The sequence below is a fragment of the Saccopteryx leptura genome, chromosome 6 (assembly GCF_036850995.1).
Source record: "Saccopteryx leptura isolate mSacLep1 chromosome 6, mSacLep1_pri_phased_curated, whole genome shotgun sequence".
In the NCBI taxonomy this organism is placed as follows: Eukaryota; Metazoa; Chordata; class Mammalia; order Chiroptera; family Emballonuridae; genus Saccopteryx; species Saccopteryx leptura.
This window is the reverse complement of record NC_089508.1, coordinates 124,105,344-124,177,432: the sequence shown is the minus strand read 5'-3', so window position 1 is coordinate 124,177,432 and position 72,089 is coordinate 124,105,344. Positions and strand designations below refer to the sequence as shown.

The window sequence follows — 72,089 nt, the reverse complement described above, 5'->3', positions numbered from 1 at the left end:
ACTATCTCAAGGCTGTCTCTTCACAGTCTCTGAGTTTAATAGTCCAATTCTGTGATGGAATCTCTGATAGGTTCACCTTGGGTCAGGTGTCTATACAGGATCCAGTCACCTATTCCTGGTAAGGTGGATCACTTGATATAAATATGGCAGCTTAAAACTCCCCTTTGGATTTGGAAGGGTGGGGCTCTTGGTGTGCTATGTTATTTTAGAAGATCAAATAGGAGGGAAATGATGGACATCTATAATACAAATATAATGCCATCACTATTAATATTTCATTGTTTCCTTAGATAATATGCTGTTGATAACAATACATATATATAATTTGTTTTCTATACTATGTAAGTAGTGGCAACCTATGATCAGTTGGCTGTTGGCACCAATTCAATGCCAAAAAGAACCCCCAATTTAGGGTGCAGTAAAAAAGGGTACTGCGATCAGCGCAAGCAGCTCAATTGTGCTTTTTGTTTTCACAGCAGTGGAACAGCTCACTTGTGATACAGCACAGCTGTCGACAGCTGTGGAACCAGGCAGCCCTGGGGTCTTGGGGGAGACAGCAGTGCTCAGGGATGTTCTGCGTCACTCTGCTCTGTAGAGACTTCGCTGTCTCAGCTCCACCAGGAAGATTGTATCTGTTCCATGGAAAAGAAAAGTGCCTCTCCCAGTTATAGGGGAGCTGACTTGTATGGACAGGAGTCACTGCCTCTGGTCCCTGATTGGTCAGTCCTCATGCAAAAAGGACTATGCATCTTCATGGTTTGATTTGTCCAAAGAGTATTCTGACTGGTGAGAATAGAGACACTCTGATTGGCCAGAGCTATGCAGTTCAGATTGGATGAGAAAAGCCTCAGTCTCACTGGTTGAAATAGGATTCCAGGAATTCTTTATAAAGGCTGGCTCAGCGGGCAGAACCGAAGTACAGACCCACAGTTGAGTGTAGAGACTTCTGCTGAAAGTGTGGTTTGCATGAGAGGCCCCTGTGCAGAGATGGCTGCTAGGCTTCTGGTTTTTTTTGTTGTTTGTTTTGTTTTGTTTTTTACTTTAGCCCAGTAGCCACCAGGAGCTCTTCTTAGGAAGTGTCTTTTTTTCCCCCCCTCAGGGTTCACAGTAGCTCTGTGTCTTGGACTTTTCATTTACTAGTATATCATGAGCACTTATTGTCATCATTAAAATGTTTCTTTAAGTACTTGTAGGGTGGCATAATATTTCATTGTATGGATATTATTATAATTTATAAACTATTGGATATTTATTTGATTTCCAAATGTCTACCATTTCAAATAAAGCTACCATAAATATTCTTGTACCTTAATCTTTGTGTATATTTATGATTATTTTCTTAGGGAATACCTACATGATGAGATTACTAAATCAATATCTATAAATATTTATTTACTGCCAATTAGTTTTCTAAAATGTCAGTACCGAAACATCCTCCCACCAGCAATGATTAAATGTGGCTATCTCATTTTAGCACCTATTTTTGCCTATTTAGGAAAACAAAGCTTAAAACTGAACATTGCCTGTGTATACAGCTGTAAACAGTTTTTGACAACCCCATGTATTTTTTTATGTGTGTGACAGAGACGGGGGGTGGGGGGACAGATAGGGACAAACAGGAAGGGAGAGGGATGAGAAGCATCAATTCTTTGTTGTGGCACCTTAGCTGTTTATTGACTGCTTTCTCATATGTACCTTGATTGGGGGACTACAGCAGAGCAAGTGACCCCTTGCTCAAGCCAGCGGCCTTGGGCCCAAGCCAGCAACTTCTGGGCTCAAGACAGCAGTGTTGGGCTCAAGCCAGAGACCTCTGGGCTCAAGCCAGTGATGTTGGGCTCAAGCCAGCTCATATCTATGATCCCACGCTCAAGCCAGTGACCTTGCACTCAAGCTGGTGAGCCCTCACTCAAGCCAGATGAGCCTGTGCTCAAGCCAACAACCTCAGGGTTTTGAACTTGGGTCCTCTGCAACTCAGTCTAATGCCCTATCCACTGTGCCACTGCCTCGTCAGCCACCAACCCCATGTATTGCATTCAATCCCTAACTTTGGTTGACCAGAATTTAAAAGTGAGATTCTCAAAATATACCCGGCTAACCCCCACCCTCAACCAGTAGCATCAGCATCAGCTGGGCACTTACTAAAAATGTAAAATTTTGGACTTGACTGTAGACCTCCTGGATCAGAAAACTTGGGGGAATGGGAGCCAGTCTGAGTTTTTGTTTTGTTTTGTTTTTTATTAAGTGAGAGGTGGGGAGGCAGAGAGACAGACTCCTGAATGTGCCCCAGTTGGGATCCACCTGGAAAACCCCCTACTGGGGCAATGCTCCATTGCTCGGCAACCGAGCTATTTTAGCACCTGAGGCAAGGCCATCGAGTCATTCTCAGCAGCCAATTTTGCTCGAATCATTTGGACCATGGCTGCGGGAGAAGAGGGGGTTGAAGAGCAGCAAATGGTCACCTCTCTGTGTGCCCTGACCAGGAATTGAACCTGGGACTTCCACATGCCAGGCTGATACTGCCAGGCTGATTGAACCACACAGCCAGGGCCAGTCTGAGTTTTAACAAGTCTCCCAAGTGCTTCTTACACCCACTCAAGCTCACAAACCTCTAGGGGACAGTAGTAAAGGGTCCTTTTGAAGCTGTCCCAAGTGTCCCCCAACTTTGAGTGCCCAAAACCATTTTCTTGGCTGTGACCCTTTACAAGGAACAATGTGATGTAGGATAAAGGCGGTGGGTCTGGGCTATAACTCCCAGAAGACTCTCTGCAGGGGAGGCATCCAAACACATGTGACAGTCAAGGTGAACATTCTTTTTCTGTGTCACTTAGCCCAAATGTGACACTGGAGGGAAGTTTTAAGCTAAGTTTCCGCAGATGTTTCACAGTTACGCAAGAGTGCAAAGCAAAACATGTTTTTCCCACTGAATGAAACACCGTATAAGTTTTCTGTAGCAGCTGGGACTGGAGATTGCAAAATGAAAAACCTGGCCACCCTCCCAGCTAGCTGAACCCTTCTCCCTCCCCCAGGAACAAAACACAGTCAAGTCAAAGAGATGGGAAAACACAGTGCTCTCGAGTTCACAGCTAATACTGAGGCACAAGTTGGCTGGAGCATCTGGAATGGGTCAGCATGGAGGTCGGGCACAGAGGACCTTGCCCCATTGAGTATGGCTCTGAGAGGCATGACCCCGTTATTCATCTCAAAGCAATGCATGGCAGGATTTCAGCTGTGTGGTCGGTATGGGGGAGAAGATTGGAAAGCACAAACATCTTCCCAGGGGCCTTCAAGTAGCGTAGCAAGTAGTGAAGCAGCAGTGTCTTGTTCTTCACCTGGATTTACTAATGCCCCCCACTTCTGAGGCTGTTCAGGCCTTGGTCCCATTGCCTCTCCAGATTCACACAGTGGAAAAGGTGTAGATGTGCAGCCAGACAGCACAGGTGGAAATGTTGCTCTGCGATGCCAGCCATACCTTTAGCGAGTCACTTAACTTTGCCAAACCTCAGTTTCTTCAAATGATACTCTGCTGGGACTGCAGCAAGAATGAAATGAGGTTGTGTGAATAGCAAACAGTCATTGTCTCCTGTGTGCTCGTTCCTCACCTCTCCTCTCCTTTACAATGCTTTGATGTCTTCCAAGTACCTCAGTCCCCCACCCCAGGGTGAGGGACACCTAAAAAGTACTCCTTTGATGCTCAGGATGAAAAAATATATCTCATCATGTATTGCAAAATTTCTTCACAGTTAAATTCTTTTCCTTTCTAAATGCTCTTGTACATCAAGTCTTTCTTTGGTACTTTGTAGTGACTCCTACACCTCTTTCTTTGGTGAGCATCTGAACTAAGTATTCATGCCACAAAGCCAGCCCTTTGGGACTCAGCCTGGGTCCCAATCAGGCCTCCCCCTTGGAAGGGAGGAAAGGATGAGAGAGCATGCATCAAGGTGTGGGCCTCCCCTCGGGAGGGAGGAAAGGATGAGAGAGCATGCATCAAGGTGTGGGCCTCCCCTCGGGAGGGAGGAAAGGATGAGAGAGCATGCATCAAGGTGTGTGCCTCCCCTCGGGAGGGAGGAAAGGATGAGAGAGCATGCATCAAGGTGTGGGTCTCCCCCTTGGGAGGGAGGAAAGGATGAGAGAGCATGCATCAAGGTGTGGGTCTCCCCCTTGGGAGGGAGGAAAGGATGAGAGAGCATGCATCAAGGTGTGTGCCTCCCCTCGGGAGGGAGGAAAGGATGAGAGAGCATGCATCAAGGTGTGGGTCTCCCCCTTGGGAGGGAGGAAAGGATGAGAGAGCATGCATCAAGGTGTGGGTCTCCCCCTTGGAAGGGAGGAAAGGATGAGAGAGCATGCATCAAGGTGTGGGTCTCCCCCTTGGAAGGGAGGAAAGGATGAGAGAGCATGCATCAAGGTGTGGGTCTCCCCCTCGGGAGGGAGGAAAGGATGAGAGAGCATGCATCAAGGTGTGGGTCTCCCCCTTGGGAGGGAGGAAAGGATGAGAGAGCATGCATCAAGGTGTGGGTCTCCCCCTTGGGAGGGAGGAAAGGATGAGAGAGCATGCATCAAGGTGTGGGTCTCCCCCTTGGGAGGGAGGAAAGGATGAGAGAGCATGCATCAAGGTGTGGGTCTCCCCCTTGGGAGGGAGGAAAGGATGAGAGAGCATGCATCAAGGTGTGGGTCTCCCCCTTGGGAGGGAGGAAAGGATGAGAGAGCATGCATCAAGGTGTGGGCCTCCCCTCGGGAGGGAGGAAAGGATGAGAGAGCATGCATCAAGGTGTGGGCCTCCCCTCGGGAGGGAGGAAAGGATGAGAGAGCATGCATCAAGGTGTGGGTCTCCCCCTTGGGAGGGAGGAAAGGATGAGAGAGCATGCATCAAGGTGTGGGCCTCCCCTCGGGAGGGAGGAAAGGATGAGAGAGCATGCATCAAGGTGTGGGTCTCCCACTTGGACCTTGTCAGTCCTGGGCACTGGGCCCCTCAGGCTCCAGCCCATATCAGCTTCCAATTGAATTATCTACAATCAGGTACTCAATGCTGCTTCAAGTATGTCATCAACTCCCCAGTCCAGAAGACCTTCCAAAGGCCAGGTCCAGAATTACCCCATATTTGAGTTTCCTCCCCAACGCAGGTCCCTCCTGCTTGGCCTCTCAGAGACCAATTACTTAATGGCCCTGAGGGGTTCCAATCTGGAGAATGAGACAAGATGGAATTATTATTTTCATAATAATTGAATTATTTACATTTAAAATAATATAGAATTATTATTTTGATTTTTACCTGATTTAATTGAATTTTCTTACAATGTGATTGATTTTCTTAGGACCCTGGTACATGGGCCAGTGCTATTAGCCAATGGTTAAGGTTTTTCAGCTTCCCAGGCACCCTTTACCCTTACCTATCCCATTGCACGAAGCCTCTGAGGACTTAGAAGCTAAGGTCTAAATTTGAAGATTACTTAAACTTCCAGAATCTCACCTGATGGCCAGGACAGTTGCACAGGTGGCTTGTTAAGATTTTTCCATGCAGATAACATAACCTCTTAATATTCACTGATTGGAGTTATGGAGATTACCAACCAGGGCTGCAGATTTACTGCTTAAAATTTTTCTAGCTGGGCATTAAAAAAATAACAGCTGAATTCTGCTTTACACATTCAACTCTGAAATACCTTGACATCATTCAATCATTTCTTCATTCAATGCATATTTAATAAACAGTTAATATGTAGGCGGACTATGGAGATACAGTGGGGTTAGAGTAATGAGAAAGGCACACATACCCCTGCCTTCATGGAGCTTACTATCTATTGGGAAATGTAGACAATAAGCAAAGTAAAAACTACAGTGAGTGTTGCAGAAGGGCAGGCACAGGATGGTATGCAAGCATCTGTTAAACAAGTGCAGCTGTATAGTATTGGATAAGTGTCACTTTAGGGTATTCCCCTGTACACTGCCACCACTCAAGCCGATACACAAATCTATGCCGCCTTTCCTGAGGGTAACCAGCTCATGCTGGTTTGTCCAGCACTCTCCTGATTTGGGCACTGAACTTCCCCTGGTCAGAGAAAATCCTCAATCCTGAGCAAACCAGGATGTTGGCCACAGGGAAAGTTTGAAGCTGAGTTCTTCGGGTTTTGTTTCCAATCCCTGAGTCCTTTAAGAAAATTAACACAAATCCTTCAGAAATATCACATTATGAAGCAACAACAACAACGACATAAAAAGGCAGAGGAGATGTCCTAGATTACAATAGGCTAGAAGGATAAAAAGAGACGATGCAATGTGTGATGCTTAATTGGAATGAAACGTTTGGGGGAATTCAAATGTGAGCCAGCAATTAGATGATTGTGTAGAACTGTAGGCAGTTCTGTTAGATGTGGCTGTTTGTTGTGTTGTGGTTATAGGTGAGTGACCTTATTTTTAAAAGACTTAGAGATGAGGAGACAGTCATGGCAAAATTTTAACAATTTTTAATCCAATAGAGTTTATAAGGATGTTCATTTTATTATTTCTGGATCCATGAAAATAATAATAATTTAGGAAAGGAGTCAACAACCATTGAACAAAATAGGGTTTGAGATGAGAGTAACTTCTCTCCTGACCAAAAAATGACTCTGTGTCCTAGGTGCTGATTCCAGGCACATAGGATCACTTAGCCTAGCAACGGTCCCCAGAGTTGAAGCAGCAAACTCGGCATTGGCACAGCCAAAAGGGCCCCTGACTGATGAGACAGACCTCTCAGTAGATAAATTCCTGGGCAAAAGGATGACTGGTGATCCAATGCCTGGAAATGTGATCCAAGTCCAAGTTATGGGTTGAGCCCAAACTAAAACTGAGATTCAGTTTCCCTCACCCCAAAGAGTTACATTTTCTCTAAATCTGAGTTCAAGGATTGCATTTCATGTCTTTTACTCTAAGCTGGTCCACCAAAAAGGTCCACCTGAGTGAGTGACATTTTGACTGCACCCTGAAAGATTAGTATCTGTGGACCATCACTAGGGTGTCACATATGTTCACAGACAAGTCGAGCTTGTCTCCACTGATGCCTGCCGGGTACCCCTCCTTTGCCACCCTGGCACCACGCTGCTAGACAGGGTCCCGTCCCTCTGGCACAGCTGTGTCCACCAGGTGCTACAGGCCACCCTGCGGCTCAGGAAGAGCACAGGAGGTGCAGGCTGTGAGCTGTTGGTCTGTGCAGCAGCAGAGATGCCTCCCCTTTGTGTGTATACTCAGTTAGTGGGGTCCCAAAGTCACACTGCTGCCCCAAGCATTTCTAAGGGTTACAAGGAAGCAGCTCTCTCAGTTTTTGTGCACATGCCCCAGTTTTCCCAGGACACAGCTATAGAACCACAGGACATAAACAAGGGCTGGGCCTTGAGACTTTGGTCCACAAACACACACATGTCAGACACCAAGCTGTTCCCCACATCATACTTCCTTTCTGACAATGGAGGCTTTCTTAGTGGGTCTGGCTTGTGGTGCCTGGCTCCTACTTCCCTGAGATGACTGTCTCCTGGGAGGAGCTTCAGTCCCTCCTGTGGAGATCTCTGGATCTGCTCACTGGTTCTCTGAATGCTCCGGTCCCTTCTGAACTCCAGCAGAGGCCATAGCTCATGCTCCTGGGATCCAAACATTTTGTCTGTCTCCCACTAGCTCAGGATGCTTGAGGAAGGATGTATCTTATTTGCTCTTATATCTCTGAAAGATAGCATGAGCCTCGCACATAAGAGCTGCTCGATATATATATTCTTTAATCTTTCCATTGATTTGAGAAATGGAGATAAAGGGAGAGGAAAAGAGAGAGAAACATCAACTCATTGTCTAACTTAGTTGTTCCATTTACTATGTAGTTGTGTGTGTTCTCACTGATTGCTTCCCGGATGTACCCTGACCAGAAACTGAAATCTCTGTTATGCTGAGTTGGCACTTTATCCACTTAGCTCCCTGGTCAGGGCCTCTCTATATTTTTATTGAAAGATAAAATACCTAAGCCCTAAGCCAATGGTCACCAAACTTCAGCTTGATGGAAACCACTTGGGACATTGTTAAAACACAGATTTCTAGGTTCTGGGCTCAGAAAACAGATTCATTAGGTCTTGGGTGAGTGCCCAGGAATCTGTATTTTAATAAGATCTCTGGTAAGATGCAGATGGTTCTTTTTTTTTTTTTTTTTGTATTTTTCTGAAGCTAGAAACGGGGAGAGACAGTCAGACAGACTCCCGCATGCGCCCGACCGGGATCCACCCGGCACGCTCACCAGGGGGCGACACTCTGCCCACCAGGGGGCGATGCTCTGCTCTGACCAGAGCCACTCTAGCGCTTGGGGCAGAGGCCAAGGAGCCATCCCCAGCGCCCGGGCCATCTTTGCTCCAATGGAGCCTCGGCTGCGGGAGAGGAAGAGAGAGACAGAGAGGAAGGAGAGGGGGAGGGGTGGAGAAGCAGATGGGCGTTTCTCCTGTGTGCCCTGGCTGGGAATCGAACCCGGGACCTCTACATGCCAGGCCGATGCTCTACCACTGAGCCAACCGGCCAGGGCCTGCAGATGGTTCTTAAATCTCCCTTTGCCTCTGTCTCATGCAGGCCTGAAGCAGGGACACTTTCAGCTCTTCAGCTTCCTTTTGAGAATTAGAAAGAGGCATCTCTTCCTCTTTTAGTTGCCCTAAGTCCAAGGCCAGGGTGACAACTTGATGAGCAGAGTTTAAGCTGTAATTTCATACCTACTTTCTCTTTGCCAAGAGTCCCTGTGCTGTGCCCAACTGCCCACAATCGCAGCAACCTGGTCTGAAGCCTGATCCTGCTAGGAGACAGTGCAACTGAGATATTCACCGTTAAGTCACCCAATCTCTTAGTAAATTCAGAAAGGTACTACGGGTGTACTGCTCTGGCTACTTGCTCCTGGATACCAAGCGAGTCAGTGACTGGTTTCTGGACCTCTTGGGAGGGCTCTGGAGAACATGAGCTTGAAGTATCTGACTCAGTGGTTCTTAATCTTTGTCTCTTGTTGGAATCACTTTGGGAGCTTTGAAAGGTTCTGATGCCTGGGCCTCACCCCCAGAACTTCATTGAAGGGGGTGGTGCCGCCTGGGCATCAGAATTGATAAAAGCTCCCCAGGTGATTCTGCTGTGCAAAATCTCTGACCTAACAGAGCACTCACCCTGCTGGGGAGCATGGACCACCGTGCATTGGGGATGGAGAACGAGGTATGGGCTCCACTTCCTGAACAGAGCACGCAGAGGGCTCTTCTGCTCTGTGCGGCCCAGCTTAGTGCAAGTTCTCCAGACTTCTCCTCAGGATGTGCACAAATCCTCTGCCTGCGCTTCTTGGTATTTCTGCTGTCACCTTTACTCCTGCGATTTCTGAACACTCTCCCAGACCCAGACCCCCAACCCTCACTTTCCTCCTCTCAAATAAAATCTATTTATTTTTAAAGTGTCGTAAGCTCCATCAGTTTGATAAAGTAGTTTTCTACAAGGCATAAGTGGTAGACAAAGCTTAAATACTCTCTTTGAAGTATGTGCTAACCCACTTTGTTCATATACCACAAAGAAATTTATTTTATGATAGCACAGTGTTATTTTTAAATGGTAGGAGCCCAATTTGAGATATTGCTTTTTCAGTAGAGGAAAACCTCTAAGTTAGGGGAGTGGGAGATAGTCGCTGAGAGACCTTTGGGAATTCCCCACTATTTTTGCCACTTGCAATGATGTTTGGATTTCCACTGATAATGTTTGTAATGTTTATTCCTGCAAATGGGTTAGAAGAAGGACCACAGAGTCCAATTCTTCTATTAGAACATGAGTTCCTAGAGAGACCATATTCTACTCCTTTTTGAATCTTGCATCATTCTTACCACATAATTTGTATACTTTTGTTATGCCATAAATGTTATTAAGTTGTCAAATTTTACTTTTTTTTTTTTTTTTCTGAAGCTGGAAACGGGGAGAGACAGTCAGACAGACTCCCGCATGCGCCCAACCGGGATCCACCCGGCACGCCCACCACGGGCGAAGCTCTGCCCATCAGGGGGCGATGCTCTGCCCCTCCGGGGCGTCGCTCTGCTGCGACCAGAGCCACTCTAGCGCCTGAGGCAGAGGCCAAGGAGCCACCGCCAGCGCCCGGGCCATCTTTGCTCCAATGGAGCCTTGGCTGTGGGAGGGGAAGAGAGAGACAGAGAGGAAGGAGGGGGGTGGGGGATGGAGAAGCAAATGGGCGCTTCTCCTATGTGCCCTGGCCGGGAATCGAACCCGGGTCCCCCACACGCCAGGCCGATGCTCTACCGCTGAGCCAACCGGCCAGGACCAAGTTGTCAAATTTTAAAAGTTAAAATTCAACACCAATTCACTGAGTGGCTATTTTGTCCTGCACCCTGAACTAGGTGTTTCCTAATGTTATCTCATTCAATCTTACTAAATCCAGATTTTAGTTAGGTTACAGGCTAAACTGCAATAAGAAAGATATTTCAAAATACAGGATTAAACAAGGTATGAGTTGCTTTCTTTCTCAAATAATGTCCCAGATGATGGTCCACTAAACAAGTCCAAAGCTTGTTTGTTGGCTCTGTAATCTTTAACATGTGACCTCTATCCTTGGGTCCAACATGGCTGCTCTGGCCCGTGGGTAGAAGAAAAAGACCAGGGAAGCACATTGAGTTTCCAGAAGCATAATCCCAAGTGGGAGAAAACATTTGCTCATGTTATTGGTCAGAATTTAGTCATGTGGTATAACAACATGCACAGTGTGCTTAGAAATGTACTCTCTAGTGAGATGGCTGTGTAACTGTCTACAACTGGGGACTAACACTATTAAACAAAGGAAAATGCATATTAATGGATGAGGCTCATAAAACACCTCATACCTCTGGAAGAGTATCTTAGTTCTTATTGAAACCGGAAATAACTATAAGAAGATGAGGATTTCCTTCCCAGAAAAGTCTTCTGCTTTGTTGGTGTATTCAGAATTAAGTTGGCTTTGAAAGGCTGCCTCAATTTATAAGAATTTGGCCTATAGACAAAACAAAACAAAGAACCCAACAATTTCTTAATTTCCTATACATATCAGCAATGAGAATGTTTATGTTCCACATTCGAGCTAAGAGTTTTCTGTTATGCATCTCTTAGAAGACCACATCACAGTATACATTAGCATCTACAGAGCTCCTAATCTGGGCCAGGGATGTGCTAGACATCTTCCACAAATGATTGAATTTGATCTATACCCCCAATTTGATGAGATAGGGGACATTCGGACCATTTTACAGGTACAAAACTTAACAGAAGAAAGGTTATGTAGCTAAGGATATGGTGAGGCTGGTGTCTAAATTCAGGTCTGTTTGATCCCAGAGCAAATGCTTCCCCCCTACACTTTACTACTTTCACTGCTGCGTCTCTTTGTACATATTTCCACCACAATATTTGTTACAGTTCTTGTTGTGGGAAACTATCTTTTTGAGCTTCCTCTACCTTCTAGTATGTATGGATCATGTTGTAGTTATTTCACCAAACTGCAGCCAGCATGGGGCCTGCTATTTGCTTAAACAGATGATTATTTATGTATTTATTTATTTACAGAGACAGGAGAGAGAGTCTGAGATAGGGACAGACAGACAGGAACAGAGAAGGATGAGAAGCATCAATCATCAGTTTTTCATTGCGACACCTTAGTTGTTCATTGATTGCTTTCTCATATGTGCCTTGACCGTGCGCCTTCAGCAGACCAAGTAACCCCTTGCTCGATCCAGCGACCTTGGGTCCAAGCTGGTGAGCTTTTCTCAAGCTGGCGACCTTGGGGTCTCGAACCTGGGTCTTCCGCATCCCAGTCCAATGCTCTATCCAGTGCGCCACCGCCTGGTCAGGTGCTTAAACAGATGATTAAATGAGCAAATAAAATGTTTCCTTCACCTACAGTTGAAACCAGATCCTTTACTGAACTCCTCCCCCATGTTATCAATTCTAACCTTCTACCCTTAGCCTGCCTCCAGTTCCACCACATTAATTCTTATTCTAAGCCCTTGGTTTCCAACTCTAGTGCCAGGGACGCTTCAAAACTATTTCCAACTGAATCCAAAACAATAACCTTTTGTATACTGGAAAGATCTTCCAGAGTTCAGTTTTAGCTTCAGCCTCACCTCAGTCTATTCTTTTTTTTTTTTTTTTTTTTATATATATATAATTTTATTTTTTTAATGGGGTGACATCAATAAATCAGGATACATATATTCAAAGATAACAAGTCCAGGTTATCTTGTCGTTCAATTATGTTGCATACCCACCACCCAAAGTCAGATTGTCCTCTGTCACCTTCTATCTTGTTTTCTTTGTGCCCCTCCCCACCCCCTATCCCTCTCCCATTCCCCCCTCCCCCCCGTAACCACCACGCTCTTATAAATGTCTCTTAGTTTCACTATTATGTCCCACCTACGTATGGAATAATACAGTTCCTGTTTTTTTCTGATTTACTTATTTCGCTTCGTATCATGTTATCAAGATCCCACCATTTTGCTGTAAATGTTCCGATGTCATCATTTCTTATGGCTGAGTAGTATTCCATAGTGTATATGTGCCACATCTTCTTTATCCAGTCGTCTATTGATGGGCTTTTTGGTTGTTTCCATGTCCTGGCCACTGTGAACAATGCTGCAATAAACATGGGGCTGCATGTGTCTTTACGTATCAATGTTTCTGAGTTTTTGGGATATATACCCAGTAGAGGGATTGCTGGGTCATAAGGTAGTTCTATTTTCAGTTTTTTGAGGAACCACCATACTTTCTTCCATAATGGTTGTACTACTTTACATTCCCACCAACAGTGTATGAGGGTTCCTTTTTCTCCACAGCCTCTCCAACATTTGCTGTTACCTGACTTGCTAATAACAGCTAATCGAACAGGTGTGAGGTGGTATCTCATTGCCGTTTTGATTTGCATTTCTCTAATAGCTAAAGAAGATGAGCATCTTTTCATATATCTGTTGGCCATTTGTATTTCTTCCTGGGAGAAGTGTCTATTCATATCCTCTTCCCATTTTTTTATTGGATTGTTTGTTTGTTTGTTGTTGAGTTTTATGAGTTCTTTGTATATTTTGGATATTAGGCCCTTATCTGAGCTGTCGTTTGAAAAAATCATTTCCCATTTAGTTGGCTTTCTGTTTATTTTGTTATCAGTTTCTCTTGCTGAACAAAAACTTCTTAGTCTGATGTAGTCCCATTCATTTATCTTTGCCTTCACTTCCCTTGCCTTTGGATCAAATTCATAAAATGCTCTTTAAAACCCAGGTCCCTGAGTTGAGTACCTATGTCTTCTTCTATGTACTTAATTGTTTCAGGTCTTATGTTTAGATCTTTGATCCATTTTGAGTTAATTTTTGTACAGGGGGAGAGACTGTAGTCCAGTTTCATTCTTTTGCATGTGGCTTTCCAGTTTTCCCAGCACCATTTATTGAAGAGGCTTTCTTTTTTCCATTGTGTGTTGTTGGCCCCTTTATCAAAAATTATTTGACTATATATATGTGGTTTTATTTCTGGACTTTCTATTCTGTTCCATTGGTCTGAGTGTCTATTTTTCTGCCAATACCATGCTGTTTTGATTGTCGTGGCCCTATAATAGAGTTTGAAGTCAGGTATTGAAATGCTCCCAGCTTCATTCTTTTTCTTTAGGATTGCTTTGGCTATTCGGGGTTTTTTATAGTTCCATATAAATCTGATGATTTTTTGCTCTATTTCTTTAAAAAATGTCATTGGAAGTTTGATGGGAATTGCATTAAATTTGTATATTGCTTTGGGTAATATAGCCATCTTGATTATATTTATTCTTCCTAGCCAAGAACAAGGTATATTCTTCCATCTCATTATATCTTTTCGATTTCCCTTAACAATGGTTTATAGTTTTCATTATATAAGTCCTTTACATTCTTTGTTATGTTTATTCCTAAGTATTTTATTTTTGTTGTTGCAATCGTGAAGGGGATTATTCTTTTGAGTTCCTTCTCAGTTGTTTCATTGTTGGCATATAGAAAGGCTATTGACTTCTGTATGTTAATTTTGTATCCTGCGACCTTACTGTATTGGCTTATTGTTTCTAGTAGTCTTTTTGTGGATTCTTTGGGGTTTTCGATGTATAGGATCATATCATCTGCAAAAAGTGATACCTTTACTTCTTCTTTTCCGATATGGATGCCTTTTATTTCTTTGTCTTGTCTGATTGCTCTGGCTAGAACCTCTAGTACCACATTAAATAAGAGTGGAGAGAGTGGACAACCCTGTCTTGTTCCTGATTTAAGGGGGAAAGCCTTCAGTTTAGTGCCATTTAATATGATGTTAGCTGATGGTTTATCATATATGGCCTCTATCATGTTGAGATATTTTCCTTCTATACCCATTTTGTTGAGAGTCTTAAACATAAAATTGTGTTGTATTTTATCGAAAGCCTTTTCTGCGTCTATTGATAAGATCATGTGGTTTTTGTTCTTTGTTTTGTTGATATGGTGTATTACATTAACCGTTTTACGTATGTTGAACCATCCTTGAGATTCTGGGATGAATCCCACTTGATCATGATGTATTATTTTTTTAATATGTTGTTGTATTCGATTTGCTAGTATTTTGTTTAGTATTTTAGCATCTGTATTCATTAGAGATATTGGTCTGTAGTTTTCTTTTTTTGTGCCATCCTTGCCTAGTTTTGGTATGAGGGTTATGTTGGCTTCGTAAAATGTGTTTGGAAGTATTGCTTCTTCTTCAATTTTTTGGAAGACTTTGAGTAGAATAGGAACCAAGTCTTCTTTGAATGTTTGATAAAATTCGCTGGTATAGCCGTCAGGGCCTGGACTTTTATTTTTGGGGAGGTTTTTAATGGTTTTTTCTATTTCTTCTCTACTGATAGGTCTGTTGAGGCTTTCTGCTTCTTCTTGACTCAGTCTAGGAAGGTTGTATTTTTCTAGGAATTTATCCATTTCTTCTAGGTTGTTGAATTTAGTAGCATAAAGTTTTTCATAGTATTCTACAATAATTCTTTGTATATCTACGGTGTCCGTGGTGATTTCTCCTCTTTCATTTTGGATTTTGTTTATATGAGTTCTTTCTCTTTTTTCCTTGGTAAGTCTTGCCAAGGGTTTGTCAATTTTGTTGATCTTTTCAAAGAACCAGCTCCTTGTTCTATTAATTTTTTCTATAGTTTTTCTGTTCTCTAATTCATTTATTTCTGCTCTGATTTTTATTATCTCCTTTCTTCGGCTGGTTTTGGGTTGTCTTTGTTCTTCTTTTTCTAGTTCCTTAAGGTGGGAAGTTAAGTGGTTCACTTGGGCTCTCTCTTGTTTGTTCATATATGCCTGAAGTGATATGAACTTCCCTCTTATCACTGCTTTTGCTGCATCCCATAGATTCTGATATGTCGTTTTGTCATTTTCATTAGTCTGTATATATCTTTTGATCTCTGCACTTATTTCTTCTTTGACCCATTCATTTTTTAAAAGTATGTTGTTTAGTTTCCACATTTTTGTGGGATTTTTTTCCTCTTTTTTGCAGTTGAATTCTAGTTTCAAGGCTTTATGATCAGAAAATATGCTTGGTACAACTTCAATTTTTCTGAATTTGCTAATGTTGTTTTTGTGGCCCAACATATGGTCAATTCTTGAGAATGATCCATGTACACTGGAGAAAAATGTATACTCAGTCACTTTGGGATGAAATGTCCTGTAGATGTCTATCATATCCAGGTGCTCTAGTGTTTTGTTTAAGGCCACTATGTCTTTGTTGATTCTCTGTTTGGATGACCGATCTAGAGCCGTCAGCGGTGTATTGAGGTCTCCAAGTATGATTGTATTTTTGTCAGTTTCTGTTTTAAGATCAATAAGTAGCTGTCTTATATATTTTGGTGCTCCTTGGTTTGGTGCATATATATTAAGAATTGTTATGTCTTCTTGATTCAGTGTCCCCTTAGCCATTATGAAATGGCCATTTTTGTCTCTGAGTACTTTTCCTGTCTTGTAGTCAGCATTATCCGATATGAGTATTGCTACACCTGCTTTTTTTTTGGATGTTATTTGCTTGGAGTATTGTTTTCCAGCCTTTCACTTTGAATTTGTTTTTATCCTTGTTACTTAGATGAGTTTCCTGTAGGCAGCATACAGTTGGATTTTCTTTTTTAATCCATTCTGCTACTCTGTGCCTTTTTATTGGTGAGTTTAATCCGTTTACATTTAGTGTAATTATTGATACTTGTGAGTTCCCTATTGCCATTTTATATCTTGCTTTCTGTTAGTTTTGTGTCTTGTTTGATCCTTCTCTTTTGTTTTTCTATCTTTTGTTTTTATTTGGTTGTATTCCATACATCTTTCCACTGTTGCTATCTTTTTTATCTCATGTGCTTCTGTGGTGGTTTTTTCAATGGTGGTTACCTTTGAATAATGAAAAGGGTCCCTACCCTGTTCATTGTAGCGAACTATTTTGTGAGTACTTTTGCACTCCATCGTCCTTTGCTACTGTTAATCTCCATCTTCTCCCCCTCTTTCTTTTTGTTGTTGTCACAGTTTAAATTTGGTTTTATTGTGTTCTTCTTGGAGCTTTTACTTGTGGCTCTGTTTTTTTTTGTTCTTTGTATCTGATTGGAGAACCCCCTTTAGTAATTCCTGGAGTGGGGGTTTTCTGATGATAAATTCCCTCATCTTTTCTGTATCTGTGAATGTTTTTATTTCTCCTTCATATTTGAAGGATAGCTTTGATGGGTATAGTATTCGTGGCTGAAAGTTCCTCTCTTTCAGGACTTTAAATATTGGGGTCCACTCTCTTCTAGCTTGTAGAGTTTCTGCTGAGAAATCTGATGATAATCTAATGGGCCTTCCTTTATATGTTGTATTCTTCTTTTCCCTGGCTGCCTTGAGAATTTTTTCTTTGCTGTTGGTTTGTGTCAATTTCATTATGATATGCCTTGGAGTAGGTTTGTTGGGGTTAAGAAAACTTGGAGTTCTGTTTGCTTCTTGAACTTGAGGCTTTAGTTCTTTCCACAGGCTTGGGAAGTTCTCATCTATTATTTGTTTGAGTATGTTCTCCATTCCATTTTCTCTCTCTTCTCCCTCTGATATACCTATTATTCTTATGTTATTCTTTTTGATGGAGTCAGATAATTCTTGTAGGGCTATCTCATTTTTTTTAATTTTTGAGTCTCTTTTTTCTTCTCTCTGTTGTGCCTCAAGTTGCTTGTCTTCTATTTCACTAATCCTCTCTTATATCTGACCTGTTCTATTAGCTAAGCTTGTTACTTCGTTTTTCAGCTTGTGAATTGAGTTTTTCATCTCTGTTTGATTTGTTTTTATAGTTTCAATTTCCTTGGACATATATTCTTTGTGTTCATTGAGTTGTTTTCTGAGCTCCCTAAATTGCCTTTCTGTGTTTTCTTGTATATCTCGGAGAATTTTTAGGATTTCTATCTTGAATTCTCTGTCATTTAGCTCCAAGGTTTCCAATATATTAAATTTTTTCTCCATAGATTTTCCCTCATCTAGCTGTGTTACCTCTCTTTCTTTTGTATCCATGATATTCGATTTTCTCTTCCTTAATGGCATCTGAGGGTGGTTTTGTTGATAGTATTAATGAGATTTAATAAAGAATAAAAAGTTTAAAAAAATAATAAAAAAAAATCAAAAAGAGTTGTTTTTTTTAAAAAAATTAATAATGAAATAAAGAAAAATAAAATAAAATAAAAATTTAAAAAAAAAAAAAAAAAAAAAGGAAATTATTCCCCCCCTCCTTTTTTCCTCTCCTCTCCTCTCCCCTCTTTCTTGATAAAATCTTGTGGTGGACTGTGAATTATAACAAACAATGCCTGTGATGGAGGGCCTGAATTGGGGAAAAGTAATAAAGGGGCAAAAAAAAAAAAAAAAAAAAAAAAAAAGAAAGAAAATAGAAAAAAAGAGCGTATGGACCCACAAAAAGCAAATAAGGAAAAAATTTGGGTCAAGAATAAAATGATTTGCTTTTAGGTGTTGGTTGTCTAAGAGTTATGATGAGAGGATTAAGAGGAAAACGGAAAAATGGGGGGACAAATTAAAAAATTACTATTGTATTTAGTGGAACAAGAACTAGATAATATGGAGAGCCAGGGATGGGAGCACTGCTAGTGAGTTAAAAAGGTGAAGTAAAAAACCCCCAAAATGCCACAAACATAAGTTTGAGTCCCAGATAAGATAATTTGTTTGTTATTGAGGTTTGAATGAGAGGAGATGTAAAGGAGAAAGGAAGAAACTAATATAGAGGGAGAAAAGAAAGAGAGAGAGAGAAAAAAAGAGGGAACCACTAAAAGTAGAAAAAAGAAAGGAGAAAAAGAGAGAGAGTTAAGGGTTTTGGAGTGCAACCCTTATAGAGAGAAAGGAAGAGGAGAGAAAAGATAATGGGAGATGTAACACTTATGGGTAGTGTAGTTCAAGGAGAGGAGAGAGTAAGACCCGCAGAGAGTTAATCGGCCAAGAATGATAAGAGAAACAAACGAACAAATATAATAAAATGGGATAGGTTATAAAGTCTGCAGATTATTCTTGATTTTGAGAGGTTATCTTCTTGCTTTTTCTTTTTTTTCCCTCTTCCTGGTCGGTGACTCTGTACCCCAGGTTCTGCCCCTTTGGCACGCTCATGTAGAGGTTTGCAGTTGATAAGTCTCTATGACAATGTCATGTATTGTGCTTTAGTTTCGTTGGCAGTCGAGGCTCATTAGCATTTATAGGCTCCAACAGTGAGAGAGTCCGTGTTCCTGGAGCCTTTCTCCTAGTCTTTCCTTCCTCAATTAGTAGCCTGATAATCCAGCTATGGGTTTGCTGCTGCCTCTGCCTGGATAGTAAGAGGCTCAAAGAGCTGGCAACTCCCCACTCTATTTCCACTCAGCACAGGGCTCTGGGTAAGGCTCAGTCAGTCAGAGCTGCTAGCATAATCAGGCGGGCTTTCCGCCCACTCAAAGACCTCTGGTTCTGCCACTCTGTCCGGTAACACAGGCGGGCGCCCACTTCCGGGGCGCTTGGAGGAAACTGTCGCTATCTGCGCGCGCTGACCAGGATATCCGGCCAGCAGTCTCACACTCTGAGTGAAACCCCCAACCGCAGGGGAAAGTTGCAGCGTTGGAATTGGCTCTCACTCCGTCCCCGTGCGCGGCTTTTGCAAGGCGCTGGGGCGGCCCGAGATTCCGCTTTGGCCCACACAAAGGCCCCTGACTCTGCCCCTCTGTGCGATAACACGGGCGCGCACTGCCGAGGCACTCGGAGGAATCGCTCACTCCTTATCTGCGCGCGCCAACCAGGATATGAGGCTGGCCGCGTTTCCCTCTGAGTGAAACACCCTCCAGTACGGAAAATCTCCACCGTTGGAATTAGTTCTCACTCCCTCCCGTGCGTGGCTTTCCCAGGGCGCTGGGGCTGCCCAGAGACTCTGCCCTCGGCCCACAGAAAGGCCTCTGACCCTGCCTCTCCGTGGGGCAACACGGGCACCCACTTCCGGGGCTTAGGAAGAAATCTCTCGCCCACTAACTGCGCACCAACCAGGAGACCGGGTAAAATGGCCACGCCGCTTGTCTTTCTTTGTTTGGGTTTGGCGCGAGTGTTAGCTTGTATTGCCCGGGTTGCCACAGGATCAGATTTTCCTTGGCTTGGATCTCCGTGCCACAGCCTGGTTCGGCCGTTTGTGTCGCGGCCTGGATGTATTCACCCCCTTTGCCCGCCTCAGTTTCTATATTCACAGTTACCAGAGAAAGCCGCCCTGTTTAGGTTAGTGAGGAAGGCGGAGCATTTCTTACTCCCTATTTCCTTCGGGGTTTGGTTATATATTTAGCCAATTTTTCACTCAATCATACCTTTGGGTGTATTGCGAAGCATCTTGAAGCTCCAAGTATAGGTTTTTCTGTTTCTGGTTGAAGATCTTGTTGAGTTTTGGGGGAGATTTATCGGTATCGCTTCCTACCCCGCCATTACTCTGACGTCATCTCTCCCTCAGTCTATTCTGATATCTTGTCAATGTGTTTCTTTTGGTTTTATCCTCAGAAGCAATGGGAAAAAAAAAGACTATTTTCCATTTTGAGTTTAGTATAAAAATGAGCCCTCACAATTCTAGGACAAGGGACTGAGGCGAGCTCCATTCTGAGGTCGTGATTTTGTTGAAGGAGTCGTTGCGAGTCATCTTAATGCTGATGCAAACTCCCTACAAGGATGCACAACATAGGCCTGGGAGGGACCAGCCTCATTCTCCAGCCATAGCTCTGGGAAGGAAAGAGCTGAAACCAGAAGGGGTCCTTTAAAAGGTCTGGTCCCTTCCCTAGTGACACAAATGACGGGGAGTGTAGGTAGGACTAATCAAATCAATGTGAAGGTGTTATAAAAATTCCATGCAAATTTTGCATTCGATTCCACAGTATATTCCAATTGTTTATCTGTCTAGCTATATATCTATATCCATATCCATATCTATATATCTATATCTCTATCTACATCTATCTACAATATATGCTTTTCTTTCAATGGAAAAGAAAAGACTATTTGTAGAAAGTCTATTTGTATAGACTGGTAGAAAGACTATTTGTATTTCTTGGGGTACCCATTCCCTAATAGGAGGACCTTAGGGCTGGATGGTGTCTGATATTCTTTCTAATCCAAAATTATTTTATGAGGAGTAAATAACATCAGACTTGGCATAGGTAAAAATATTTGAATACAAGGGCATATAAATTCAATTTGTTTTTCAAAATTCCAAACAAATGAAATACTTTTACAGACCAGATTTATTTACCAACTGCAAGTTTTTAAACTCCTGGTGCTTAGGAATTTATATTTTCAGAAAAGTCCTCAGGGGACTCATTATCGGGCCATTGGAAACCCCGAGATAAGGAATGCATGCATTCTTCAAAAACTATAAAACCTGGTACATATGTGAGTCATTACTGTGGGTAATCCTTTACAGACAGATCCCTGCTGTCTTAGCCACACAGGAAGGTTTAAATGAAAGTATATGCATTGGTTTCTGAAATTCAGAAACTGAAGTTACCAGATCTGGAGGCACAGAACGGGCTGTAAACCTGTCTTCTTGATCCTCATTGCAGGGCTGGGCTAGGTGGGAAGAGAGTCTACAAGCTCTATACTATATAGACCTGGAGGAAAGCACAGCTGGCTTGAACAGGACCCCCTCCACTTTTTGCCTCTTCCTTCCAGTAGTTCAGAATTGGGGCCGTGAGCTGTGTTGGTGCATCACACCAAGGGTCTCTCTCTTTCTTCAGTTATTCATTCTAAGGCTTCATCCATCGAGAGAGATATATGACAAAGAAAGAGATGCAGCTTCCAGTCAAACCTTAAAAAGATGGTCTCTTCCCCCTCCCAACAACCCCCCCCCCCCCTCGCCTCTCTCCTACCCCAGCCCAAACACCTGGGACCCGTGCCTGGTGTTGTTTTACAAGAACACTGCTTTCCAAGAGACACCATTCTTAAACCTCTCCTGACTTGATTCCTTATATCAAAATGCATTGGTCCAGGGTTCTGTTTTTCTGGAGTCCTAGTGTGGCAAATTAATACGATAAATTATATGTAAGGCACTAAATCTAGAACTTCCTGAGAACAGATTCAGTTTTGATTCATTTCTCTGCCTCTGTTCCGGGTTTCCAGGTCACATTTGAAGAGCTGAGATGGAACTTATTTAAAGCTAAATGCAGAAAGGCATCATCAGCGTTTGCGAACATACTGGCATTTCAATAATCCCTTTTATTCCGAAATTATTTGAATGCTATGTTTAGGACACATCTTAAGAAACAATAAAGATAGGACAATAGTTTTAAAACTTTAGTGAACTAAAGTCAGCATCGCTTGCAGGGCTAGTTAAAAGACAAAGCTTTGAATCACAGATTCTGATTCAGGTCTGGAGAATCTGCATTTTAACCAGTTCCCAGGTGAGGCTGCTGCTGCTGGTCTGGGGGCCACACTGGTACCAGGTCCTGACCTCCAGCACGCACGGTCTCGGGTATTTTATGCCAAAGAGAGCCCAGACATCTTGGCAGGTCAGCAGGGGGGACACGCAAGCACTGAAGCTCCCCGTTGAACGGCTGTCACCCCGAGTCATCCACAAACTGAGAAGTCAGATGCGTGCGCCCCTCCCCCGGCGCCCGCGGGAGGAGAGGGCTGGAGAGCGAGCCCAGGCTCCTCCTCTCGGGTGCAGAGCCCGGAGCGGAGGGTGCGCGCTGGGAGACGCGGAGATCCGGGGCTCGTTTCGGGAGGGGCCTCTGCGGGAGGAGAGCACAGGAGGCCGCTCTCATCCTCTATGGCCCCGCCCGCCCTGGCTCTCCGCTAGCATCCGGGGCGGGGCGCCGCGACCCCCATCCTCCCCGCCTGTCTGGGCCCCCGTGGTCACAGACGCTACCTCCCGTTGGTTCGGCCTTGCGGCGCGGGGACCCAGCGGCGCCGCAGTCCCGACCGGCCCGCGAGCCATGGCCCAGACCGGCGAAGAGGCTCTGCCCGGGCCCGAGCCCGCGGTGCAGATCCGCGTCGCCATCCAGGAGGCCGAGGACGCCGAGGAGCCGGAGGACGAGGAGGAGGTCGCGGAGGCGCGGGGCGCGGGGGACCCGGCTCGGTATCTCAGCCCAGGCTGGGGCAGCGCCAGCGAGGAGGAGCCGAGCCGCGGGCACAGGTAGGCGCGGCGGCGTGCCCCGGCCGAGCGGGAGCTGCCCACTCTGGGTCCCCGTGCACCGGAATTCGGGGACTACGACTCAGCGGGCGGTGAGCGTTGAATCAGCCCTGCCCCCGGGTTGCTTCTCTGGGCCATCACATGATGTCAGAACTGGCTTGCGGAGGTCGTTGGTGCCCTGGTCCCCGACTTTGTAACCCGACCAAGGCTGCCTCCTGGGGCTGGCGGCGGGGAGCTGAGGAGCCTGTCCGTGGGCATGTTCTGGGACCCAGGAGGAAGTCCTTCCTGGGCCATCCTTGCCCTGTCCTCACCAGGAGGAGTCTCTCTTTCCCTGAACTCACCCAAAGACCCTCGAAAAAGCGCACCCCAACCCGGTCTTCGCCTTAGAAGCAGCCCCCCACCCCCAGCATTCCCCAGTGGTTTCAGCAGCCTTCGTTGCCCTGTCTGCTTTTCAGTCTAAATGGCTTCCCTCAGTCTCTGGGTGGGGGCAGGTCAGGCTCAGCTAACACTTGCTGCTGGGATCCCAGGAGGGGTGATTTCATGGTGTAGAGAGCTCTCCTTGTCCTGATTTGGGATCAGTTCAGGGCCTGCTGCTGGCATCCTCCCTTGTGGGGGATTCCCGTGTCCATACAGCCTTCCCCACCTGACTTCTGTGCTTGCATCATCCTATTGCTGCGTTGGGGTTGGGTTCCTGGGTGATGGTGAGTCTGGAACTGATAGGGCACAAGGAACCACCTGTCTAACCTTGCCTCTGAGCCCTGAGCTTTGTCATCAGCTGGAGATCTTAATCTTGTGTCCAACTAATGCCCAGGCCTTTCAGGGCTGTGATTTTTTTTTACTGATGTTGAAAGGACATACCGTATGGAGTGCCCAACAGAAATGAGAACGGGGCAATGGCAGGATTCGCAAATTCTGGGAAATGCCATAGGCACTGACCAAAAGCCCTCTTCTGGGACTCTGCACGTGCATTTAACTGTCAGGGCTCTGTAGGAGTATCTTGTGGCAGGCACACATCTCCTTCATTGAGAGACTAGTCAACTCAAGGGCATAAGAAGACTGGGGCCAAAGCTATTCACTATCACTGACTGACCCTTTCCCAGGGGAAAAAGGTCTGGATTTAGGGACCCACAGAGTCAAGGTAATTCCGTGGAGACAGCTATTCAGGGAGAAATGTCCAGCCCACCAATTTAGAGCAGGAAAGCTGGGCCACGGCAGATGACACAGTAGACGGATCAGCACTTCACTTTATGTACAGTCTGATGCATTCATTCAGCCCTGCTGAGTGTTGAGCATATACCAGTGACTCCACAGTCGTCACTGGCATCTCAGTCTTAAGGTGACAGCAGCCACCTCATCAAGTCACGTACAATAGCCCTGAATGGTTTACCCTTCTGACTCTTCGCCTGTGACTGTCCACTATTCTGGGACTAAGTTTTGAAATAGGACCTTTAGCTGAGATTAAAGCCCTTCTTAATTCTTGGGCCTGGAAAGAGCCCCTATGGGATCCGGGGGAACCTGATCCTCAGTTCTGGTAGGCCTCTGTGTTCACACTCCACATGCTCCTTGCAGAGCCACCATTTCTCCCAGCTCCAGTGGCTTGAGTCCCATGGAGCATTCAGTCAGAAGCATTTCCTGCTGCTCACTGGCATAGAATTGACCCCAGAAAATCCCTGGGGCTCTTCAGGGTGGTGGATTCAACAGAGCCCAGCAGGCAGACATCCAGAATGCGAGAAAGAAGCCAAGAGCAGGAAGCAGGCTGTCCCTTATTTGGGCCCAGCTGGGTGCAGGAGCATCACCACCCTCAAAGAACCCTTCTGGGCTCCCAGAGCCTGCTGGTCAGCCCATGTTCCCATGTCTGCTCACTGAGATGTTGCACCCCACATCAGCCCCCTGCTTCCATTCCTGCCTGTCCTGAAGAACTGTTCATGCTCCCACAGGACTGATACTCTCCGGGTCCCTGAACACGGGATGCAATTTGTATCTACATGGCTTTGTAGTCACACCTTTAGGTCCCTCTGATTGATTTCTAGTCAGCCTGAAAAATTCACTGCTGCTTCCCCTTCTATCCCCAACTGGACTTGCTTCCTCTCCTCCGCGGTGCTGTAGCCCTCTGTCCATTCTGTGCCTCGCACTTACCCACAGTTATAATTCTAGAGTCCTGGCTCCCTGACCAGAAATATGAACTCTGTGAATTCAGGGACCATGCCCGCCCTGATCTCATTGTATCCTCAGTGCCTGGCATTGAGCGAGTGCTTTCTAAATATCTGTTGAATGAATGCATGTCTCTGTCATCACACTCACTCCATGGACTTGAAATATTTGTTTCTCCTCCAATAGACAATGAGATCCTTGAAGGCAGTGGTCTTGCCTGAGTCCCCTCTAACTCTCCAGTCTCTGGCCCATACCTGGCTTGTATCTGGGGGACAAGGGATCAATGGAAATAAGGAAAAAATCTTGGTAACCTCTAAATGTTCATTTGTATCCTCACCCATTGTTCACTAAAAAGATGTCTTTCCTTTCACTGTCACCTTTTAACATAAAAGTGTCAAGCATAAAAATGTGAAAGAATAGTTGTAAGCATTTTGCCAGATTTATATGTGGGCATATAACATGTATGGTTTTCCCCGAAGCATTTGAAAATATCTGGTACATAAGACTTCTACCCTACGTACTTCACTTTGTAGCTCCCAACAATGACATTACCTGTAAAACCATGATACTATAATTGCAATTAAGAAAATTAACAATTATTTCATATAATCCCTAAAATCATCTAATAGTCAAGTTCCATATTCAAGATCTCCCCAATTGGCCCATGTTGTGTTTTACAGCTGTTTACTTTTCCCTTTAAACCAGAATCCAATTTAGGTCCAAGGCATTTGCCTGTTATGTCTCTTTAGAATCTTTTAATATAGAACATTACCACTTTATTTTTTTTTAATGCTCCTCTGTGTTGGAACTAAGAGGCCAAATGTCTTGTTGAAGGTTTCCCAGTTTGAATCGGTTGGTTACATTCTCTTCATCTAGTTTAACTTGCTCCTTTGTGTCATGTGTTTCCTGGAAACTGAAAGTTGGGGCAAAAGGCTTGATGAGCTTCAGGCTTCACATTTTGGCAAGAACACTCCATGGGCAGTGCCATGGACTTTTCATGGTATCCACCGTTGGTGAGGCTAAATTTGACCTCTGGGTGAAGGTAGTCTTCTCCATTGCAGCTAACAGTCATGGGTGGGCTTCTTGCACACATTATTCAACTGACAGCTTTCCCCTTATGGTTTTAGCATCCATTGATGATCCTTGCTTGAGTTGGTCTATTGGGGGTAACAAATTGGTACTTTTCTAATTTTATCAAGTGTGGTACATGTATGAGCTAGCATTCTGCTGTAAAAGAGAGTTTAGCTTTATCACCTGGGATGGAACAAGAGTTCCTCTAAGGTGGCAAGCAGAAATGCTTAATTATTTCCCCTTCCTTAGAGTACTTCCTTGCTTTCTGATACTGGATATGCTAGGCTTAATTTGTATGTCTTCTGCTCTAGTCATGGGACCCAGCCATTTCCATGGGAATTCCTGGCTTTTCAAATACTAGTGGAAACATATTTAGAAACCAAGACTTGGAATTAAGAGTGCTAATTTCTACTGAGGCATCATTGCTTTTAGGTCTTTTCAATGGTCAGAGCTAGGAAATGTGGTTTTTTAAAAAAAAAATTATGTTGCTAATTCTAATTCACATTTAATATTACAAGGTTTAGCTTTATTTCTTTTATTTTTTGTACTGCAAGTCTTGATCTCTAATAACAGTAACCTACTTACTTATTTACTTTAACTTACAATGTATAAAATGATTTAAAATTATACTACTGCCTGACCAGGCAGTGTCTCAGTGGATAGAGCATCGGACTGGGATGCCGAGGACCCAGGTTCGAGACCCTGAGGTCGCCAGCTTGAGCGTGGGCTCATCTGGCTTGAGCAAAAAGCTTACCAGCTTGGACCCAAGGTTGCTGGCTCGAGCAAGGGGTTACTTGGTCTGCTGAAGGCCCACGGTCAAGGCACATATGAGAAAGCAATCAATGAACAACCAAGGTGTCAAAACGAAAAACTGATGATTGATGCTTCTCATCTGTCTCCGTTCCTATCTGTCTGTCCCTATCTATCCCTCTCTCTGACTCTATCTCTGTCCCTGTATAAAAAAAAAAGATTATAATACTAAATATGAGTATAATAAACAAACCACTGAGCACACCTGCTTTTTATTTAGCAAATGGGAACATGTAGATTTCTTTCCCTCCATGACATTTAGGGATGTTGCTCAAGCTGATGTTTCCCTGTTCTGGATGACGATAATGAAAGCCTCCATTTATCAATGCCAGTTTGTGCAAGACATGGAACTAAGTATGTACTCTCTATATCTTATCTCTGCCCACATCACAAACCGTTACTTAGATCTGTAGAGAATCCACAAGTTGTACTCTTTTTCCAGGCACTAAGAAACACGTCAGAACATCATGTCAGAAGATAGGCATGGCCCTGGCCGGTTGGCTCAGCGATAGAGCGTTGGCCCAGCGTGTGGAATTCCCAGGTTTGAATCCCAGTCAGGGCAACAGGAGAAGTGCCTATCTGCTTCTCTATCCTTCCCCCTCTCCTTCCTCTCTAATTCTCTCTTCCCCTCCCACCATGGCCTCCGCCTCAGGCACTAGAATGGCTCCGGTTAGCAATGCCCCAGATGGGCAGAACATTGCTCCCTGGTGGGCATGCTGGGTGGATCTGGGTCGGGCGCATGCACGAGTCTGTCTGACTGCCTCCCTGCTTCTAACTTCAAAAAAATACAAAAAAAGAAAAAAAAAAAGAAGACAGGTCATGATCTCTAAATCAATATAAAAGAACCCATGGCCACACAAACAGTAGCATCCTGTCAGTAGCAACCAAAATAGAGTTGTTCCCAAGGTGCCTTTTCCAAAGTTTGGAAACATACTTGTATATTTTCAATCTATATCTATGAAAGAACCTTTATCTTTTGATTCTGCTCTCATGGTTTTACACTGCATTATCAATTTGGTTGCGTTTTTGAACCTTTTCAGGTTCCTTATCTTTTTCTGGAGGCAAAGCAAAAGAAAATTCACACTGATGGGACTGGAACCTGGTGTTTTTTCTAAATGGTGTTTTCTCAGTATCCTTCGTGTTGGCACCCAGCATTTTCCTGGGCTTGGTGGCCAAAGCGCCATGTTAGACCATCTGCAAGGACAGATGACTCCAAGAATCTTCCCTGTATTGGAAGGCACCGTGAGGGGCTCATTACTCCACCACACTAGTTTGGATATTTGCCTTCTGTAAGGTGTGTGTCATTTGATTAGCCACTCAATTAACATATCCAAATTAGCTTGAGATTTTTATGAGAAAAGCCCTGGATATTTTATGCTGCACTTATTTCTCCAGATTATTTATAAATATGATAAATATTTCAACACTAGTCTGTGGAGCCCAGTCATCTGTTTTGAAATGTGCCCCCTTATTTCCACCCTGTTTCCATTGCTAGCAGGTTTACAGTTGCAACAAAAGAATTTATTGCCACTTCCGATGTACAATGCTTTATTTCAAATGAAAGAGTAATATAAATGTAAAACTTTTTCAAAGTCCTCTTGAAAGGCCACTAACAAGATAGTCATCAGTAACCACCATACATTCTGTCTCAAAGAAGCCTGCTGCCTATGACTTGCCCTTACAGAAATGATTCACTTTCCATTGGTGGTACATTTTTTTTTTTTTTAAGAGAGAGAGAGAGGAGAGAGAGCGAGATAGGAGGGGAGAGAGATGAGAAGCATCAACTTGTAGTTGGGCACTTTAGTTGTTCATTGATTGCTTCTCATATGTGCCTTGACCGAGGGTCCCAAGCTGAGCCAGTGACCCCTTGCTCAAGTGAGTGACCTTGGGCTTCAAGCCAGTGATCTAGTGCTCAAGCTGGTGAGCGTGTGCTCAAGCTGGTGACCTCGGGGTTTCAAACGTGGGACCTCAGTGTCCCCAGGTCAATGCCCTGTCCAGTGCATCACCACCAATCAGGCCCATTGGTTGGCACTGTTTAAATTCCTACTGTGTGCAAGGCTCAGGCTTGATGCTAGAGTGAGAAAACCAACATGAATTCTATTCTGCTGGCACGAAAACAATGAACACAAGTAGTTCTGACACAAGTATAGACTAGTGTTAGTTGAAAGTTGAAATGATTACCTCTTCCTGGGAGAATTGCATTTGAGATGGACCTTGATGTGTAGCTAGGATTTAGACTTGAGAGACGGGGCAAAGAATTTGAGGAGGTGGGAACAGCATGTTCAAAGGCATAGAGTCCAGAAACATTGTGATCTCCACTGGGAACTATAAATCTTTTACTTGCTTGGACCAAAGGATCTGAAAGGGAATAGATAGAAATAAGTTTGGACATTGGTTACAGCCAGATTATAAATGAATCTGAATGAAGAGCTAAGGACTCTGGGTTTTATTTAATATGAAAGAGAAAACGTTGCTGTTGCTGTTGTTAACATCGTCATTAGAGCAGTGACATAGCTATTCTTCAACACATGTAATAAGGCCCAGAGTAGGAGAGGCTTAAGCCAGAATATACCGGAGTGGGGCAGGGGCCAGGGGAGGCAGCAGGAGGTGGGGAGACGGAGCCCCAGAGAGGCTCTGGTTGGGAACTGTGTGAAGAATGCAAGAGTGAACAGGGATGCTGTATCTGAGAGGTCTTTCTTTAGCATAAACAATTGCCCAGTCTCTCTGCCTGACAAGAGTAGCAGACAGTATACTGTTTACTTCCAAGAGGGAAAAGAAGAAATGAGATTAGTTTCTAAAGAAAGTAAATGACTAACCGGTGATCTAGGGCTGCTAAGGCAGAGCCAGGATCTGCCGTGTAATGTCTTCTCCACATAAAGCCCCTCCATGATGCTTCACTTTTCCCCGAAGTGACGCAGGCAGGTGGCATGCCCCACCCATGCAGAGAGAGCCACCTGAGAAGACCTGTAGGAGGATACAGCTGTAGAGGCAACCCACGTGAACCACCAAGAAAAAGCAGTCCAGACCTTCGTTCTTCAGAAGGCATAGCTAATCTCCAAGGCTTTTTCCCAAGGAAGCCCTTTAACTTTCAGCTATCACTTGTCTATTCTTGTATCAAAACTACTTGTATAGTTAGTTCATCTTTAATCTGCCCTGAATGCTAAGTGTCAGCAGAGTAGGATACATTGGTTGCTGTCACTCTAGCAGCAACCCCAAGCCTTGCACACAGTAGGAATTTTAAAAGTACTACCAGTCCTGGCTGGATAGCTTGGTTAGAGCATCTCTCCAAAGCACAGAAGTTACCAGTTCGATCCCCCGTCAGGGCATATACAGGAACAGACCAATGTTCCTGTTGCTCTCTCTTTCTCTCCCCCTTCCTCTCTCTCTAAAAATCAATAAATAAAATTTTTAAAAATTATAAAAATAATAAAAAGTACCACCAATGTACCTCACTCCCCACTCCTCGTGTGGGCTATGTACAGTGACTACCTTCCAAAGCGTACAGTATGGGAAGGGGGAAAGAGGAGTCACTTTACAGTGAAGACGAACTATCTCAGCGAGGTGGTGGGGTCAACATCCACAGTGATCAGCCATGTGGATAGTACGTACCCTTGATATGATGTGATGGGAATGGATATTTACTTCTGTGGTCCTCCCCAAAACCCACATCCCCATCTAATCATGATAAAAATATCAGACAAATTACAGAGAGAGACATGCTACAGTACACCTGAACAGCACTCTTCAACACTGTTCAGTCGTCAAAAATGAGAGAAATCTGAAACTGTCGGAGCTTAGTGGATCAGGGGAAGATGTGATGACTAAATGTAGTGTGGCATCCTGAATGGAGTCCTGCAACAGAAAAGGACAGTAGGTGAAAACTAGAACATCTAAATAAAATGTGGACTTTAGCTAATAATAATGTATCAATATTCATTAAATGTATCATACTAGAGTAAGAAACATCATTTTAAGTTCATTATTTAAAAACAATTAGAAAAAAACAAAAATAATATTAAAAATTTTAAATTGGAAGAAGAGGCTTTGGGAGCGGATGCAACCCCAAATCCTCATCTTATATAATAGAACTTGAATAGAGGATGTCTGTAATTGATGAGTGAGAGATAGAGTTAAGAGCATATTTATCTGAACTATAAGGAAACTGTCATAAGAACTAAATGATTGAAGAAAGAGAGAGAGAAAGAGGCTGACTCTAGGGAGAAGTGGAGCAGGAAATTATTGATTTCTGTATAAATTTTCTACTATGCTCTTCTATTTTTACTATGCCTGTATATTCCCTTAATTTTTTAGATTCCTTTTTAATGAGCTATTCATACTTTTCAAGGGGGTGGTAATGAGGACAGCTGCAGAATGAAATCCACACAAAGAGAAGGTTAAAAGACACATTTTCGGTTTTGAGCCAAGTGCAGAGAAGAGTGAATCCGCAAAGTAGTTAGTGGGGCGGTTTGGGAGGGAAGATACATGGTTTTTACATGCTGTTGTAAATGGCAAAGAGTTGCCATTATCCATATTTAAAGGATATAAACTTTTTTAGTGCTCGTAAGAGATACAAGGCCTTTTGTGCTCAAAGGTGGTTGCATGAACCATGAAACGGTGCAGCATGCATAAAACAGGCTCTCCTGCTCTGTCAGGGTTCCCGTCTGGAGATACGCAGTTGCCGCTGAGAGCAGCCCTACGGAGGGAGGACTCCCCTGTTTGCAAGAAGCTTTCTTCTGCCCTTGCACAGGGGTTTTATACACATACCTCCCCAGCACCCCCGCCTGCTCAGAATCTCTGACTACCTGCCTGTTGGTTCACTGGGTACAAATAATTGATGCAGACTTAACCCCCAGTATGGAGTAGGGATTGTTTACTGCGGGACCATTAAAGGAAGTTGAGCTTCCCAGATAGAATGTCTCTGGATAAGCCCAGGTGTCAGTCCTCCATGAGGTCCAGTTCTGCAGAACATACTGGACTTGAAGCAGTATCAGGCTATCTAAGCAGAAGTGTCAGGCAGGCAGTTAGGACCTGAGGACTGCAGCTCAGGATTGAGAGAAGGACAGAGGCACAGCAGGAGAGGCAGGTTCAAATCGGATGAACCAACCAGGGGCAGAGGTGCAGAGGCTGTCAGGGCATAGAGAGTCAAGGAGAGGCCCTACGGGAACACCTACATTCAGAACTGAGAAGAGAAAGGGGACATTGAAAAGGCAGTTACATGGACGAGAAGAATAAGAAAAGAGGAAGTCAGATAAGCCCAGGGGCAGAGAATCAAGAAGAAGGTGGTTGGTAGTGCCCACTGTCCTGCAGGAGGACCAGCATGAAGAAGAGGCAGCTGGACATGGCACCTGGGATCTTTGGTGGGTGTCCAGAAACAGACCAAGCTGGGGTGGGGGGCACAAGGAGGTCTGGTCAAGTCTGGTTGGATGAACTTCATTTCTCAGTCAAGCCCCACCATGAATCATGGCCAAGGAGTGAGAACAGGAGGCTCTAGAATGGGCACCTGGAGAAACTGAAAAATTAAATTACCTTTCTTCCCTTATGAGTCCAGTGTTTATAATAGCACCAACTGCTCTAGTTTGGGAGCAGGACTTACTGGTGTGTGGGTCCTTCCAATGGTCTGGTCACCTCTGATATACTAACCACCTATAGTAAATTAGACCATTTTGATAATACCCCTGAGTCCACCCAAAATTCCTCACTGGTCATTGTCACACGCCTCACCTAATCCCCTCCTTCTGTTGTCATCCTTGTCAGCTGGGCTTAGAACTTCCTATGCATTTGGAGTTACTTTACCTGGTATATTCAACCTACATGTTTGAACTGCTAGGCTTTACGGTTCCTCCAATAAAGTGGGAATGTGTCCTGTTTGTCTTGCTCCTCCTTTTTCATTCCATTGACTGTCCCACCGCCATTTTCCTTCAGCATGTGTGGAAGACCTCTTTTTTCAATGCAGTGTTACTTTCCCAGATTTGGCTGCAAGTAACACACAACCCAACTAAAAAGGGAATTAAGCAAGTAGGATATTATCATTCTCACGTACTTCAAAATCTTCAGGCTTTGGTTCAGCAACTCAATAACATCACTAAGTCAGGTCATGCTGATTCTTTTGGACTTTTCCTTATGGCGAGTAAAATAGCTTCTAAAGCTCCAGACATCATGTCCACACTTAAAACAGATGAAAGAGGAGGGGCAGGGCCAAAAACATTTCACTTGTGTGTTATTGGCTATAACATGACAAATGGCTAGTACTGTACCTGTAAGAGAAGCCGAAAAAAAGTGTATATAGAGGAACACACACACACACACACACACACACACACACACACACACACACACACACACTGTCTATAGTACAGTGTGTGGAAGCCAGCGGGGAAGAGATTGCTATTAGATATTAGGTGAGTCAGACTATGTCAACCACAGCTACCTTTTATGGACCTTCTAAAATATTCACCTTATCTAATGTTTAAGTTGCATTTGACCTGTTAAACCTGTGGGTGGTTGTTGTGCAGATAAAATATGTATTATGCTCAACTTCGTTAAAGTGGCGCTGCCCACGTGGAGGCCGTTGCGCAGGTGATATTAATGTGTGTCTCTGGGCAGGCAGAATCCTTGTAGCCTGGGGCTTGGTTTTGGGATTAAGCCTTTCCCACCCGTTTTGATGTGGGGTGGTACAATCCAATCATGCCTCAGAGAAGTGACTTTGTATTAGAGACTTCCCTATTTTGTATATTGGATTAGAGGTTTGGAATCTACACTATAAAATGGGGGCAGAACGAGAGCTTGCGCTCTTGGTTCCTGAGATTAGCATGAGAGAGCAGAGAGAGTAGAGCCAGCAGTGGAAGGAGGCACGTGGAGGAGGCCAGGAGAAGCAGTCAAGATGGCGGAGTGCTGAGTGAGAGGCCAGTTTGTGTAGAGTTTGTATCTGGGATAAGGAAGGAGATGGGGAACTGAGGAGAATAAGGCTGGTGAGCTAGAAACCTTTGATTCTAGGAAACTCGGATAAGTCAGTAGCTTTGTGAGCACTGAATGTGAGTGGGTTTTGGAGCCCACTGTGTGTTTTTACTTGCCCGCCGGGTGCAAGCTAGGATTAAAGACTATGGCCCACCAGTTTGTGGCTCCGTTGCTTCTTTACCGACTGTCCGAATCCAATGCGAACCTGCATGGACTGGGCTGCTGTGATAGTGGCCCTGGCCCCGGCCACTGGCTTTACAGTGGTCTTAATACATTTCCTTGTTTATCATTCCATTTTAAAAAGACTTTTTGTTAAAAAAAAAAAAAAGAAGAAAGGGGTATTTTAAAAGTTAGTTTCCCAGACATTTTCCTTTTCTTCATATACATTTGCCTTGGAACATTAGGAAGGCATCTTTAAAACCATTTCCAGACTGTCTGCAGGCAAAAAACTGAAACTGAAAAATCAACCAGTGCCTATATTTTATGCTAATTTTAATTTCCAAATTTAAAAAATTGTGAGATGGATTTAGTGGGGGGGGCTTTCCCTCCTGACAGAATATTCCTTTTTTTTTTTTTTTTTTTGTATTTTTCTGAAGCTGGAAACGGGGAGAGACAGTCAGACAGACTCCTGCATGTGCCCAACCGGGATCCACCCGGCACGCCCCTGGGCGATGCTCTGCCCACCAGGGGGCAATGCTCTGCCCCTCCGGGGTGTCGCTCTGCCGAGACCAGAGCCACTCTAGTGCCTGGGGCAGAGGCCAAGGAGCCATCCCCAGCGCCCGCGCCATCTTTGCTCCAATGGAGCCTTGGCTGCGGGAGGGGAAGAGAGAGACAGAGAGGAAGGAGGGGGGAGGTGGAGAAGCAAATGGGCGCTTCTCCTATGTGCCCTGGCCGGGAATCGAACCCGGGTCCCCCGCACGCCAGGCCGACGTTCTACTGCTGAGCCAACCGGCCAGGGCCATTTTTATTCTCATTTCGACTCTTCCACAGTTGCTTTTTTTGGGTGGTTGAAAGCCAGTGACAACTTTGCTAAAGTCAAAGGATGTATATGGGTGTGTCTTTCCCGGCTTGATTCTGTCCCAGGAATAGCTTACAGTGCTTTTACTTTCCAGCAGGTCCCCCAAGGGAAATGCTGTTTGCTTCTTTGTAGAGGAAACGTAACATACATACAAATATGCATACTTTTTCGTGTTGAAGACCTCCTGTAAAAAAAAAACCTTTTGGTGGTAAAATGCACATAATAAAATGTATCATCTTAACTCTTTTTAAGTGGCATTAAACACTGGTATATTCACAGTGTTTTGCAATCATCACCACCTTCCATCTCCAGAACTTTTTTTTTTTCCCACCTGAAAGTCTGTATCCACTAAACACTAACTCCCCACTCACCCCTCCCAGACCCTGTTAACCACCACTCTACTTTGTGTCTGGATGAATTTGATTATTCTAGGGAGCGCATATAAATGGAATCATACAGTATGTGTCCCTTTGTGAATGGCTTATTTCACATAGCATATGTCCTCAAGATTCATCTGTGTTGTAGCATGTGTCAGGATTTTCTTTTTGAGGCTGAAATATATTTCCCTGTATGTGCGTAGGGCATCACGCTTACCCATTTATCCGCTGATGGGCTCTTGAATTGTTCCTACCTTTTGGCCATGGTGAACAATGCTGCTGTGAACTTGCCGAGCCTTTCTGGGAACCAGGCGAGTTCTCTCCACAGGGCGGGAGCACGCTGGTGCTTTAGGCGTACCGGGCATGTGCTCTTTGCTGAGGACATGTTAACGGAAACTTGGGGTCTGGGGTTCATGTTATTAGACATCAACTGCCACATAGGAAAGCTGATTATTACTATTTTTTCTTGGAAGTAATTTTTAACTAATCCTTTTTATCATATAAAATACATAGTATTTGTGTGATACATATTTTAATGTGGTAATAAATATACAAAAGAGAGCTCACCTTTGATAACATCTAATAATGATGTCACAAGTTTCCTAAATATTTATGGCTTTGAAGTTTTATACAGTCCCTTTGTGAAAGGTTAGCCTTCCTAAAGAAGCTTTGCCTGGAATTTCTTTGGCTTGTTCCCCTGTCCTGACATCCTCGGGGAGGGGAAGTCCATTCAGGTGGGGCTGCCCACGGGTGAAGGTTTTATTTAGCAGGCCGCGATGAATGGGATTGTTTCCAGATTCTGTGGCAAAGCCCCAGCAAAACCTGGACGGTATTGTGTGTACTGACTCTGGAGACACATAGTTTGAATCTTAGATCTCTCTTATGAATGAGCAACTGAGTGTCTCTGTCACTCACTGAGCTCTAAGGGGATGCCAGGAATTCTTCTGAACATTGTATGTCTTAATTCATTTCTTTTTTTTTCTTTTTTTAAGTGAGAGTAGGGGAGATAGAGAGACAGACTCCTGTATCCACCCTGACTGGGATCCACTGAGCTACCCCCCATCTGTGGCTTATGCTCTGCCCATCTGGGGCCATGCTGCAACCGAGCTATTTTTAGTGCCTGAGGTAGAGGCTCCACAGAGCCATATCAGCACCCATGGCTAACGTGCTTGAATCGACAGAGCCATGGCTGCAGGAGAGGAAGAGCGAGAAGGAGGAGGGAATAATCAGATGGGCGCCTCTTCCTGTGTGCCCTGACTGGGAATTGAACCCAGGACTTCCACATGCTGGGTTGACACTCTGCCAATGAGCCAACCAGTCAGGACCTTAATTCATTTCATCTTCACAGCAGTCGATCAGAAAAGTGACTGGCGTGACTGTCAACTTACAGATAGTGGAACTGAGGTGTGGCAGTGGAGTTCCTTGCCCAGGTTGACTCAATCAATAAATGGTGGTGTCAGGATTCAAACCCAGGCTGTCTAACTCTAGGACTGGGACTCTTAGTTACTCTGCTAAACTGTCTTCTGGGTGTCGGGATTTGCAGGGTGAAGGAGTAGAGGGAAGAATAAGAAGTATGCAAGAAGCGTGGGATGGCGAAGAGGCATGGAAAATGGAAATGCTAGTAGAGGGGTTTGTTATTTTAATGATCCTCCCTCCTGATTCAAAACAAAAGCAAAGATTTCCTAGTTCTTTGGAAGCAAAACCATTTCTCCTTATGGCCATGTGTGCACCTGGGGAGTCCAGGCCAGTTGTGAGCCACTGCAGTTTCCAAGGGCTGCAGCAATGGCACTGCTAACCAGAGGGCCTGGAACCACAGAAAGGTCTTGCCTCACCATCTGGAGGCCAGAAGTCTGAAAGTGGGTGCCAGCAGGGGCATGCCCCTCTCACGACATTGTTGTGCAGGGACCTGCTTCAGGCCTGTTATAACTTCGGGGGGTTCGCTGACCATCTTTGATGCACCCTGAGCTCTGCCTTGGTGGCCGCATGGTGCTCTCCTTGTGTGTGCTCGTCCACATTCCCCTTCTGAAGACACCAGTCATACTGGATGAGGGACCTTGCTACTCTAGTATGGCCTCATCTTCGGCTAACGACATCTGTAAGACTTTTACCAAATAAGGTCACGTTCTGAGGTGGGGATGTTGGGACATGACTGTGTGATTTCTGGGTGGAGAGAAATGACTCGGCCCCTAACACTGTGTCCCCCCCCGGTTCCAGTGGCGCCATGACGAGTGGGGGTGAGAATGAGCATGAGGACCTGACGCAGGAGTGGAAGCCCCCGGACAAGGAGCTGGTCAGGAAGCTGGTGGACCAGATTGAATTCTACTTTTCTGACGAGAACCTAGAGAAGGACGCCTTCCTGCTGAAGCACGTGCGGAGGAACAAGCTGGGGTACGTGAGCGTCAAGCTGCTCACCTCCTTCAAAAAGGTGAGGTTGCACTGTCCCAGCGCCTCTGGGATTGTGAGGCATTTGGGGTTATGGGTCTAAATACATTTTACCCTTTTGAAACCTAATGACTAGTGATTTCTTTTTTTTTTTTTTTTTTTTTTTTTTACTTCCTCTGTGGCCTGAAAAAGATACAAATGATCAAGAGAAGGGATTTAGGGTTGTTATTAGGACTACTTACTGTCCCACACTCTTAAAGGGTTCTGGGTGTCAGGACAGATCTCAGTGATGGTGATGGCCTCGTGAAATACTTCCCAGGCCAGAACTACATGGATTCAAGCTTTTTATGTGTCAGGTTGAATAACTAAAAGAAAGAAGGAGAGCTCAGAACTCTGAGCCTCGTCTGAGACATCAGCAGCTCAGCTGTGTAGTGCCACCATCCTTGTCTGGGACAGGAATGTGGGATTCATATCCCTGCTGTCTGGGCAGCAGGCTGCACCGCCCTGTGGGGTACACAGCCAGCAACGGGACTGGGTCTGCTTGCTCCTCGAAGAGGTGACAGACCCCTTTCCCCAGGAACTCTCTCTCTTGGGAGAAGTGTATTCACTGGAATGGAAAAGCGCCACCTGGTCTGTTGTATAATGTGATGCGTGATGAATGGGCCTGGCCCAGACAGCAGGGAGCACTCAGGAGAGCTTCTTTCCCAGGGCTCTTCCCAGCTCACTGCAGTGCTCCACCCTCTTCTGTCGCTCTTTCCTTTAGTCACTCATCAAACATATTCATCCTGTAGGCTGAGTACTGCGGTAGGCACAGGAGAAACAAAATGAATTTGGTGTTCCTCTGTGTTTGCAAAGCCCAGCGACGGAGAGAGGTCACTGAGGGATCACTGTGACCATGGACAGAACCACAAGGGAAAACAAAGCCCTGTTGAGAGCAAGTCGGTTAGTGCCACTATCCCTGCCTGGAGCATTGAGAAGTCTCCCTGGAAGTGATGACATTAAAGTTGTATCTTGGAGGATGAGTAGGAATTTTTAAGGTGCAGGACAAGGACATTTTATGTTGTAGAGGAAAAGCCTGCTCTTCCCCCTGGGTGTCCCCATTGTCACAGTGTTCCCACACGCAGACCTGATACCAGGTTTGAGGGAAGGGTTCCTGCACCAAGCATTTCTGTGACACCAGCTGAGTGTCGCACAGTTTACCTCAATTCTGACCCGCTCTACCTGGAGCCAGCCTCAGACCCCAGAGGTTTGGGCTCAGTCCCATGAGACTGCCCTCTCCTTCAGATGTCAATCACAAGCAATAGATTCCCAGGTACAGGTCAGAGGCTCCTGTGACCTCCTCCCCTTGGATTTGATTATTTGCTGGAAGAGCTCACAAAACTCGGGGAAACACCTACTTACATTTACCAGTTTATTGACAGATATTATAAAGACTGCAGGAGAACTCCAGATGAAAAGCTGCACAGGTCAGAGCAGGAAGGTCCTGAGTGCATAAGAGCTCCTGTCCTGGTGGAGTTGGGGTGTTCCCCCCTCCAGGCAGGCAGATGTGTTCACCCATCTGGAAGCTCCCCAAAGCCCTACTATTGGTATTTTTTGAGAGACTTCCACACATAGACATGATCAGTTATTAACTTCCATTTCCACTCTCTCTTCCCTCTCTGGAGGATGGGGGTGAGGGAGCTGAATGTTCCAAGCTTCTAATCACGGCTTAGTCATTCTGGTGACCAGCCCCCATCTGGGAGCCACAGGGAGCCCTCCCAGAGTCCCTTCATTAGAACAAAAGCTCCCACTGCTCTTACCCCTTAGGAGTTTACAAAGGTTCCAGGAACTCAGTGCCAGGAATGGGGACGAAGACCAAATATATGTATTTCTTATTATAAATTATTAATCATAGTATCACACCTGTGCAGAGAACAGTGCGCAAGCCCTCACCTGCTGACTGTTTGTGGGGGATCCCGGAACACAGCAGCCGGTGGAACTATCCTATACATTCCTTTTTTTCTCCCCAGGGACCCTAGGAGCTAGCCTGATTTTCTTTCCTTTTTAAGTTGCCACTTATGGATCTGTTCAGGAGGGTCTTCTCTGCTGGACACTGCTGCTGAGTGGATGTAGACTTCCCAGTGCCTCCAAAATGGGGGCTGAGACCCTCTTCCTTTTAAAGGGTTTCCTGCTGATCATAATAGGAAGCCTATATGACAAAGGCAACAAACACATAGGAAAATGACAGTTTCTGAAAATCTCATTAAAGTTCTTGTAGTAATTCCACAAACCCACAGCTCCCTGGCTGCCCTTCATAGCTGATGCCTGGACTCTCCTGCTAACAGCTCACAAACACAGGTCTAGGGCACTCAGACCAAGACTGCCTGGTAGACCCTGCTGCTGGCTCTGGAGGGGTGCTGGGTCCTTGCTCTCTCAGCAGGACAGGCCATCCGCCAGCTTCCTCAGCCCTCCTTGGTGTATGGGCACTGGCTCCCCACACACCATTTGCTCAGGCCTCAGAGTTGGGCAATCGATTCTTCTTCAATCCTGAGTGCTTCCTCCTCCCTGGCTGGCTTTGGAGAAGGCTCCCCGTGTTCTGCCCCAGAAGAACCACTGCCTGGTTCTCCCAGAACCTGGCTGTGACTTGCAGTCACCCTCGTCACCCTGTCTGGATCCCTGGTTGCGTCTGTTCACCTGAAGTCTAACCCTTTCCCTGGACCCTCTGCCTTTAGCCTGTGTCATGGTGATTGGCCCACTGAGTCTGTGTGTATAAGTGACTTACAGTTTCTACACCCCTACACCCCATCGTCTGGAGGCCGCAGTCTACAGTAGACAGCATCCCCTCTTCAGGAGCCTGCCGGATGGCTGATAGCTCTACCTGGGTCCTCCCCGTACTGCCCTGTGAGGCAGTGCTCCCTTCCTGAGTCCCAGGAAATGTCTGTTTGGGTCTCAAGGTTCCTCTGCAGAACAGCTCTGACCTGGTCTCAGAACTCGCAGTGACCTTGCTGTTTCTGGATCCGTCTTCCCAGCCCACCCACCTCCACTCTTTCTTTGGGATGACTCATTCTGCCTGGCATTCCCTGCACTGGAAATGGGCCTCTTAAAAATTACTGTTTTAGGGCCTGACCTGTGGTGGCGCAGTAGATAAAGCGTCAACCTGGAAACACTGAGGTTGCCGGTTCAAAACCCTGGCTTGCCTGGTCAAGGCACATATGGGAGTTGATGCTTCCTGCTCCTCCCCCTTCTCTCTCTCTCTCTCTCTCTCTCTCTCTCTCTCTCTCCCCCCCCCTCTCTAAAAAAAATAAAATAAATTACTGTTTTACAGAATAAATATAGCTTTCATGTACTGCTGCACTGATACGCACAATTTCCACTAAGTGAGGAGAGGACCTATTTCATTATTCCCCGTGAGGCCTGAGTTGTATTCAGTTCCAGTGGAAAGGGTCTACGTTATTTACAGGAGATATGGCAGTGAACTATGAAATATCTTTTGAACCCCCTTTGTAGCAAATGCATAAATGCCGAAATACAACTTTAGAGAGGCATTTGAATGTTAAAGTCCCCAAGTCCTATCAAAGTGATAGCATGTGATATTTGAAATAATGACAACACCTAACATTTACTGAGTACTCACGGTGAACTAGAGACTATGCTGAGTTATATATGCACATATTATTATATGTGTATATATATATATTATGTGTCTGGATCTAGCTACATATATATTTATTCATTTAATCTTCAGGCCGACTCTCTGAGGTAGGCATATGAACAGATGAAGAAGTCGAGGCACGGAGAGGTTGATAACTTTTAGGTCTCACTGCCAGGTGGTCGTAGACCTTGCGTTTGTGCTCAGCAGCCTCGGCCCAGAGCCTGCAGGTTCAACCTCTAACCTTGGGCAGAAGAGAGTATTTCCATCACCATGAAAAGTTCTGTGGGGCAGCGCTCCTCTACACCAGGCTGCCTCATTTGATATTGTATAAAGCGTATTTGTTTACTAGATTTCTGAGTGCCTGCCCCCACCAGGTATGACACTGTGTCAGGAAAGATTGATGGAGGTTGCAGAGGACACAAGGTGGACAAGGACATTAGGTGCCATTCCATATTTGCTTGTGTTCTTCAGGTGAAACACCTCACACGGGACTGGAGAACCACAGCGCATGCCTTGAAGTACTCAGAGACCCTCGAATTGAATGAGGACCACCGGAAGGTGAGGAGGACCACCCCTGTCCCGCTCTTCCCCAATGAGAACCTCCCCAGCAAGATGCTCCTGGTCTATGACCTCTATCTGTGCCCCAAGCTGTGGGCCCTGGGAACCCCCCAGAAGAACGGGAGGGTGCAGGAGAAGGTGATGGAACACCTGCTCAAGCTCTTTGGGACCTTTGGCGTCATCTCGTTAGTGCGGATCCTGAAACCCGGGAGGGAGATGCCCCCTGATATTCGGAGGATCAGCAGCCGGTACAGCCAGGTGGGGACCCAGGAGTGCGCCATTGTGGAGTTCGAGGAGGTGGAGGCGGCCATCAAAGCCCATGAGTTCATGACCATGGAGTCTCAGGGCAAGGAGAACATGAAAGCTGTCCTGATTGGTATGAAGCCGCCCAAAAAGAAACCTCCCAAGGACAAGAGCCAGGACGAGGAGCCCGCCACAAGCATCCACCCCAACAAATCGCTGAACAAGAGAGTGGAAGAGCTTCAGTACATGGGGGACGAGTCTTCTGCTAACAGTTCCTCTGATCCTGAGAGCAACCCCACGTCCCCTATGGCTAGCCGGCGTCACCTGGTCACCAGCAAGCTCAGCCCGTGTGGCCACCAGAATTTCTTTCTGAGCCCAAATGCTTCCCCGTGCTCAAGTCCATGGAGCAGCCCCTTGGCTCAACGCAAAGGTGTTTCCAGAAAATCCCCTCTGGCCGAGGAAGGCAGGCTGAACTCCTGTACTAGTCCCGAGGCCTTCCGCACGTGCATGGATTACTCCTCTGACAGCAGCGTCACCCCCTCCAGCAGCCCCTGGGTTCGGAGGCGCCGCCAAGCCGAGAGGGGGACGCAGGAGAGGAGCCCCAGAGCGAGTCCCCTGCTCTCTCGGAAGATGCAGACTGCAGACAGGTTACCTGTGGGGGTACTGAGGTTGCCCAGAGGCCCTGACGACACCAGAGGGTTTCATGGCGGACACGAGAGGGGCAGGGCCCATGTGTAGATAGGTAAATGCCTTCTATTTTTAAATACCCACTCCACTGAAAACCGCCTCCGTTTTCAAGGTTCTGACAAATACCTGGCACGACATAGAAATGAAATTAAGTCTCCCTTCAATGATTTTTGTACACTGTAAAACCTCTTAATTTATATATTTGTAATGTATGTAAATTGTCTGGTACGCCCCGGTTTAAGACCAGCTTCTAGCTCAGAGCAGCCCTTCCTCCCCCAGCGTGACCATTGCTGTGATGCTGCCTGGCGGGTTTGGCTGTCACAGCTCTTCAGAGAAGGCCTAGCAACAGGTCTCTTCTTCGGGGTGGGGTTCTTCTCTGGGGTGCAGGGCCGTCCTCATGTGGCCACACAGGGTGTCCTGAGAGCCCGGAGGACTTCTGCTGTGCAGTGGTAACTAGTTAAGTCTGTGGAGTGGTGTCTTCTAGGACCTGATGTACATTCTCCTGTCAGGTGAATACATAATAAAGTCACTCACCTGGGAGTGCGTCTCAGAATTCGTGGACTGTGTCTGGCGGGAGTCTGCCCTCTGACAAGGCTGTGCTCAGTATGTCATGAGGCCCTGAGGAGCCTAACAAAGACCCTCTTCTTCAGTGCACCCCAGGGAGAGCCCGGGGCTGCCTTGGGGCTCCTGGTAGCTAGAGAGGTCTGCAGAGTTTGTGCAGATGTTGGAGCACCATACCTGTCATCACAATGAATCAGAGAGCAGAAGACTGTGCCTCAGTTTCCTCAGTGTAAACCAAGGTCCTTAGATTATGTGGTCCCCTAACACTGACATCACCTGGGGCCTTGTTATAAATGCAGATTCTCAGGTCTTCTGAATCAAAAACTCTGGGACAGGGGCCTGGAATCTGGATTTAACAAGCCTGCCTGGTGATCCTGAGAACCAAGGTGTGAGACTGGAGGTAACTCTCCACATCCTACCCCTACTTCCTACTTCTGAGACCTAAAGTACAGCAGTGAGCCCATTGGCCTCATTCTGTTCCTGCAAAGTGCTTTGTGTTGATTCCATGTCTGAAGTGCAGTTCACCCTCCCTGACTGGTAGCTCCTTATCCTTGGGTTGATCTCCACTGTCACCGGAAGCTAACCTGGTGTTGCTTGAAGAGCACCAGCCCAGATTTCAGGGTCGGCTTCTCCGCTTGCTAATTGGGGGGAGGTGTTGGAGGCAAGTCCCATGTAGTGGAATTTGTTAATCATTATTAAACACTGATTAGATGCCAGGGACTATGCTAAGAGTTTTCCATGTGGCATCTCATTTAATTTTCCCAAGAACCACTCTAGGAAAGTTCAGCTATTATCTCTATTTGGCACCAGAAGACACAGAGACATTATGTAGGTAGGTGACTAGCCTGCCCAAAGTTGAACAGCCAGATTGGTAGAGCTGGCTTGAATGTAGCCATTTGGCGCTGGAGCCCACATTCATGACCACTGAACAGTACTTCAGTGTCTCTGACCCTCACCACCCAAATTAAAGGAGAAGAACTACAAAAGGGGCAGGTATTTATTCTTCACACCTATGTGCCAGGCGCTTTGCTAGAAACATCCTTTCAGTACCCCTCTCAGTGTCCCTATAGGTATCATTATGCCAGTTTTGCTCATGAAGCTGCTGAGGTCGGGTACTAGCACAAGCCATTGTGAAGATGGAAAAAGATAATGTGTTTTCAAGGATACAACTCTGTACAGAGTAGCAGGAGATTATTATCTGGTTAGTAAGGTAGTGTGTCCCTTGGAAGACCCAGATGACTTCCTGTTCACTGGTAAGTGCCTCCAGAACTTGCTCAGACCTGTCATTCCCCCCACGAACAGCTGTAAGTGCCCAAAAGGCAGGGCCATGGTCCCTCCCCAGACCTCACTCTGGGCCTCACCTCCCGACTCTGCCTCCAGTGGGCCCTCTGGGTTTCCCCAGCTCTCGGCCTGGTTACATTCAGACCTTCCTTTCCCTTATGCTCTGGCACACAAGCAGCTGCTCTAGTTTTACATTCAATCCTATAGACCATAATTTCTTTGAAAAACACTGTACACCAGTGGCCGAGGCCAGGCAGGTCCACACTGGATTCAGGCAGACAGTAGAGAAACGGCAGAGCCAGAAAGCATTGGGCCATTTCTCACAATGGCGGACAAGCACACAGGCAGGGGAAACTGCCTCATAGGCAAACTAAGAGCAAAAATAGCCCCTGACAGTGGTGGGCAGGCAAACCGCAATCCACCCTGAGCACAAGCACCCATAGCCTTACGTAGGCCATACACACGTGCCGCTGCCACGTGCTCACACACTAATCAGGCAAAGTGCTTGCAGCCAGTACGCCAGAGAGCAAGCCTAACGGCTATTTTCCCAAGAAACCCACATACCCTCACCTTTCTGTGCAAATACAGATGAGTGTGCCTTCTGCTTGGCATATTGCCCTTTATGGCTTTTTTTTTTTATTTTTTTTTATTTTTCTGAAGCTGGAAATGGGGAGGCAGTCAGACTCCCGCATGCACCCCACCGGGATCCACCCGGCACGCCCACCAGGGTGCGATGCTCTGCCCATCTGGGGCGTTGCTCTGTTGCAACCAGAGCCATTCCAGCGCCTGAGGCAGAGGCCATAGAGCCATTCTCAGCGCCCGGGCCAACTTTACTCCAATGGAGCCCTGGCTGCGGGAGGGGAAGAGAGAGACAGAGAGGAAGGAGAGGGGGAGGGGTGGAGAAGCAGATGGGCGCTTCTCCTGTGTGCCCTGGCTGGGAATCGAACCCGGGACTCCTGCATGCCAGGCCGATGCTCTACCACTGAGCCAACTGGCCAGGGCCCTTTATGGCTTTTTGAAGGAACCCTGAATTTGGGGGTCAGCTGGTCTGGGTTCTAGCTTTTCCTGTAAATAACTGCTTGACCTGGAACAAGTCATTTCTCTTTTTTGATTCAAAGTTTCCCCGTCCAGCCTGTGGATAGTAATGAGGCTCCTTTTAATAAGGCCGCGTACGTGCAAGCGCTGTGTGAGCTGAAGAAGACTTCGTGTGTGTCCCTCATTCCCCGGCGCTCTGATCGTCCCTGAGGGCAAACCCTCCTTCCAGTGCACTGCTGCTCACCCCCAGCTTCACACTAGAATCACCCAGAGAGCTCCTCAAAACTGCCCGTGTCGATCCTGAGATAGTCTGATTCAATTAGTCTGGGTGAACCTTGAGACTAAGTGGTTTCTAAAACTTCCTAGGAGTCTACTGGGCAGGCAGCCTGAGAAGCACTGACCTGTGAGAGTGAGGAGGGCACTCGGATAACTGAGTGGTCTTAGACACATCCACCCCACCCCTGAGGAGGGCACTCGGATAACTGAGTGGTCTTAGACACATCCACCCCACCCCTGAGGAGGGCACTCGGATAACTGAGTGGTCTTAGACACATCCACCCCACCCCTGAGGAGGGCACTCGGATAACTGAGTGGTCTTAGACACATCCACCCCACCCCTGAGGAGGGCACTCGGATAACTGAGTGGTCTTAGACACACCCACCCCACCCCTGAGGAGGGCACTCGGATAACTGAGTGGTCTTAGACACACCCACCCCACCCTTGCAGCCTGAGCTTGGCGTCTGGCAGGCTTTCCTGTGCCCACAGACCCCGAGCGCCTTGCTGATGACCAAGCTCTCTGCAGCCCTGGCAGACTGTCAGCAGGAGCGTGGGCTTCCTGTTGTCAGCATAGCAGGCCTTCCTTGAATAGCTTGCCTGGGAGACACCTAGCCAACAATATTTTTGCAGATGTTTCGTTATTTTTAATGAAAAACAGCTCCCCATATTGGGACCTGAAGCTGGCTGGACATCTCCACCTGAAGTGCTGGCAGAACATTCAAACTACACACATCCAAATGCCCTCCTTCAACCGCCTTCCACACACATGCACACATGCTCCCCCTCATTTCCCATCCCGGCCGGGGACATCACCGTCTCCTATGGCCCCCAGACTGAATAAGAAGTTGTGTGGAATGTGTGGAGAACGAAAGGTCTGGGGTCTGGCAGCCCGGATTCAAACCCTAGTAGCCTTTGACAAGTGACTTAGCCTCTCTGTGTCTTAGTTTCCTCCCCCGTAAAATGTGGATGACTATATTCCTACCTCATAACTTGAGGGAAATGAGTTAATACCTGTAAAATGCTTAGTGACTTGCACACAGCAAACACTCGAGGAATCTGAGGGTCTTGTATTTATACCACCTTCACTATTTTGCCCATTCAGTCACCAACTCAGAGCTGTCGGTTCTAGCCCTGAGATGTTTCTTACTCCATCCTCAAGTCCTTACACCCTCCTCCTGAGGCCTTCCTGGATCTAGTTCTCTTTAAACTCCCTTGGAATGCCTCTAAACCCAACTTACTAAAGTTCTGTTAGCATAACTTCCTTACCTAAAAGAAAAAAAATGTTGTTGACTGTCCCTTTCCTAAACAGAATAAGGGGCAAACTGCCCCTGTCCCCTGCCGTGCTTCGTGTCCCCCTCTGACCCTCAGCCTGCTGATCCAGAAGCGTGTCCACGCCTGCATCTCCTCCACCGTCGCACCGCTGCAGGGTGTGGCTGGGTTGGAAGAGGCTCTGTTTGCTTTCTGCCCCACGGTTTGCAACACAGGAGAAAGGACTCTTTGAAGACACACGGGTCACTGATTATTTTTAACCGCTTTCCTGAACATGTGAACTCACTTTTTCCCAAAGTATTCAGCTGCATGTTCTCTCCTTGTGAGTGGGGAACACGTTGGAAAGGACACCTGGAAATTACCAGCCACGCTTGAGGAGAAAAGTGACAAGGGGGGGTGGGAGGGGGGCGCTGCTTCCTGCTTCCAAGTCCTAACACCTCCACCTATCCTGGTGAGCGCCAACCCCCTAAAGCGAGTGTAGTCATGTAGGCAACGGCCTGAGCACTTCATCCACGTGAAGCACCCCTCACGATGATGATGGGCAATGTTCCTGTGCGGTGCTGCCCATGGAGCAGGAGTCATGCCATCACTTACTGCTCTGGGAGCTGGAATAAAGGTGGGGGTCATGTCTGGAATGTGCATGCGGCCCAAAGGGTAAACCGAGGTACTTTCACTTGGACTGGTTTCTAGTGGAACAGTCTGAACAACACTCCCGATTAGGAATCAGCTGTGGGATGGAGCAGGAGCAGGCAAGACCATGTGTCTTGTGACTGTCCACAGGCATCTAATTAAATTCCACAAGCGTTCTACAGTATGGGTGAAAGAAACTGCAGGCTGAAGTCCTCGGGATGAAAGATGAAGCCGTAGGGACCCTTGCCCTGATCTATGACTGGAATTAGCCGTAGGTTCACACCTGCTTTCACAAAACTTGCATTTATAGTTAACCCACCTTAAAAGAGAACTTGAGGTCAATTTGTTATGGCTTTTGGGAATGGTAACCCCTGGAGGCAAATTCCTCCCATAAGTTTGCTCTCTCTCTGCGCCCTCTAGTGTCCAACTGCGGACATAACCCTATCTAAACATTGTAACCTAACACCCGCAGAATCCATTTACACTTTCTTGTTTGGGAAATAAGAACAACCCTAGTTTGGGCCCAGGCAGGTTTGCTCAATCGGTTAGCAGTGGTCCCCAACCTTTTTTGGGCCACGGACCGGTTTAATGTCAGAAACTATTTTCACAGCTGGCCTTTAGGGTGGGACGGATAAATGTATCACGTGACCGAGACAAGCGTCAAGAGTGAGTCTTAGACGGATGTCACAGAGGGAATCTGGTCATTTTTTAAAAATAAAACATTGTTCAGACTTAAATATAAATAAAACGGAAATAATGTAAGTTATTTATTCTTTCTCTGCGGACCGGTACCAAATGACCCATAGACCGGTACCGGTCTGCGGCCCTGGGGTTGGGGACCACTGGGTTAGAGTGTCCTCCTGTTAACAACAAGGTTGCTTATGGTTCCATTCTGGGTCAGGGAACCTACAGGAAGCGACTAATGAATGCACAACTAAGTGGAATAACAAACGAATGCTTCTCTCTCTCCCCCTTCCTCTCTCTGTCTAATATCAATCAATTAAAATAATTTAAAATAATGAAAACCCTAGTTTAAACTCCAGTCTTGCTGCTTGCCAGGCTATAGGCCTACCTGACCTCTCGGAGCTTTAGTTTCCTCATCTGTAAAATAAAATTATGATAATACCTACATCAGTGGTTTTGTAAGGATTAAAGGGGACAATATATGGAAAATACTTCGCATGATGCTAACTTAAAGTAACTGCTTAAAAAACCATGTCATCACTAAAACTCTCAGTCATAAACTCACCCTAGGAAGTATAGGAAGACTTACCTAGAATACTGTTTATGCTCCATTTCTTTGCTGGATTACAAATCATGAGGTAAAGACCATATACCTCAAAACATCTAATTAAGTCCGGCCCAGGGCTGGACTTCAGGAGGTATTTGTCAAATGGGTACTGTAGGTAAAAGAGCTGTGTTATGCTTGCTCACTTGCACTTTGCAGGATTAGTGCATGAGCACGTGGCAGAGCCACGTGTGCATAGCCTATGTAAAGCTATAGGTGCTTGCCCTCAACATGGATTGCTTGCCTGCCACTGTGAGACTCTAAATGGGAATAACCCAACACTTTCTGGCTCCACAGTTCCTCTACCATCTGCTGGAATCCAATGTGAACCTGCCTGGCCTCAGCCACCGGCATTATAGATACCGAATAAAGATTTGTTTTCTTCAGCCTTAAAAATATTGTAGTGTGTACTATACATTTAGTGTTTCCAAACATCCAAGCAGACCCTCTCACAGGCCACATGGATTCCAAGGGCTCCTGGACAACTCCTTGTCCTGGAACACTCAGGCCCTGGAATGTAACTTGAAGTGTCTGTAATGTCCCATCACAACATATGGAAAAGCATACTCTGCATGGTTAAGTCCGGGGTGCAGTCTCCTGAACTCTGAACCCCTGAGGAATCTGCAAAGGAGCGTGAGTACTTGGGAGAGATGGGGAAACCTTAGGGATGGAGGCCAAGTCAGGACTGGAGACCACTGAAGCCGCCTCTTGTGTGCGTAAAATAAGGCTGATTGATGGATCCATCCTGAAGCACCTGGAATAAATCCTAACAGCCAACCCAGTAACAAGTGCCCAGGTGAATTCAATTATGCAAGTATACTTGAGGATCCATATGTCATCCCGAGTGGCCATAAGGCAGAGACTTCAGAGAAAGAACAAATATGAACACAAACAAATTTTTTTCTTTATCCAGTAATGATTCTTCTACCCTACGCTCATAAATGCACAGCTGAAAACAGAAAATAAATGAGAACGACAAATAGATTTGTTCTGCTTTTAAACACAAGAACTATCATGTGAGAAATTTCAAATGTTTTTACTTTTAAGAAGCTAGGTTTTGGAACAGACACTTGCTTATTCTGAGCTGCACAGCCTCTTCAAAGATGGAAAGGCTGACTTTGACATTGAGGACTGATTAAAAACTGGTAACTGCAGATTTGCAGAGTGCAACATCTGTTCTTTGTTGAGCATAGCTGTAATGCTGGTGGCAGAGGCCAGGCAGGTTCACATTGGATTCGGGAAGATGGTAGAGAAACTGCAGAGGCAGAAAGCGTTGGAGGCTTGCAAGGACAGGTGAGCAAATAAACAACAAAAGGAAAGAGCTAATAAATAAAGGAAAATCTGCTATTTACAGTAAGGGCAAGGGAGCAAGGAAAATTTTACCTCCTGGTGGCAGGAGAGTGATCTGGGAGAATCTCTGCCCAGGGGAAGCACCACAGCCTTACATAGACTATGCAGACGTGCCTCTGCCACGTGCTCACGCACTAATCAAGCAAAGTGCTTGCAGCTGGTAAACCCACGGGCAAGCCTAACACAGCTGCCCCACAATAGCCTTATAAGATTTAAGAAAGATAGGGTCTATAAAACCCCAGAGTACTTTGAAATTAATAGATTCACAGGGGCCCTTAATTATAGGTCAAATGAAGGTGCTGGGCCGTGGCCAACAGTGGCGTAGGAAGGGGGGGCAAGGGGGTCTATCATGCTCTGGGTGCTGTTTGTAGAGGGGCGCCAAATGGTCTCCAAGACAAACAAGAAAAGTGTAGTAGAAGTGTAGTTAGGGGTAGGGGGGTGCCAGTTATGTTCTCTATGCTACTGGTGGCCAATTAGCTCAGTTGGTTACAGCATTGCCCTGGTATGCAGAGGCTGATCCCCCATCAGGGAAAATACAGAAACAGATGGATGTTTCCAGTTTTCTCTCTTTCCCTTCCTCTAGCTCTCTAAAATCAACAAATTAAAAAAACAAAAACAAAAACAAAGTGCTGGGCTTTGTAGTCTTTACAGATTGGCAAATAGCCAGTGTGGGGCAGCTGTGTTAGGCTTGCTTGCTGGTTTACCAGCTGCAAGCCCTTTGCCTGATTAGTGTGTGAGCACCTGGCAGCGCCACGTGTGTATGGCCTACTCATATTTCCCCATGTATAAGACGCACATTTTTTGAAAAAAATTAGGGTCTAAAACTGGGTGCATCTTATACAGTGATTGTGGCATTTCAAATGCCATAGATGGAACTGAGGATGAGGCAACATATGAAGACTGTGATTCGTCAGCAGACACAGATGAGGACAAGCTAATGGATGGGAGTTTTTACAGTGATGAGGAGTTGTATGAATTTTATGGTGAATAAAACTTGAGTTCAATAACTTTATGTAATTTTTTTTTCAAAGTTTGGTCCCTCAAATTAAGGTGCATCTTATACACAGAGAAATGCAGTATATAAGGTTGTGGGTGCTTGCACTCAAGAGAGATTGGGGATTGCAGATGTGTGAATTGCCTGCCCGCCACTGTGAGGGGCTATTTTGTGGTTTGTTTGCCTGAGAAGCAGTTTCCCCTGCCTGTGTGCTTGTCTGCCATTGTGAGACTTTATTAAATGGAATGACCCAACCCTCTCTGACTTCGCAGTTTTTCCACCATCTGCCCGAATCCAATGTGAACCTGCCTGGCCTCAGCCACTGGCATTATTACATCTGGTGCTGTGAGAAGGATTCAGAGCATATGGGTGTGAAGCACCGACACCCTTAGAGGGTGGAATAGAGGAGCAGCTGTTCCCAGTGGCTCTCCTGGTGGGGACTGTGGGCTGGGTGTTTTTTACAATCCTGCAAGAAGAAACCAAGAACTCTGTGTAAGAAGCTGAGCGAGGTCAAAAGCTCTATGATGAACTGTATACTAAGCACCAACGACTGCATGAACTGGAGTGAGTACTGGAGAGGGAGGCTGACCTGATCCAAGAGTTGCAGTGTGAGGTGCAGGCTGAGCACCAACAGCCTGGAACTGGAGTGATCTCTGGACAAAGAGTTAGGGTTTGTGAGTTGCAGTTTGCCCTGAAAGGTGAACACCGGCAGCAACAGCTGTTGGAGAAACAACTGCGGGTTCAGGAGTTCGAGAGCCAGCAGCCACAGGGCCAAAGTGGGTGCGGAAAATAGAATTGCATTCCTGCTGGAGGAGCAGCTCTGAGTCAGTGGGAGCAGGCATTTCTGACTCCTCCTCTTCTGAGGGGGAGACTTGGGCTGCAACTGCCGTCTGCAGACTCAGAGCCCAGCCAGTGGACACCAAGAAGGTAAAATCCCAGCAGCCAAGGGCCCCTCAGGGGCAGCCACAGCCTCCTCCCCAGGTAGTGGAGCACTCTGTGGATCAGCCCTATACCCGGGCAGAGCTGATGGAGTTGGGGGTGCAATTCAGGTAGAAACCCACTGAGCCCCTGGCAGCCTGCTTGGCATGGCTGTGGGACACAGCGGTGGATGGCATCACGCTCTCCAGAACAGAGATGGACTGTAAGGCTGTGAGGGCTGCTGCCCGTGCTGCCCCTCCTCCCTCCAGACTAACAAGAGAAAGGGGCCTGTGACAGTTACCTGAACACAGATGTGGGTAGATTTGATTGTGGCTGAGGCAAACAGGGAGATATTAGATGGCAAGCCTAATAAAGTCTTGTTGGAGCTTTGGCAGCAGAGTCAGAACAGAGGTTCCAGCTGCTGAAAAAGCGAGGGAAGCAGGTAGCCCTGGGATCTGCCAGGAAAATGGCTGGCATTCAGGTTACAGGATCCCCAAGACCCGTTGTCCTATTCTGAATAGGGGGAGGGGTGAGAGGCCCATCTGACAGGGATGGGTGGGGCCAGTGGCCCCATGGGATATTGACAATCCACTGGTCCCCTTCTAATGTGCAGCAGGTGTTGGCATTAGAAGGTAATAGGTGCTTTTTATATTTCAGCAGCAGCAGCTAAGAGAACTGTTAAGTCGACACAGGCCTTGAATCTCTTTGACCCTGCCAGGCCCTGTGAGCTTGTTGAGGGTTTGGATGGGGCTTGTGGCAATGGGCAGCACACTGTGGAAAGGCGCTGAGGTCCGTTAATACAGAGCTGCATGACTAGCTGCCTGTAATGGACCTTTTCCTCGGTGATTTGCACAGACAGCTGGGCTGTCTATTGTGGACTGACTCTTGGACTGCAACCAGACGGGGGCTCTGGCTCCCTTGATGGATGGACATGTTGCTCATGGACAGTACTATGAGAGACCCTGATGGGGGGGGCCCACAGCACCTGTGGAGGCCCTCCTGCACTGGTTCTCATCCAGCTGCAGAGGGGCACCAAGCACACTTTACAGTTTCCATGGACACAGCCCTGGACTATACAGGCCCTCCCACCTACCATGGGGTAGGGAGTCAGAGGTGGGTCTCCAGGTGACACCCCAGGCAAAGTGCTCAGGGAGACATTGTGGAGGCCCCTTTGTAATTATTATAATTATTGTGTAACTTTTGCTATTGCTGTAGTCTCTGTTTCCTGTCATGTAGATTGTGATGCGAGCAACTGTAAAGGGGTGGAATATGGGGCAGCTGTGTTAGGCTTGCTCTCTGGTGAACCAGCTGCAAGCACTTTGCTTGATTAGTGCGTGAGCACGTGGCAGAGCCACATGTGTATGTCCTATAAAATGCTATGGGTGCTTGTGCTCCAGAGAGATGGGGCATTGCGGATGCACAGATTGTCCTTGTCTGTGAGGGGCCATTTTGCTGTTTGTTTGCCTGAGAAGAGGTTTTCCCCTGACTGTGTGCTTGTCTGCTGTTGTGAGACTTTATTTAATGGAATGGCCCAACCCTTTCAGGCTCCAGTTTCTTTACTGTCTTCCCAGATCCAATGTGAACCTGCCTGGCCTCAGCCACCAGCATTACAGCAAGATTTCAGAGCCATGTAATGATAGTGAAGAACTTCTAGAGGGAATTTCATCTCTGCGTTCATCCAAATCTTACTGACTGTTGGGAAAGCAACTGTGTTAGGCTTGCTTGCTTGAACTTTGCATGATTAGTGCATGAGCACGTGATAGAGCCATGTGTGTATAGTTTATGTAAGGCTATGAGGCTTTCCCTCAGTTTGGTGTGGATTGTGGATTGCCTGCCCATCACTGTGAGCAGCCATTCTGCTGTTTGCTTGCCAGCTACCCTGAGAAAAGGGTTTCCCCTGCCTGTTTGTTAGTCTGCCATTGTGAGAATCTAATAAACAGGAATGGCCCACTGCTTCCCAGCTCCACAGTTCCTCCACCGTCTGCCTCAATCCAATGTGGACCTGCCCGGCCTCGGCCACCAGCCTTACACTGGAAAGGAAAAAGGAGCTGGGAGCCTATGTGAAGACCTGGGATCCCTCTGAGACAGGAGAGTGTGGCTGTACTGAGATATTACTCTTTAAATAATATAAAAAAAAATACCTACCAACTACAGTGCATCACCTGTTTGAGAAATCACAGCAGATGTAAGATACTGATAAAGTTCATTGTCTTAACTCTTGCCATTGCTGGAACGAAGGGGTGAACAAGACTCAGGTGCACCCTGTTCTTGTGGTGCTTATGTTCCAGGAGGAGACCTGCAGTACACCCACAAACAAGTTAGTGCCAGATCATAGTTTAGAAAGAATAAAACAATGTAATGGGGTAGAAAATGACAGTGGATGGGGTGAAAGCTTATTTTACTTATTTTTAATTTTATGATTAAATAATTTCAAGCAAACACAAAAGCAGAGAGTATAAGAAACTCTAGTATGTTCCCAGATTCAACAATGATCATTTTCCCCCCCCCCATTTATTTCATCTAGAATTTTTCCTTTCTTCCGTTTTGTTTTTTCTAAAAAAAAAAAAAAAAATTAGGACAAACTTTCTAGATTTAATTGCTAAAATATATAGTTAAAAACAAATTCTATACTTCATTCAATTCACCCCTACACACCTAAGTATGCTTCTCTAATAATTACAGGCCAAAGAAGTATTTCTGAAACTTTAGCTTAAATTTATAACTCATAAAATTATGTTGCAAAATTATAAAATTATAATTTATATAACATAACAAGACATTTATTAGTGATTATAGTTACAGAAATTATATAACATACTCTTATAAAACAATAATATAAAAGAATCACTAAACATTATAAAACATTAGAAATAAAATATATAAAGAGCCAAAATCTAATCTGTATTTTGTAACTGTTTTAATTTACATGCTTTTTCTCCCATCTTTTTGTTTTTATTTTATTAAGGGAGAGGAGGGGAAATAGAGAGACAGACTCCCGCATGAACCCTGACCAGGATCTACCTGGCAACCCCTGTCTGTAGACGATGCTCAAACAACTGTGCTATCCTCAGGGCCCAGGGCTGATGCTTGAATCCATCAAACCACTGGCTGCAAGAAGGGAAGAGGGAGAGAAGGGAGAGAAGGTGGAGAAGAGAAGCAGATGATCGCTTCTCCTGTGTTCCCTGACTGGGAATTGAACCTGGGATGTCCATACACCAAGCTAACACTTTATCCACTCAGCTAATTGGCCAGAGCCTCTTCCATGTTTTAAAGTACATTTTTGTTCTGATAGAACAGTTGAAAAGTACCCCCACCTCATAAGGGTATGGCTTGCTAAAGTCTCCTAGAGTGAGCTCATTGTGTAACTGCCACTCTGGCACACCCTGGCGTTTATTTTCTTGCAATTTATTTACTGAAGAAATTCATCATCATCCTGTAGTTTCCCATACACTGGATTCACTCAACATTTCTTCTGCCCCTGTGTTTCCTGTAAAATGACCATTTATACTCTACACCTGGGTCCAGATCAGTAACAGTGCCAACCCACTTCGGAGCCCGAGACAAAGGAAAAACCAGTAACACTGATCCTGCCATTGTTCAGAAAGTTGACATTCTGTTCATCATGAAATTTTTGCATTAAGGAACTGCATTAAAATACTATTTTTCTTGATCACTGAAGTGTTCTTTTTTTTTTTTTTTTTTTTTCATCTTCTGATCTCATCCTCAGCGGTTTGGTCAGCCTCTGGTTCCATTATCTGTTGAGAACACTACTTCATGGTTGACTGGGTGTCCCTCCCGCACCACACTGACAGACACTTGCCTGGCTGTCTCTCTCCCTTTATTACATTAAGAATGGTCAGTGGAGGATGTCAGCTATGACCACAACTGTTCCATGTTGTGCTAGAAATCCTAGCAAGTGTAATTAGACAAAATATAAAAGGCTTCAAAGTGAAAAGGAATAAATAAAATGCCTCTATCACAGATGACATGTAGAAAATTCCAAGAAAGCTACACAAAAAGGCTTCTAGAACCAACTATGTATAGCAAAGTCATGGATTAGGTCAACAACAACAAAAATCAATCATTCTTCTATACACCTATAAATGATCAATTAATTGGAAACTGAAAATCAAAAAGCATTACTGTTTATAATAGCTCCAAAAGCATAGCTAAGATATACTTAGCTATACTTTTAACAAAGTATGTGTAGGATGTAAATTGTGGAAACTTCAAAACATTGATGTAAGAAATCAAAGAAGACCTAAATAAGTGAGGAGACATCCTCTGTGCATGTATTAGAAGATTATCATTATAGTTAAAATGTCAAATTTACCTAACTGATCTGTAGATTAAAGCAAATCTCACTATGCATCTTTGTAGATACAGGCAAGCTGATTATAAAATTTACATGGAAGAGTTAAGGAACTAACCTGACCAGGCAGTGGCGCAGTGGATAGAGCATCGGACTAGGATGCCGAGGACCCAGGTTCAAAACCCTGAGGTCATTGGCTTGAGCAGGGGCTCAACTGGGTTGAACATGGACTCATCTGGCTTGAGTGCAGACTCAGCAGCTTGAGTGTGGAGTCACTGGCTTGAGCATGGGATCATAGACATGACCCCATGGTCGCTTGCTTGAGCCCAAAGGTTGCTGACTTGAAGCCCAAGGTCACTGGCTTGAGCAAGGGGTCACTTGCTTTGCTGGATGGAGCCCCCCAGTGGCACATATGAGAAAGCAATCAATGAATCACTAAGGTGCCACAACAAAGAATTGATATTTCTCATCTCTCTCCCTTTCTGCCTATCTGTCTTTATCTGTCCCTCTCTCTATCTGATTTGAAAAAAAAAAGAAAGAAAAAGAAAGGAAAAGTCAAGAAACTAGAATACCCAAAACAATTCTGAAAAATAAGAGCAAGTTGTCATACCCACACTACTTGATTTTAATATATACTATAAAAAGAAACCATAGTGATTAAAACAGGATGGTGTGAACTAAAAATTAGACACACAGATAAGTGGAATGGCTTAAAGACTCCAGAAATAGATCCATAACCTAGAATCAATTTTAAAGAGTTTTACTGAACAAGCCACACATATTGAAAGGGTACAAGATTATAAATTTTGACATATGTGTACCTCTGTAAAACCAACACCTCAGTCAGGATAAGAAACACATCCATCATCCCCAAAGTCTCCTTGAGTCTTTTGATAATTCTTCCTACTCCTCTCCACCTACCTACTTTGTCTCCTGGCAATCACTGACCTACTTCCATTCATTTAAATGTTAGTTCATGTCTTGAAATTCAATATTAATGGAATCATGCAGAAATTACTTTTTTTTTTTTTGTCTAGCTTCCTGCACTCATAATTATTTGAGAATGATCCAGGTTGTAACATATCAATTGTTTGTTCTTTTTTGTTGTTGTGCTGTATTCCAATGTATCCATTTTTCTTATTGAGTCCCTTGTTGATGGGCATTTAGATTGTATTCTGTTTGGACCATTACAGGTAAAGCTGCTAATAACATTCGTTTATGAGTTTACAGACCTATGTTTCCATTTCTTCTGGATAAATACTTAGGAGTAGAAAGGTTAGGCAAAGTGGTCATTGTGTGCTTAACTTTTAAAGAGACTGACAAACTGCACTACTCTGCAGTCCCAGCAGTAGTGTCTTTGAGTTCTGGCTCTGACACATCTTTGCCAACACTTAATTTTAGCTAGTTTAAAACTTGCGTGGTGATAACCCATTGTGGTTTTCATTTGCATTCTTCTAACATTGAAGATCTGTTCCTGAGGTCAAAAACCTATTCACATGCTTATTTGCATTTGTGTATCTTCTTTTATAAAGCGTTTGTTCAAAGTTTTGACAAATGTATGAGAGCAATTTCAACAGATGGTAGTAGAACAATTGAATAGTCATATACAAAGTTCGAGCCTCAATCTATACCTTACAGAAAATGCAAATAATTAAATAAAAATAAATCACAAACCTACATGCAAAATTAGAAAACTCTAAGCCTCATATTAAATAATAAGAGAAAATCCTGTGATCTTGGACCACAAAACAAAATTCCTTAAAAATGATAAACTAGAATTCATTAAATTAAAAACTTTTTCTCTGTGAAAGGCACTGTTAAAAGAATGAAAAGATAAACCATAGACTGGAAGCAAATATTTTCAAATTACATATTTGACAAAGGACTTGCATCCAGAATGTTGGGGACCACAGCCAACAGGGTCCTTGCAGTTTAGATTTTTGAGGGACAGAGGTGTGAATGTTGGGGACCACAGCTGACAGGGTTCTTGCAGTTTAGATTTTTGGGGGACAGAGGTGTGGGGAACTGGCAAAAGTTGACAGTCTACACAACCCCCTACTTCACTTGCTTAGTGAAGTTGCTAAAGGCTGTTTTTATCCACACCTCCATCTTAGCTGTGGTGCTGGACTGTTTGTACTGTCCTATCCCCCATGTCCCTCGGAAAGACTTGAGTCAGTTTCCTTTTTATCCTTTGTTTTGTGAAGTTAAGATGTTATGTATGGTGGGGGTTTTCTGCACTTGGGAGAATTCTTGGGTTGCCTTGGAAATGTGACTTTGTTTTTTTGTTTGTTTGTTTTTTTATCTTATTTTTATTAATTTTAATGCAGTGACATTGATAAATCAGGGTACATATGTTCCAAGAAAACATCTCCAGATTATTTTGACCTTTGATTATGCTGCATACCCCTCACCCAAAGTCAAATTGTCTTCTGACACCTTCTATCTGGTTTTCTTTGTGCCCCCACCCTACCCCTTCCCTCCATCTCCTTCCTTGCCCCCTCCCCACCCCTCCACCCCACTCCCTGTTACAATCACATTCTTGTCCATGTCTCTGAGTCTCATTTTTATGTCCCATCTATGCATGGGTTCATATAGTTCTTAGTTTTCTTTGATTTACTTATTTCACTCCATATAATGTTATCATGGTCCATCCATGTTATTGTAAATGATCCGATGTCATCATTTCTTATGGCTGAGTAGTATTCCATAGTATATATGTACCAAAGCTTTTTAATCCACTCGTCCACTGACAGACACTTAGGCTGTTTCCAGATCTTCGCTATTGTGAACAATGCTGCTATAAACATGAGGGTGCATTTTTCTTTCTGGAACAGTTCTATGGTGTTCTTTGGGTATATTCCTAAAAGTGGGATGGCTGGCTCAAAAGGCAGTTCGATTTTCAATTTTTTGAGGAATCTCTATACTGTTTTCCATAGAGGCTGCACCAGTCTGCATTCCCACCAGCAGTGTACGAGGGTTCCCTTTTCTCCACATCCTCACCAGCACTTATTCTGTGTTCTTTTGTTGATGAGCGCTATTCTGACCTGTGTGAGGTGATATCTCATTGTGGTTTTGATTTGCATTTCTCTAATGATTAGTGATGTTGAGCATTTTTTCATATGCCTATTGGCCATCTGTATGTCCTCTTTGGAGAAGTATCTATTCATTTCTTTTGCCCATTTTTTGATTGGATTGTTTGTCTTTCTGGTGTTGAGATTTACAAGTTCTTTATAAATTTTGGTTATTAACCCCTTATCAGACATACTGTCAAATATGTTCTCCCATTGTATAGTTTGTCTTTTTATTCTGTTCTGGTTGTCTTTGGCTGTGCAAAATATTTTTAGTTTGATATAGTCCCGTTTGTTTATCCTGTCTTTTATTTCCCTTGCCCATGGAGATAAATCAGAAAATATATCGCTGCGAGACATGTTGAAGAGCTTACTGCCTATGTTTGTTTCTAAGATGCTTATGGTTTCACATCTTACATTTAAGTCTTTTATCCATTTTGAGTTTATTTTTGTGAATGGTGTAAGTTGGTGGTCTAGTTTCATTTTTTTGCAGGTAACTGTCCAATTTACCCCAACACCATTTGTTGAAGAGGCTGTCTTTACTCCATTGTATGCCCTTACCTCCTTTGTCAAATATCAGTTGTCCATAGAGCTGTGGGTTTATTTCTGGGTTCTCCATTCTGTTCCATTGATCTATGTGCCTGCTCTTATGCCAGTACCAGGCTGTTTTGAGTACAATGGCCTTGTAGTATAGCTTGATATCAGGAAGTGTGATACCTCCCCCTTTATTCTTCTTTTTTAAGATTGCTGAGGCTATTCGTGTTCTCTTTTGGTTCCATATAAATTTTTGGAATATGTGATCTATATCTTTAAAGAATGTCATTGGTATTTTAATTGGTATTGCATTGAATTTATAAATTACTTTGGGTAATATAGACATTTTAATGATGTTTATTCTTCCTAAACTACTGTGCTTCCATGAGCATGGTATATGCTTCCACTTGTTTGTATCTTCCTTGATTTCTTTTATCAATGTTTTATAATTTTCTGAATATAAGTCTTTAGTCTCCTTGGTTAAATGTACTCCTAGGTACTTTATTTTTTTGGTTGTAATAGTGAAGGGGATTGTTTCCTTAATTTCTCTTTCTTACAGTTCATTGTTGGTGTATAAAAATGCCTCTGATTTCTGAGTATTAATTTTATATCCTGCCACCTTGCTGAATTCATTTATCAGGTCCAGTAGTTTTTTGACTGAAACTTTAGGGTTTTCTATATACAATATCATATCATCTGCAAATAAGAATAGCTTTACTTCTTCTTTTCCAACTTGAATGCCTTTTATTTCTTCTTCTTCATTGCTGTGGCTAGGACTTCCAGGACTATGTTGAATAAGAGTGGTGAAAGGGGGCACCCCTGCCTTGTTCCTGATCTTAAGGGGATTACTTTTAATTTTTGCCCATTGAGTATGATGTTGGCTGTGCGTTTGTCATAGATGGCTTTTATCATGTTGAGGTATGTTCCCTGTATTCCCACTTTGTTGAGAGTTTGATCATGAATGGGTGCTGGATTTTATCAAATGCTTTTTCTGCATCTATTGAAATTATCATGTGTTTTTCTCCATCCTTTTGCTTATGTGATGAATAACATTGATAGTTTTGCGAATATTATACCAGCCTTGCCTCCCCAGAATAAATCCCACTTGATCATGGTGTATGATTTTTTCCATATATTGTTGGATCCGGTTTGCTAATATTTTGTTGAGGATTTTTGCATATAAATTCATCAGAGATATTGGCCTATAATTTTCTTTCTTTGTGTTGTCTTTGCCTGGTTTTGGAATCAGAATTATGCTCGCCTCATAAAAGGAGCTTGGAAGTCTTCCTTCCTCTTGAATTTTTTGAAATAGCTTGAGAAGGATAGGAGTTAGTTCTTTGAATATTTGGAAAATTCACTTATGAAGCCATTTGGCCCAGGACTTTTCTTTGTTGGGAGTTTTTTGATAACTGTTTTGATCTCATTTGGTGTAATCGGTCTGTTTAGGTTTTCTGATTCTTCCAGACTGATTTTTGGAAGATTGTATGTCCATTTCATCTAGGTTGTCTAGTTTTTTGGCATACAGTTCTTCATAGTATTTTCTTACAATCCTTTGTATTTCTGTTGTGTCAGTTGTTATTTCTCCCCTCTCATTTCTAATTTTATTTATTTGAGTCTTCTCTCTCTTTTTCTTGGTGAGTCTAGTTAAAGGTTCATCAATCTTCTTTACCTTTTCAAAAAACCAGCTCCTAGTTTTATTGATCCTCTGTATTGTTTCTTTAGTCTTTATGTCATTTATTTCTGCTCTGATCTTTATTATTTCCTTCCTTCTATTACATTTAGGCTTTACTTGCTGTTCTTTTTCTAGTTCTTTTAGATGCAGGGTTAAGTTGTTTATTTGAGCTTTTTCTAGCTTCTTAAAGTGTGCCTGTAGTGCTATAAACTTCCCTCTCAGTACTGCTTTTGCTGTGTTCCATAAATTTTGAGTTGTTGTATGCTCATTATCATTCATTTCTAGGAATATTTTATTTCTTCTTTGATCTCATTCTTAATCCATTCATCATTTAACAACCTGCTATTTAGTTTCCATGTGTTTGAGAATTTTTGAGCTTTTCTGTTGTGGTTGATTTCTAGTTTCATGCCATTGTGATCAGAGAAAGTGGTTGATGTGATTTCAATCTTCTTAAATTTGTTGAGAGCACCTTTGTGCCCTAACATGTGGTCTATCCTAGAGAATGTACCATGAGCACTTGAAAAGAATGTATATTCTGCTGCTTTAGGGTGAAAGGTTCTGAAGATATCTATTAAATCGAGTTGATCTGGATGACGTCAAAGTAATGACGCTGTAAGGAGCGATAATGATAAATCTTCCCAAAAATTTAACAAGCTCTTCAACCAGAAACAGAAAAATCTATCCTTGGAGCCTCCAGACGTTCCGCACTTCATGCAAAGTCAACCAACACCTAAAACCAAATCATTTTATTCTTGACCCAATTTTTTTCTCTATTTGCATTTTGTGGGTCCATACCCCCTTTTTTGCCCCTTTTTTACTTCTCCCCAACTCAGGCCATCCATTATAGGTATTGTTTGTTCTATTTAGCACAATATAATTCACAGTTCACCACAAGATTTTCTCATGAAGGAGGGGAGAGGAGAGGAGAGGAAAAAAGGGGGGGGGGAGAAATTTTTTAAAAATTATATTTTATTTTTATTTTTTAACTTTTATTTATTAATTCTCATTAATACTATCAACAAAACCACCCTCAGATGCCATTAAGAAAAAGAAAATCGAATATCATGGATACAAAAAAAGAGAGGTAACACAGATCAATGAGAAAAAATCTATGGAGAAAAAATTTAATATATTGGAAACCTTGGAGTTAAATGACAGAGAATTTAAAATAGAAATCCTAAAAATACTCAGAGATAACAAGAAAACACAGAAAGGCAATTTAGGGAGCTCAGAAAACAACTCAATGAACACAAAGAATATATTACCAAGGAAATTGAAACTATAAAAACAAAAAACTCAATTCACGAGTTGAAAAATGAGGTAACAAGCTTAGCTAATAGAACAGGCCAGATAAAAGGTGGGATTAGTGAAATAGAAGACAAGCAACTTGAGGCACAACAGATAGAAGAAGAAAGAGACTCAAAATTTTTTAAAAAATGAGAAAGCCCTACAGGAATTATCTGACTCCATCAAAAAGAATAACATAAGAATAATAGGTATATCAGAGGGAGAAGAGAGAGAAAATGGAATGGAGAACATATTCAAACAAATAATAGATGAGAACTTCCCAAGCCTGTGGAAAGAATTAAAGCCTCAAATTCAAGAAGCAAACAGAACTCCGAGTTTTCTTAACCCCAACAAACCTACTGCAAGGCACATCATAATGAAATTGGCACAAACCAACGACAAAGAAAAAATTCTCAAGGCAGCCAGGGAAAAGAAGAATACAACATATAAAGGCAGGCCCATTAGATTATCATCAGATTTCTCAACAGAAACTCTACAAGCTATAAGAGAGTGGACCTCATATTTAAAGTCCTGAAAGAGAGGAACTTTCAGCCACGAATACTATACCAATCAAAGCTATCCTTCAAATATGAAGGAGAAATAAAAACATTCACAGATACAGAAAAGATGAGGGAATTTATCATCAGAAAACCCCCACTCCAGGAATTACTAAAGGGGGTTCTCCAACCAGATACAAAGAACAAAACAAAACAAAACCACAGGTAAAAGCTCCACCAAGAACACAATAAAACCAAATTTAAACTGTGACGACAACAACAAAAAAAGGGAGGGAGAGGATGGAGATTAACAGTAGCAAAGGACAATGGAGTGCAAAAGTACTCACAAGATAGTGCACTACAATGAACAGGGAAGGAACCCTTTTCATTACATAATGGTAACCACAATTGAAAAAACCACCACAGAAGCACATGATTTAAAAAAAAATAGCAACAGAGGAAAGATGTATGGAATACAACCAAATAAAAACAAAAGATAGAAAAACGAAAGAGAAGAATCAAACAAGACACATAACTAACAGAAAACAATCTATAAAATGGCAATAGGGAACTCACAAGTGTCAATAATTACACTAAATGTAAATGGATTAAACAGACCAATGAAAAGGCATAGAGTAGCAGAATGGATTAAAAAAAATCCAACTGTATGGTACCTACAAGAAACTCATCTAAGCAACAAGTATAAGAACAAATTCAAAGTGAAAGGCTGGAAAACAATACTCCAAGCAAATAACATCCAAAAAAAAAGCAGGCGTAGCAATACATATATCTGATAATGCTGACTACAAGACAGAAAAAGTACTCAGAGACAAAAATGGTCATTTCATAATGATTAAGGGGACACTGAATCAAGAAGACATAACAATCCTTAATATATATGCACCAAACCAAAGAGCACCAAATATATAAGACAGCTACTTATTGACCTTAAAACAAAAACTGACAAAAATACAATCATACTTGGAGACCTCAATACACTGCTGACGGCTCTAGATCGGTCATCCAAACAGAGAATCAATAAATATATATTGGCCTTAAACGAAACACTAGAACACCGGGATATGATAGACATCTACAAGACACTTCATCCCAAAGTGACAGAGTATACATTTTTCTCCAGTGTACATGGATCATTCTCAAGAATTGACCATATAGGCCCTGGCCAGTTGGCTCAGTGGTAGAGCATTGGCCTGGCATGTGGAAATCCCGGGTTTGATTCCCAGCCAGCGCACACAGGAGAAGCGCCCATCTGCTTCTCCACCCTTTCCCCTCTCCTTCCTCTCTGTCTCTCTCTTCCCCTCCCACAGCCAAGGCTCCATTGGAGCAAAAGATGGCCCGGGTGCTGGGGATGGCTCCTTGGCCTCTGCCCCAGGCGCTAGAGTGGCTCTGGTCATGACAGAGCAACGCCCCAAGATGGACAGAGCATCTCCCCCTGGTGGGCGTGCTGGGTGGATCCCGGTCGGGGGCATGCGGGAGTCTGTCTGACTGCCTCCCCGTTTCCAGCTTCAGAAAAATACAAAAAAAAAAAAAAAAAGAAAGAAAGAATTGACTATATATTGGGCCACAAAAACAACATCAGCAAATTCAGAAAAATCGAAGTTGCACCAAGCATATTTTCTGATCATGAAATTAGAATTGAAATTAGAATTCAACTGCAAAAAAGAGGAAAAAAAACTTACAAAAATGTGAAACTAAACAACATACTTTTAAAAATTGAATGGGTCAAAGAAGAAATAAGCGCAGAGATCAAAAGATATATACAGACAAATGAAAGTGACAATATGACATATCAGAATCTATGGGATGCAGCAAAAGCAGTGATAAGAGGGAAGTTCATATCACTTCAGGCCTATATGAACAAACAAGAGAAAGCCCAAGTGAACCACTTAACTTCACACCTTAAGGAACTAGAAAAAGAAGAATAAAGACAACCCAAAACCAGCCAAAGAAAGGAGATAATAAAAATCAGAGCAGAAATAAATGAAATAGAGAACAGAAAAACTATAGAAAAAATTAATAGAACAAAGAGCTGGTTCTTTGAAAAGATCAACAAAATTGACAAACCCCTGGCAAGACTTACAAGGAAAAAAGAGAAAGAACTCATATAAACAAAATCCAAAATGAAAGAGGAGAAATCACCACGGACACCGTAGATATACAAAGAATTATTGTAGAATACTATGAAAAACTTTATGCTACTAAATTCAACAACCTAGAAGAAATGGATAAATTCCTAGAAAAATACAACCTTCCTAGACTGAGTCAAGAAGAAGCAGAAAGCCTAAACAGACCTATTAGTAGAGAAGAAATAGAAAAAAACATTAAAAACCTCCCCAAAAATAAAAGTCCAGGCTATACCAGTGAATTTTATCAAACATTCAAAGAAGACTTGGTTCCTATTCTACTGAAAATCTTCCAAAAAATTGAAGAAGAAGCAATACTTCCAAACACATTTTATGAGGCCAACATAACCCTCATTCCAAAACCAGGCAAGGACGGCACAAAAAAAGAAAACTACAGACCAATATATCTAATGAATACAGATGCTAAAATACTAAACAAAATACTAGCAAATCGAATACAACAACATATTAAAAAAATAATACATCATGATCAAGTGGGATTCATCCCAGAATCTCAAGGATGGTTCAACATACGTAAAACGGTTAATGTAATACACCATATCAACAAAACAAAGAACAAAAACCACATGATCTTATCAATAGACGCAGAAAAGGCTTTCGATAAAATACAACACAATTTTATGTTTAAGACTCTCAACAAAATGGGTATAGAAGGAAAATATCTCAACATGATAAAGGCCATATATGATAAACCATCAGCTAACATCATATTAAATGGCACAAAACTGAAGATTTTCCCCCTTAAATCAGGAATAAGACAAGGTTGTCCACTCTCGCCACTCTTATTTAATGTGGTACTAGAGGTTCTAGCCAGAGCAATCTGACAAGACAAAGAAATAAAAGGCATCCATATTGGAAAAGAAGAAGTAAAGGTATCACTTTTTGCAGATGATATGATCCTATACATTGAAAACCCCAAAGAATCTACAAAAAGACTACTAGAAACAATAAGCCAATACAGTGAGGTCGCAGGGTACAAAATTATCATACAAAAGTCTATAGTGCCCTGGCCGGTTGGCTCAGTGGTAGAGCGTCGGCCTGGCGTGCAGAATTCCCGGGTTCGATTCTCGGCCAGGGCACACAGGAGAAGCACCCATCTGCTTCTCCACCCCTCCTCCTCTCCTTCCTCTCTGTCTCTCTCTTCCCCTCCCGCAGCCGAGGCTCCATTGGAGCAAAGATGGCCCGGGCAATGGGGATGGCTCCTTGGCCTCTGCCCCAGGCGCTAGAGTGGCTCCGGTCGCAACAGAGCGACACCCTGGAGGGGCAGAGCATCGCCCCCTGGTGGGCAGAGCGTCGCCCCCTGGTGGGCATGCCGGGTGGATCCCGATTGGGCGCATGCGGGAGTCTGTCTGACTGTCTCTCCCCGTTTCCAGCTTCAGAAAAATCCAAAAAAAAAAAAAAAAAAAAAAAGTCTATAGCCTTTCTATATGCCAACAATGAAACATTTGAGAACGAACTCAAAAAAATAATCCCCTTCACGATTGCAACAAAAAAATAAAATACCTAGGGATAAACATAACAAAGAATGTAAAGGACTTATATAATGAAAACTACAAACCATTGTTAAGGGAAATCGAAAAAGATACAATGAGATGTAAGAATGTTCCTTGTTCTTGGTTAGGAAGAATAAATATAATCAAGATGGCCATATTACCCAAAACAATATACAAATTTAATGCAATTCCCATCAAAATTCCAATGACACTTTTTAAAGAAATGGAACAAGAAATCATCAGATTTATATGGAAGTATAAAAAACCCCGAATAGCCAAAACAATCCTAAAGAAAAAGACTGAAGTTGGGGGCATTACAATATTACAATACCTGACTTCAAATTATATTATAGAGCCACGACAATCAAAACAGCATGGTGGCCCTGGCTAGTTGGCTCAGTGGTAGAGCGTCGGTCTGGCATGCAGGAGTCCCAGGTTCGATTCCCGGCCAGGACACACAGGAGAAGTGCCCATCAGCTTCTCCACCCCTCCCCCTCTCCTTCCTCTCTGTCTCTCTCTTCCCCTCCCGCAGCCGAGGCTCCATTGGAGCAAAGATGGCCTGGGCACTGAGAATGTCTCTGTGGCGTCTGCCTCAGGCGCTAGGGAGGCTCTGGATGCAACAGAGTGATGCCGCAGAGGTGCAGAGCATCGCCCCTGGTGGGCATGCTGGGTGGATCCCGGCCGGGCACATGCGGGAGTCTGTCTGACTGCCGCCCAGTTTCCAGCTTCAGAAAAAGGCAAAAAATAAATAAATAAAAATAATAAATAAAAAATAATAATAAAATAAAACAGCATGGTATTGGCAGAAAAATAGACACTCAGACCAATGGAACAGAATAGAAAGTCCAGAAATAAAATCACATATATATGGTCAAATAATTTTTGACAAAGGGGCCAACAACACACAATGGAGAAAAGAAAGCCTCTTCAACAAATGGTGCTGGGAAAACTGGAAAGCCACAAGAATAAAACTCGACTGCAGCTTGTCCCCTTGTACTAAAATTAAATCAAAATGGCTCAAAGATCTAAATATAAGACCTAAAACAATAAAGTACATAGAAGAAGATATAGGTTCTAAACTCATGGACCTGGGTTTTAAAGAGCATTTTATGAATTTGACTCCAAAGGCAAGAGAAGTGAAGGCAAAAATAAATGAATGGGACTACATCAGACTAAGAAGTTTTTGCTCAGCAAGAGAAACTGACAACAAAATAAACAGACAGCCAACTAAATGGGAAATGATATTTTCAAACAACAGCTCAGATAAGGGCTTAATATCCAAAATATACAAAGAACTCATAAAACTCAACAACAGACAAACAAACAATCAAATTAAAAAATGGGAAGAGGACATGAACAGACACTTCTCCCAGGAAGAAATACAAATGGCCAACAGATATATGAAAAGATGCTCATCTTCTTTAGTTATTAGAGAAATGCAAATCAAAACTGCAATGAGATACCACCTCACACCTGTTAGATTAGCTATTATTAACAAGACAGGTAATAGCAAATGTTGGAGAGACTGTGGAGAAAAAGGAACCCTCATACACTGTTGGTGGGAATGTAAAGTAGTACAACCATTATGGAAGAAAGTATGGTGGTTCCTCAAAAAACTGAAAATAGAACTACCTTATGACCCAGCAATCCCTCTGCTGGGTATATATACCCCCAAAACTCCGAAACATTGATACGTAAAGATACATGCAGCCCCATGTTCATTGCAGCATTGTTCACAGTGGCCAGGACATGGAAACAACCAAAAAGCCCGTCAATAGATGACTGGATAAAGAAGATGTGGCACATATACACTATGGAATACTACTCAGCCATAAGAAATGATGACATCGGATCATTTACAGCAAAATGGTGGGATCTTGATAACATTATACGAAGTGAAATAAGGAAATCAGAAAAAACCAAGAACTGCATTATTCCATACATAGGTGGGTATAAAAGCGAGACTAAGAGACATTGATAAGAGTGTGGTGGTTACGGGGGGGGGGGGAGGGAGAGGGAAAGGGGGAGGGGGAGGGGCACAAAGAAAACTAGATAGAAGGTGACGGAGGGCAATCTGACTTTGGGTGATGGGTATGCAACATAATTGATTGACAAGATAACCTGGACATGTTTTCTTTGAACATATGTACCCTGATTTATTGATGTCACCCTAGTAAAATTAATAAAAGAAAAAAAAATCGAGTTGATCTAGTGTGTCCTTTAAGTCTGCTGTTTCTTTGTTAATTTTCTTTCTTGAGGATCTATCTAGTGATGTTAGTGGGGTATTAGAATCCCCTACTATTATAGTGTTGCTGTTGATCTCGCTCTTTATATCCATCAAAGTCTGCTTTATATATTTAGGTGCTCCTATATTAGGTGCGTAGAAATTTATAATAGTTATATCTTCCTGTTGGATTGCTTTCTTTATCATTACATAGTGGCCTTCTTTATCTCTTACTATTCTTTGTTTTAAAGTCCATTTTGTCTGATATAAGTATTGCTACCCCAGCTTTTTTTTCATTTCCATTTGCATGAAATGTTTTTTTCCATCCTTTTATCTTCAACCTATATGCATCTTTTGTTTTAAGGTGTGTCTCTTGTAGACAGCATATATACGGGTCCTATTTTCTTATCCATGCAGCTACCCTATGTCTTGATTGGATCATTTAACCATTTACATTTAAGGTTATTATTGATATGTAGTTGTTTATTGCCATTTTATTCTTTAAAGCTGTAATCCTCTTTTGCTATATTCTTTTCCCACTTTGATCTGTTTACACCATGCCCCTTAACATTTTCTGCAGCATTGGTTTGGTTGTAATGAATTCCTTGAGGTTTCTTTTGTCTGGGAAACTTTTTATTTCTCCTTAAATTTTAAATGATAGCCTTGCTGGATAAAGTAATCTTGGTTGTAGGTTCTTGTCCTGCATTACTTTAAATATTTCTTGCCATTCCCTTCTGGCTTCAAGTGTTTCTGTTGAGAAGTCTGATGTCATTCTTATGGGGGCTCCTTTGTAGGTGATAGCCTTTTTTTCTCTCGCAGCTTTTAATATTTTCTCTTTATCACTTAGCTTTGGTATTTTAATTATGATTTGTCTTGGTGTAGGTTTCTTTGAGTTTCTCTTTAGGGGAGTTCTCTGTGCTTCTTGAATTTGTGAGAGTTTCTCCTGCATTAATTTAGGGAAGTTTTTAGCTATGATATGATTGAACAAAGCCTCTATTTTTTGTTCTTTCTCTTCTTCTTCAGGAACCCCTATGATGTGGATGTTATTTCTCTTTATGTTGTCACAGAGCTCTCTAAGAGTTTCCTTAGACTTTTTGGGTCTCTTTTCTTTTTTCTTCTCTGCTTTCATGCCTTCATTCCAGTTGTCCTCCAACTTGCTGATCTGATCCTCAGCTGTATCCATCCTGTTTTTAATTCCTTCCATTGTGGTCTTCATTTCTGATATTGTATTTGTCATCTCTGACTGATTCTTTTTTAATATTTCAATATCCTTTTTTATACTTGCTATTTCTTTATTTAGGTGTTTGTAATGACCATCCATTGTTGTTCTAAGATCCCTAAGCATCCTTACAATCATTATTTTAATCTCCACATCCAGAAATTTGATTATTTCCATATCACTCAGTTTATCTCCTGAAGGTTTCTCCTGTGGTTTCATTTGGATTGCACTTCTTTGTCTTCTCATTGTGTCTGTGTGTTTGGGTGTTTTCTTTGTAGAGCTGGTTGAGTCTAGGCTTGGTGTTGTCTGCCTCCAGTTTTTACTTGTGTTGTTTCTAGGTCTTCTTGGGTTGGCATCAGCTATTATTTGTAATCTACTTTCAGATTTGGGTTGCTTTGATGTCTTGATTTGTTTGTTTTCTTAACAGGTGATTGTCTTGTTTTCTGATCTCAGCAGGGGGCTTATTTGAAACTGTATCCAGGAATGCAGTGGGTGTGACCTGAGGCTCTGAAGTCTTCTGCCAGTTAATCTCTCTGGGGGGCGGGTTGCTTTCTCAGCTTCAGTAGGGGGAGGTGTATCTCACATCTCCAAGGAGACCTGAGTTACTGTCCCTCCTCCCCACTTCTTGTTTTCAGCTTTGTCTTGTTGCGCTGATTGGAGCTGGACAAATGTCTGTATCTCTGTGACCTGGAAGTACTTTTGTATTTTGCTTTGTGGAAGGATCTGCCCCTCCCTCAGTTATGGCCGCCTCCAGCACTGAATGAGTTATCTTTTCATGTTATCACCTGTATTCCTCTGCCCCTAACCATTTGTCTCTCTCTCTCTCTCTCTCTCTCCTTTCTTTTTGGAAGACAAGCGGGCTCTTTCCACATACCTCATTCCCTGGTCACCAGGCAAGTGGCTGTGAGCAGTATTTACTGCTCTTTTTCTTGGAGTGAGAGCCCAGCCTCACTCTGTTCCTGTAAGCAGGGGAGATTCAGGCACTCCCTACCAGGTTTGTTGTGGCTTCTTCTTTGCTCCTTGGTTTTTGAAATCTGTTTTTGTAGTCCAGATTTGGTTTTTCATGCTGATTGTTTATAAATTAGTTTATAATCCAGTTCGGTGGTGTGAGCTGGGAGTCTGTGCGTCTGCCTACTTCGCTGCCATCTTCAGGTCTGTGACTTTGTTTTAATGATCTCTTTGATTTGCTAATGACCTCACCTTGCCCTATAAATAAAGCAGGTAGGGGGGTGGAGACCCACCTTTTGCAAGCTATCTTTTTGCATTGCAAAGAGTCCTCCTGATCCCATCCTTTTTCTCTTTAAGTCTATTTTTTTAATTCTGCGCTGTTCCCACTCAGGACCTGGAATTACTAGCTGTGCTGGTTCGTGGCACCAGATTATATAAAAAACTGTCACCATTCAACAATAAGAAAGCAAACAACCTAATTTTTAAGAAATGGGTAGAAGGTTTGAACACACATCTCCTGAAGAAGATAAACAGATGACAGATAAACATATGAATAGCTGTTCACATC

The 72,089-nt window shown here is 44.0% G+C and overlaps 1 protein-coding gene across 1 annotated transcript; it reads left to right on the top strand.

The window, feature by feature from the left end:
* Positions 1-21,932: 21,932 nt before the first annotated feature.
* On the top strand, positions 21,933-44,181 carry LARP6 (La ribonucleoprotein 6, translational regulator). Its single transcript, XM_066343310.1, has 3 exons — positions 21,933-22,620; positions 37,213-37,423; positions 41,483-44,181. Exons 1-3 carry the CDS (start codon positions 21,965-21,967, stop codon positions 42,548-42,550), a joined length of 1,935 nt encoding a protein of 644 aa, XP_066199407.1. The 5' UTR covers positions 21,933-21,964; the 3' UTR covers positions 42,551-44,181.
* The last annotated feature ends 27,908 nt before the right edge of the window (positions 44,182-72,089 follow it).

Bases quoted from the DNA above. Each gene is read 5' to 3' on its own strand.
- LARP6 (XM_066343310.1), top strand. From the start codon at position 21,965: ATGCCAAAGAGAGCCCAGACATCTTGGCAGGTCAGCAGGGGGGACACG. The intron at 22,621-37,212 runs GTAGGCGCGGCG...CCCCGGTTCCAG, and splicing joins GAGCCGAGCCGCGGGCACAG to TGGCGCCATGACGAGTGGGG. The intron at 37,424-41,482 runs GTGAGGTTGCAC...TGTGTTCTTCAG, and splicing joins TGCTCACCTCCTTCAAAAAG to GTGAAACACCTCACACGGGA.